This window comes from Camellia sinensis, chromosome 1 (assembly GCF_055761805.1).
Source record: "Camellia sinensis isolate YWXY chromosome 1, ASM5576180v1, whole genome shotgun sequence".
In the NCBI taxonomy this organism is placed as follows: domain Eukaryota; kingdom Viridiplantae; phylum Streptophyta; class Magnoliopsida; order Ericales; family Theaceae; genus Camellia; species Camellia sinensis.
This window is the reverse complement of record NC_138961.1, coordinates 36,331,185-36,403,273: the sequence shown is the minus strand read 5'-3', so window position 1 is coordinate 36,403,273 and position 72,089 is coordinate 36,331,185. Positions and strand designations below refer to the sequence as shown.

The 72,089-nt window shown below is 37.8% G+C and overlaps 4 protein-coding genes and 1 non-coding gene across 6 annotated transcripts in view; 2 read left to right on the top strand and 3 right to left on the bottom strand.

Moving 5' to 3' along the window:
- The first annotated feature begins 21,173 nt into the window (after nt 1-21,173).
- LOC145790927 (uncharacterized) lies at nt 21,174-21,563 on the top strand. The gene has a single exon (XM_082870229.1). The coding sequence runs from the start codon at nt 21,174-21,176 to the stop codon at nt 21,561-21,563; it is 390 nt and encodes a 129-aa protein (XP_082726355.1).
- Nucleotides 21,564-32,018: 10,455 nt separating this feature from the next.
- On the bottom strand, nt 32,019-34,708 carry LOC114274917 (transcription factor DIVARICATA). Its single transcript, XM_028216899.2, has 2 exons — nt 33,279-34,708; nt 32,019-32,586 (listed from the first exon to the last, which is right to left on the bottom strand). Exons 1-2 carry the CDS (start codon nt 33,668-33,670, stop codon nt 32,196-32,198), a joined length of 783 nt encoding a protein of 260 aa, XP_028072700.1. The 5' UTR covers nt 33,671-34,708; the 3' UTR covers nt 32,019-32,195.
- Nucleotides 34,709-38,120: 3,412 nt separating this feature from the next.
- Nucleotides 38,121-38,193, top strand: TRNAR-CCU (transfer RNA arginine (anticodon CCU)). The gene has a single exon. It is a non-coding gene; the product is annotated as a tRNA-Arg (tRNA).
- Nucleotides 38,194-40,547: 2,354 nt separating this feature from the next.
- Nucleotides 40,548-47,633, bottom strand: LOC114274916 (laccase-4). Of its 2 annotated transcripts, none has more exons than XM_028216896.2 (6): nt 47,383-47,633; nt 45,842-45,993; nt 43,775-44,019; nt 43,423-43,575; nt 41,879-42,796; nt 40,548-41,022 (listed from the first exon to the last, which is right to left on the bottom strand). In XM_028216896.2, exons 1-6 carry the CDS (start codon nt 47,473-47,475, stop codon nt 40,892-40,894), a joined length of 1,692 nt encoding a protein of 563 aa, XP_028072697.1. In that variant the 5' UTR covers nt 47,476-47,633; the 3' UTR covers nt 40,548-40,891. The 2 variants fall into 2 exon arrangements, with proteins under 2 accessions (XP_028072697.1, XP_028072698.1); XM_028216897.2 differs by having other exon boundaries at nt 43,447-43,575.
- Nucleotides 47,634-71,569: 23,936 nt separating this feature from the next.
- The window catches only part of LOC114274914 (sedoheptulose-1,7-bisphosphatase, chloroplastic), a 9,916-nt gene continuing 9,396 nt past the window's right edge, over nt 71,570-72,089 (bottom strand). Inside the window, exon 8 of the mRNA XM_028216894.2 lies at nt 71,570-72,089. This exon is cut by the window's right edge and continues 62 nt beyond it. Within this exon, the coding sequence (XP_028072695.1) occupies nt 71,867-72,089 (223 nt within the window). The 3' untranslated portion in view covers nt 71,570-71,866.

Sequence of the window (72,089 nt, the reverse complement as noted above, 5' to 3'; positions counted from 1 at the left end):
AGGTGGGGGCTGTTGATTCTGTTGTTGATCTAGTCTTTCAGTTATTAGTTCCATCATTCTTTCCAGTCTTGCCATTCTTGCCTCAGAGGATGAGGATTCAGATTCATTTGTAGTTCTTGTATTATCCATTTCACTATATGCAGTTATAACAGTTATCAACATAGGCAGTCATTTGTTTAAACAGATTAACACATTAGCATATATTCAGTCATGTCATAGGCACACACTCTTATCATGCTCATGTAATGCCCTATTACTTTTCTAGGACACCCTATGGCTCATTGGGACACGTATGTGCGGTATAACTCGTGGTAAGTATCGCTCTGATACCACTCTGTCACGACCCAAACCCGCCCCTATGGGTTTAGCACCGTAACCGGCCAGTAATCCGAGATTATCGAAGGCCTGCTTAACAGTGATACAGTAAAACAGAGTACAAGGGCCTGGCGGAAGCCAATACAATAAATAAACAATGTCCAATGAGCTGTGACAGTCTGTATGCCAAAAAGACTTTTCATACACATATACATGAACAGTACAGAACAGTATGTACATATATACAATCATTCAGTTCAGGGACCTAATCCCTATTAACCAGTACCGTAACAGTCTATACAATTATACAAAACAGATATAGAGACAGACGGGGAAATTAAAAACACCCCTAAGCCATAACTTGACAGGCTCGGAACCTCGCAGTGAGGCACATAGGTTGGCTCAACAAAACTGGAGTTTACCCCGACGCTTCTAGCCACGGTCTGGTGCCTGTACACCTACATATATATATATGAGCAGTGAGCTAAAGCCCAGTGAATAACATAATGCGTAAAGAGGTTAAGAATGAATGTCCTTACAGTAATGAAAACAGTTCGTTAATTCAGTATATCAGTCATTCAGTCATATGTGGTACATCCATTAGCATAACAGTACAGTAAACAGTAGGTCTTAAAAGACCGAACAGTAAATAATGGCCATCAATCAGTAAATAGTAGTGGTTCCAACAAGGGAACCGACAGAGATCTCTGTAACAGTAACAGTAAACAGTAGTTGCTAAGGATGCTACAATACAGTTCAGAATATAGGACATACATTCATTCAATTAACAGTATCAGTTCAGAAAGCAGTACAGTTCAATTGTTCAGAAGATAATCATTTTGAACATATCTTTACACAGTTGTTATTCACAGAGTTTTGGGCTATAGTAAAGCTAGAACGCGTCCCCAGTCGCCAACCCTACACAGTTTACAGATTGAACACACACTAAGCAACACAGTTGGGAAAGATAATAACTTAATCCCTAATTTGCCTCGATGTGGTTCTACATCTATATCCTCATTAAGATGCCTTAAACTAGGCCTAAGAATGCCTAGGATGGGATGAGGATGCAAAGATGCACTTTAAAAGCATTTTCAGAAAACAGAGTTCACGCTCGAGTGTAGGTTACTCCGCTCGAGCGGACATGCAGACAAAGGTTTCCGCTCGAGCGTAGATTTACCCGCTCGAGCGTTCTGCAAAACAGTCAAAAGTGCTGGATAGGTGAAAATCACGCTCGATTGGGCGCTCGACACCCGCTCGAGCATGAGACACAAAGTCCCGCTCGAGCGTCAATCATTCTGCTCGAGCGGACTTCAAAACAATGCAAAGTACTGGGAGCACGAATTTCACGCTCGAGCGCCAGTCACCCCGCTCGAGCGTGAGTTCAAAATCTGGAATTCCCAGATTTGAACCTCAAGCTCAAATTCAACTTTTAAAACATAAATTTCGATCCTCTTGGGCCAATTTTCCAGAAAACATCCCAAAACTCATAATTTAACATGATTCCAAAGCTCAATTGTAAAATCAAAACCCAAGGGTGTTTCAAACAACTCAATTTCAAACCAATTTTTCATGAACATGCTACAACCAAGACATGCATGAAATCCAAATCATTTCAAAGCTTTAATTTGATGCTCTAGTGAGCCAATTGTTCCCAAAGACAAGATGAAATCATGGACTTAAGCTTAATTATGAACATGCATGTGACAATTTGCCATGAAAACAACTTAAAATTCATCAATATAACCATGCATGCATGAATTAAGTTATAATTCAACATGTGAAGCTATTTCATGACTTAATCCACTAAATTTGACATGAATCATGTAAGAACAAGTTCAATTCACAAACAAGAGGGTAATTACACTACCTTAGGTCTTGTATTCAAGGTTTAGGAGCTCAATTTGACAATTCTCTAACAATTCCTTCAAGTTTTCTAGCCAAACCCTCAAGATCAAGTCAATTCTCTCACTCTCTCTATATAGTCGGTTGTAGACAACAAATGGTTGATGAAGTGTGTTTGTGTCAAAAGTATGCAAGCCTCTAAATGTGTGAGATAGTGGCCACTAAGTGGCATTTTGGCAATTAAGTCCACCTAATGCAATTTAGCTTAATTTAATCTAGTTTAATCATACCAAATCACATTTTAACTGAATATGCCATAAAATCACATTAATTCTAAGGATCACAAATCATCAATCAATTTCAGATTCGGCCGCCGATAAGGCCTTCAATTCACATTTTAAACACAAAGGCATGAACAAATAATCAAACAGTCAACAGATAGACATACAATTAAACAGATATACTTAATCAATTCAGTTCAAGATTTCAGTCAATCAGTTCAGTACTTCAATCAATTCAGTTACCAATCATAATCGGTCTCAGTTTAGCAGTAATCAGTGGTTAATCGATAAACAGTGACGAGGGTTGTGAAAAGAAAAGATGAAAAAGAAAAAAGAAGAGAAATGAAAAGAATTGAAAAGGAAATAAAAACAAAGCTCGCAAGGTTGAAAACCCAAAAAGGACGGCCTTGGCAAAAGTTAGAGCGCAAAAGGAGAGGTTAATACCCGAGTGTGCCTTACCCCGAACTACGTAAGGCTTGATTCCCATGTTTGGGATATGTAGGCTACTTCATTCTGAAGTCTAGCCACAAACACTTCCAAATCAAGTGTGTCCATGTATTGGTTTTGGTGGTCCTCGCCTTCTTTGTATCCGAGAGTTCGGTTGTGATCGTCACTATGAGAACTGATTACAATGCGCTGTGGTGCCATTCAAACAAGGGGCAACTTCCCGTTGCCATACGGTGCGCTGCGGTGCCATTCAAATAACGGGCAACTTTCCGTTGCCATGCAGTGCCATTCAGACGAGGGGCAATTTTCCGTTGCCATACAATGCGATGCGTTGCCATTCAAACAAGGGGCAACTTTCCGTTGCCATGCAGTGTCCTTCAGACAATGGGCAGTCTTCTATTGTTTTGGATCTGAGGTCGTGCATCTCGAGAGTAGGTTTTGAGCTCGTTGAGCAGTGGCCGTTTGCAAAAATAATTTTTGAGAATTTTTACTGAGGTTGACTAATTCGCTCGAAAATTATTCCATTTTTCTAAAACTGGACCATTTCTTGGACCCAAAAAAGGAAAATTTTCAGTGCTCACAGCCTGACTCGCATGATTTTCAAAATCAAAAAGTTGAACAAGCATGTTAATCTAACTCTCATTTTGGTCAAAATTGTTTTTGTAGAAAGCCAAAAATAAAAAAATTGTCAAAATGATGAAATAGGGGCACAGTTGAGTCAGGTTTTCTGTCATTTCTCCTTTATCAACGTACTTGCCAGAAAGGGCACCATACCTGCCGGAAAAGGGCACCACTGAAGCTAACCGCAAAAGGGTAGAAAGCTCTCACATCCTCCAAGCAACGAGGTATCAAGCCAAGTGTGAAGCACGAACCGGAATGGGACAAGATAGTCCACTCCCTTATCTGGACAGATCTGATCATGTCCAAACTCCCCAGCAGAGCATCGTCAACCGATGTCAGCTGTAGATTTGCTACACACCCAATTGTAGCGCAGCCTCTCTGTGGAAGAAACTCACTATTGTGAACAAGAAGAAGAATCTAGCGGACTGCTAGGGGCAAGACCCCGCAACTTTCTGTTTATGTATCAACCACTCAGGGGAGGGATTAAAAAATGAGAGATTGAATAATAGAGAGATGTGCGCTGAGAGAAAAAGTGAGAAAAGGGATTTTTCAGAAAAACAGAGCCTGAGGGCCGAGTGATATGAGAATCACAAATGAGAAAGGGTGGGAAACAATACCTGGAGAAATAGGCTCCATGTGCACATTTGAGTCTTGTGTTTTGTTTTGTCTGTCTCGATTCTTGTTTTGAGTCGCTTTGAGTGTTTCTCGATGTGTTTAGGTTGTTTACCTCTTGTTTTTCTTTGTCGAGTCGTTGTGTGCTGTGTTCAGTCATAGGCTCAATACCCAGTCAAAAACTTTTTCTCATTTCTCAATTTCAAAAAAAAATCATCTTGTGCTCAGAGTGCTGTGCCATTCTCCACATTTGTGCAAAACAGTATTTGTTCTTTCATAAAACTACAGGGCCCACCCCCGATAAGTGTGAACAGTAAAACAAGGACCTATCTGAAGCTATGTGGGTTCCAGACTGCAAAGCAAAAGAAAGAAAGGGAAAATTTGGAGCATCTTAGTGTGTTTTAACTTCGGCAAATTCCGAGATTGTACTCCGGATGTACCTCTTCAGACCTTGTCAGTGCTCCGAAGAATGAGTGTGCCTCTACTCCAAGCTTAAGCCTGCTTCAAGTCAGAATAGCAATTAAAGCAACTGCAGATGTTATCTTTCGCCAATATAGACAGGGTGTACCCTTTTGAGCTGAGTGTGCTACAAAGTCCTCTAAGAGGTAAATCGGAAGCACCGGGGTACATGTTTTATGTCCCTCTATTGCATAGAATGTGCACTTTCATATAGACTTCTGTTACATGCATGCCGCGCATCGTTATGATTCATGCATAGAATATGCTTGTTTTCAATTTTTGCATAGAATATGCTTTGTTTGTCTCATGCATAGAATATGCTTTCAATATTGCATGGAACGTGCTTTCAAAAGTTGCATAGAGTATGCCTGCTTCATGCATAGAAAGTGCCCCCATACTTGCATAGAAAATGCTCGTATCTTTTGCATAGAAAATGCACCTCATCTGCATAGAACATGCATTCAGTCACACTGTCTTGTGCACTCACACTTTGTATCTTATTTGCACTGTCTTGTGCATCTTGTGGTTGTGTTTCACTCGCGCTTTCTTGCGCATCGCACTGTTTTGTGCAGTTTAATCACTCGCGCTCTTTAGCGTATCGCACTGTCTTGTGCATTTCAAATTGCTCGCGCTGTTTAGCGTATCACACTGTCTTGTGCATGTCAAATCACTCGCGCTGTTTAGAGTATCGCACTATCTTGTGCATTGCGTATCACTCACGCTGTTTAGCATATCGCACTGTTTAGTGCATTTCAAATCAATCGCGCTGTTTAGCGTATCGCACTGCTTAGTGCATTTCAAATCAATTGCACTGTTTAGCGTATCGCACTGTTTAGTGCATTTCAAATCAATCGCGCTGTTTAGCGTATCGCACTATCTAGTGCATTTCAAATCACTCGCGCTATTTTGTGCATCGCACTGTTTTGTACAGTTTACACTCGCGCTTTCTTGTGCATCGCACTATTTTGTGTACTCGGGCTTTCTTGCGCATCGCACTGTTTTGTGCATTCGCGCTTTCTTGCGCATTGCGCTATTTAGCGCATCGCACTATTTTGTGCAATTTATCACTCGCGCTATTTTGCGCATCGCACTGTTTTGTGCAGTTTACATTCGCGCTATCTTGCGCACCTTACCTGCACCTGTTTGAGTGTTACATCGCGCTATCTTGCGCATTTTACCTATATTGGCTAGTGCATTGCATCGTACTGTCTTATGCACCTATATAGCACTATTTCGTGCATCTTCTTAGCACTGTTTCGTGCATCCACTCTGCATCCCACTGTCTTGTGCACATTGTATTTTTGTATCACCCGCACTGTCCTGTGCCCTCTCTGGTCTAGGAGACCTTAAATCCTCTAAAGATGCAATTTCTTTGGTGTTTGTCATGCCCGACGACTTCCGGTGGTCTGGTATAGCCACCTGCCTGTGTTTGCGATGAGTTCCTAGGAGACCAACTGAGACGGTGGAAACTAGAGTTCGAATGGCTCATGCCTAGAACACAAAGGTTCAAGATTTCCGAGACTAAAGTCTGGTTTAAATACCCAGGGGTATATCATTGGCTTGAAATCTGTATGGCAGCCCTATAGATTGAGATAGCATCTGTATGCACCTCAATTCTGGATACTGATCCAACCTAGTCCGTCACCCTGTTGGAGAATAGGGAAAGTTGCGACCACAGGCAGGGAGAAAAGTAGTACCTGCAGTTTAACCAAGAAGAAGGGAAAGGTCCCCAGCAGCATGAAGTAGGTCATTGCCAATTGCCCATGTAAGGTACCTTCGCTTTCTAGCTATTACATTGCATTTTTTACATTGCATTGCATGGCATAAATCCTCAATTATCAAACCGGCTTCGCGTAGTGTATAAGTCCAATTTTCAAACCGGCTTCGTATAGCGTATAAGTCCAATTTTTAGACCGGCTTCACCTAGCGTATAAGTCCAATTATCAAAGTCTTCCTGCATATCATTTGCATTTTGCCCCCTGAACTACGCTGGTTTGATTCCTTGCAAAGGGATACATGGGCAACCTGTGGGTTCAACCAATTACATTTGTATTTTGTTTGTTTGTCCAAGTCTTCGGCCTCGTCAAAAATGGGTCGTCTCTGGGCTTTGACATTCACTCACGTCACTTCTTGACTTTCGAGTTCTGTCAAAGAGGGGCAACTGTAGACACCCCATTTTTGACCACCCTTAAGACTTGGGCGTTACTGATGGTTTTCTTTGGTGGTGAAAGATGTGCAGGCTATGCTATGCAAGAGGTCGGTTTCTTTGGCAAGGAGAGCGTCAAATCCAAACCTCACACCCCATTGTTGGACCAAAAGATTTTGCATCTTAAAATCCTCTCTTTCAAAATATTTTTGAAATAAAGTTCCTACGATGTTCTGAGGCTCACATTTTGTCAAATGATGCGCTTTTTGGTAAACTGAGCAAGGACAAAGTGGAAATGAATGAAAGAGAGATAAAGTCTTTGAAAAATCTTTCAAAACACCTTGTTCGGAGGTTCAGAGTTGAAGAAAAGAGGAGTGGAGAGAAGAAACTTAGTTGAGAAAGAAGTTGGGCATGAATCTCTAGAAGAGAGTCGGGCAGTCCTCGCTAAATCAGGTTTATCTGTCTATGCACTCTAAGTTAAGCTATGAGGCCACCAACGTTGGAAAGAAGACTTCCGGGGCTTCGTTTTTCACTCAAGAATATCCTAAGGCCGAGTCCGGATGGGGGAGATATGATTGGTTGAAGTTGGGCATCTTCCCGGTTGGACCGAAACTGAGCAACCTTCACGAAAAAAAGTATAACTTTTTTCATAGTTGGAATTTTGATGTAAGTCTGGTGCCATTGGAAAGCTTACTTCCGGAGCTTCAATTTGGACACAAGAATGACCTAAAAAGGAGTTCACATGAAGGAGTTATGCCCGTTTGAAGTTAGACCTGCAGAGCAGATTTTTCCTGCCGACCGACCAGAACAGATGGCTGACCGACCAGTTAAAGTAGCCGGCCGACCAATTTTGCTAGCCGACGACCTTCCAGTGTATTCTACAGATTGAATGGATGCCAGCTGTGCTAGCTGGAGGGCACAGACTGGATCCTCCATACACGTGTATGGAGGATCTTTACTCTTGGTTTGAAGCTTCTAAGAGAAGCTTTAGTCTCTTGGCTCCATAAAGGAAGGCTCCCCTCTCCTTTGCCATGGTTCTGAATTTTCAGAGGCTCATACACACACACTCCTCCATGTCTCTCTATTCCAAGCTCCAAAAAAACCCTTGTTCTTGGTCCCATTGCACTACACCTCATAGCCTATCACCTCCACCACCCATTCCAGCACCTTGAAGTTGATTTTCAGAGGTTGAGAGCTCACCATCTTGGTCCAGAAGCTGCTGCATTGTTGTGCTACATAGGTAAGTCACTATCTTCCATGAACTAAAAAAAATATTATTTTGAGCCCCTCTTGAAGTTTGATTAAGGTCATTTTTATGTTTGGGGTCATCTCCCCCTTTGCATGCTTCATTTCCTCATGATTAGGGCTATGCATTAAAGCATTTGCATTGACCTTGGTTTGGCCTCTTAGCCACTGAAATCCAGTGGATTTTCAGTGGCTTAGGTGTATTCTTGAGCCTCAAAATCAGAGGGGGGTGACCCCCTCTCTCCTTGTCTTGTTTGGTGGCCTTTTGGGCCTTCCAAAGGACCCCCTATTTGCAAGCTTCCAAGCTTTGTTTCTATCATTTTTCAATAGGTTTTAGGACCCCCATAACTCATTTTCAGAGTTGGTTTTGCTATGCTAAGTATCCTTGATGCATGTGTAGAGTAACCCCTCTTGTAGCTTATCAAAGGAGTTCATCGTTCTTGCATGTGTAGACCTCATTTCAGTGGGTATTTGGGCATATTTTGACATGTTTTGTTCACTGTTTTTGGCTGGTTTGGTGAGATTTCATATGCTTCATATAGGTGTGGTATAAACCATGCTTACTAGCCAATCTTGCTTATTGTTTTAGCCCTACATGTTAGCACTTTTTGGCCATGCTTTAAACTAGTATTGTGCATATTTTGGGACTACCTTGGCTTTGTCTTTGTGCTTCATGGTCAAATAATGCTTGCTTTGCATAGTTAGAGTTCAATACATGTGCCTAGTTTTGAGTTTCGGGGGCTATTTCATGCATTGGGTGGCATATTTGCATGTTTCGGGACGATTGAGCATCATACTTCAGTGCTGGAACATATGCCATTGTCTGCCATAATTCATCATTTCAATGCCTTTGTGGAGTTGTGTTTTGTGCCTTAGACTCGGGGCCATTTCATTGTGCACGTTTGCGTGCATCTTGGTTGCATCATTTTCATCACATGGCCACTAATTTTGGCATGCTTGCGAGCTATTCATGTTAGTTTAAGTCCATCATCGTATGTTGTTACATGTCATGTTTGCTTACATGTTTAGGTTGCGTGCCTAGTATACATTGCTCATTTGCATGTTCATTTTGCATACTTAGTCTCCATGCCTAGGTTGCATTTCATTGAGCATGCATCCCTTGCCTCTTGATCAATCATGATAGGGGTTGGGGTCCTTTGATGTGTTTTGTGCTTGCATTTCATTTGATATCGAAGTTGCACACTTGGCTTTTGGGCCATCATGCATTGAAATGCGTGATTGATGGCCCGAGGGTCAAGGGTCATGCTCCCTTGAGTCCATTGCATGATAAGGAGTGTGGCCATGCTCACATTTGCTTGAAAATTCCATGCCATACACTGCTTGCCCTCTGCTGCTGTCAACTGCAGGATTCTGCAGGAAGAAATGGCCAGCCGGCCACCCACAGTGCCGACCGACCATCGGTGGCTGGCCAGTGGTACAACAGTTAGCCGATAAGCCCATCCCCATGGATATTCCCCAGTGATATTCCAGAGTGATCAGGAATCAATTCAGAGGTGCCCCAAGAATTTTCACAGTCCTCAGAGGAGCAAAGCAGTGTTAACAGAGGCAACAATGCTATGGCAGCGAGTTTCCGGGCGAAACGAGTCAAGCATGCATCATTCACGCACCCCGAGGCGGGGCTGTGGCCACATTCTTTCTGCATTTAATTTTTTAATTAATTAGAAATTCTATAATAATTAATTTAGTATTATTTATTCGGACTGTAATATTTATTCGGACCCTCTGAATGAGGGCAATTGTGTAATAAGTGTGTGTGAGTGTGTGTATGTCTCCCAACCCCACGTCTTTCTTCCCTTTTATTTACTAGCTTTCGATGGTTAGTCTAGGGCATGTTTCAATTAGCATACAATATGATAGCACGTTTGCATCCATTCATTCATTTTGCATGCATCGGGCTCGGCGTATCATTCTAACTGCATTTGTATTCCAATTCCAAATTGAATACATGTTAGTTGTAGCATCATCACATGCCATCTTAGAATAGCCGAGCCTATTGTAGTTGCATCTTGTATGTGTTGCATTAGCCATCTTAGCATGAGCCAGGATCATGCATTGATTACTAACTAGCCTTTGTTTTGGCTCGGAGTATTAGGTAAGCTTTTATGCTTTAGCATCTTGCACGAGTGTGAGTGTTTGCCATGACAGCATGCTTACCATGAGGCTACGTGCTTACGTGTTATAACTGCCTGAATGCCTGCGGGTGAAGCTTGGGTTACTTAAATTGGAATAATGCATTAAAACTGCGAGTTTTAAGCCCACTTGAGAGTGGCAAAACCATATTTTCTAAGCCCACTCGAGGGTGGCAAAATCCATGTCTTAGCCTACTCGCGGGTAGCACCATCAAATCATTCTCAAATAAACAAACATGAAATGTTTTGTTCCAATTTAGACGACTTAGTCTATACTTGTTTGCTGTGCGCATAACATAATAATTCTAGGCTAATAACCGGAATAAGAACACATAATGCTTTCAAAACAAGATATCATGGTTAGTAGAGGCCGATCTTCGGATCAGGCGAGAGGGGGTGCTCATAGCTGACCTTCCCCAATCGTACCCAAGTTCCCGAGCCGAGGCAACTTTGGTGATGACGGACACGTGGCCTTCGGCACCGAGTCAGGGTTTCCTAAATTTCTCAAAATAAAATATTTAGGTGGCGACTCTGTATCTGGCAAAGCAGTTCATGTTTGGCACTTCTTTTCTAAAAATCTGTTTTTCTCAAAACAATTTTCCGGATTTGGACTCTTTGGTTCAGATTAAGAACCGTGACAAACTTGAGAGTCCTGAACTGTAGTGAACCCAATATGAACAGATCAGAACTCATCCTCCCGGGACGTTCGGGGACGTCTACACCAGGCACCGGACCGAACCTAGATGCGTCAAGTTAAGCTCTCGTTTTGTCAAGCCAACCATTGTGCCTCACTTCGAGGTTCCAAGTTTGTTCAAGCCAAGGCTTTTTGGGGTGTCTCAGATTCACCCTTTTGTCTCTGTTTTGTAACGAATGTTTAAGATCTTTTGACTGTATAGTTATGGTAAAGGGATTGGATCCCTAACCTGTATGATATGTGTATCCGATATGTATATATGTTTTTGTTTTGAATGTGGCTTTGTCCATAAAAGTCTTTTTACATTCAGATTTTCACAGCTCATTGGACATCTTTTATTTACTGTTTGGTTTCCGCCAGCCCCTTACTCTATACTATTGTTATTACTGTTAAGCTGACCTTTGGTAATCACGGATTACTGGCCGGTTACGATGTTAAACCCTTAGGGGCGAGTTTGGGTCGTGACAGGACCCCTATTTCCAGCATTTTGACCAAGTGTTTTCAAGTTCATTTTGGCATCCTCATGCATCTTAGGCATTCCTAGGCCAAAATTAAGACACCACAATGAGGATAAGAAGCAGAAACACACCAAGATAAGAAAAAATTAAGTAATGTTTCTGGGTGTGTAATTCAGTATGTGTTCGTTTTGTAACTGTGTAGGTCACACGCCACAAAACGTCTGATTTTCCCATTCTGTCTGTTTGCCTTGAAGCCATTTGTTAATTGTGAGAAATAACTTTGTAAAGTTATGTTTACTTATAAGTATTTTCTAACTGATATGATATGATTTGTTCTCTGAAATGCTATTTTATGACTCATGAATGAATGTCCATTTTTCTAAAATGTATTTATGGCATCTTTAGTTCAGATGGCTCTCGCTCGGGGGTAACAATACCGTGGCCAACATGTATGTGGCCCTCGCCTAGGGATAACAATACCGCGGCTTATATTCATGTGGCCCTTGCCCGGGGGTAACAATTCCGAGGCCTATATTCGCGTGGCCCTCACCTAGGGGTAAAAATACCATGGCTACTTGCGCGCAAGATATGGACCTTTATGGTCGTCGGCACCAACTATACATGTGGGTCTCAAGACTAAGTTGATATGATAGCTAATGGATGTACCACCTATAACTATTATGATTTCTGGATAAGTATGTGAATCTAAATCTGTTTCTGATTTGAGATTTGAATATGCATAAGAATTTGTTTTTGATATAAACTTTGTTTTCTAACTCTGAGATAGACATCATTCATTAAACTCTTTACCTTGTTATTATTCACTGGGCTTCCGCTCACTCTATTATTTATGTATGTAGGTGACCGGACGTGTGGCCAGGCTCAGTGATGATCGCCTGGAGAGTTTTTGGTCAACCATCCTTTGCGCCTCCCGAGGAGGTTCCATATGGTCATGTTTGTGAATGTAAAGGCTTTGTTTTCTTTTGAGTTATGAACAAATTTTTTGTTAACTGTATATTGGGCTAAGTCTTTTTTTTTTTTTTTTTGTGACAACATAACGTCAAGTATATATGTATGAAAGTTACAAAAAATTATGTCCCATATATGTCTGCACAGCTCAATGGACTATGCATGTTTCTATATTTGCTTTCGCAGCCCCTAATTATATGTTACTCTGTTCGGAGGCCTTTGGTAATCCAAGGATTACTGGCTGGTTATGACGCTAAACCTATAGGAGTGGGTTTGGGTTGTGGCAGAGTGGTATCAGAGCATGTGTTCTACCGTACACACGAGTCCATATGAGCTTAGGATGTCCTAGTAAGAAGTAGGGGCATTCCATCTGCATGTGTGAGTGTGTGGTAATCTTTATAAATGCAAAAGCTGAATTTGAATCTGGACAAATAAAATTGAAAGAAATAAACAAGATTATTCCTATGTTTATTATTACTTGGTGTCTTTATAGCACCATGGAGAATGCAAGGGGAAATGATACAAGTGAATCTTTTGAGGCCTGAATGAACGGAATGGAACAAATGCTTGTGGCTTTGACTGAAGCCATGGCGCAGCAACTAAGACAACTACCTTTGCCTCCTCTGCCTCTGCCAGTGCTAGATGAACCGGACAATAATGACATCATCAATTTGACTTAGAAATTTATGAAAATGAAATCATTTATCTTCTTGGGTGGGATTGAACCATTGAAGGCAAAAACTTGATTGCTAGAAATGGAAAAGTTATTTGAAGTATTCCCTTGCTCTGCAACTTAGAAAGTACTTTTGGCTACCTACACCCTAAAGGATGATGCCTGGAGATGGTGGATGTTGGTTCGAAATAACAACCGGGACATGACATAGGCACAATTCAATGAGATATTCTACAACAAGTACTTTCCCCAATACTTCAGGGACCGAAAAGTTTTGGAATTCCAAGAATTTAAGCGAGGGAAGATGTCTGTAGCTGAATACAAGGCTAAGTTCACCGAGTTGGCTAGATTTGTTCCTCACATGGTGGACACCGATTATAAGAAAGCACGAAAGTTCGAGGGGGGACTAGATTTGGAAATATTTGATCGAGTAGGCATCCTGAAATTGCCTACCTATGTGGAAGTGCTTGATAGGGTATTAATGGCAGAAACCATAATAGCAACCAAGAAACAAGCTACAACTCCAACGACAAAATAGATAAGTAAAAGATCCAGATTCCATTTTAAGAAGAGCCGATCATTTTCAAAGAAGCAAAACACAGGATCTTCCAGTAGCTCTAGTCAAAGTAGCGGATCTATTCCAAACTGCCCCGACTGCGGAAGGAAGCATAAAGGTACATGTTACCGTGCATCAGGTGCATGTTTTCGATGTGGCAAGACTGGCCACATGGTTAGGGATTGCCCGATGAGATCCAATGAGGTTAATCATCCTATGGCAAGTTCAGTCGGGTCTACTTCTGCAGCAAGATCAAATGAAAGAACTAACGCTAGGGGTAACACTGACAATGAAAAGTTAAGGCAAGGGAGAGTGTTCACACTAGTTCCAGGTAGGGCTGTTCACGGGTCGGTCGACTCAGATTTAGTGTTTGAACCACCACTTGAACCGACCCTTTCGGTTCAATACTTTTTTCATCCGATGTCGACTGCCAGTATGCCAGAACTCGACCGCACACTGATTCGGTGTTGTCGGTCGATTTCGACGGTTTCGCAGAGAGCTCAAACAACACAGAAACTTTACCATTCACTCAATCAAATCTAAGAAACTAATTCAGAATTTTCAAATACAAATAATGAAATCACACACGCAGACCTCAGAGAATGAAAAGTATTCACATGGAAAGAGAAGGATCTAAAAGAGAAGAGATATGATACATTGAAAAAAGGAACTCATCGTCACCATCAATTTGCTTGCGCCATTACCGCCACGAGTTCGCCACTGCTACTGCCATTTTGATCACCACCATCGTCTTAACCACTGTGAGACGAGTTGGGGGAAGAGCCACCATCACCATCCTTTTGTGAAGAACTATACCAGAGAGAATAACTATACCAAAGAGAGAGAAAGAGAGATACTTTAAAGGGTTTTGGGTTCTCTAGGCTGTCTTTAGAGTTGCCTAGGATACATATTTTTTTTAATTTCTTAAAGGGATTTAAGTTCCCTAGGCTGCCTTTACAGTTCTCTAGAATATGAAATATGAGTCCAATCTAAACACGTGGAGGGTAGATATATTTTTTAAATATTTTATCGGTCGGATCGGATTTATCGGATTTTAATGTGTACCATCCGTGACCGACCATGAAATTGAAAAAATGGAGAAGTAACATCCGTAGCCGACCGTTCTGTAAATAAAACCGTCCGTAGCTCATCAGATTGGTTCGGACCGGACGGGTTTGTCGGGTCTCTGGGTTCCGTGAACAACCCTAGTTCCAGGAGATGTACAGAACACAGAGTTTGTGGTGTCAAGTATAATTTCCATTTGTGCCCAGAATGCATATGTCTTGATAGATTCTGGTTCTACACACTCATTCGTGTCGCATGTCTTTTCTCGGAAATTAACTAGACCCTCAGAATCCATGAATTATTTATTGTCTATATTTACACCATCTGGAAGCCCTATGATATGCGCATATGTTTATCCGATATGTGACATTATGATTGGTGGCATGACATTATATGTTGACTTATTGCCTTTGGAAATTGATCATTTTGACTGCATATTGGGTATAGACTGGTTAATGAAGTACTGTGCATCTATTGACTGTGTGAATAAATCTGTTATATTTTGTCCACCCGGGTTACCAGAGTTTGTGTTTGTTGGGAGTGGGGTAGTCCCTCCCCCATACTTGATTTTTGCTTTGAAAGTTGTTAAATTGCTTAGAAATTTAAGGGATGTAGGGGCTACTTGTGTTGCGTATTGACCGCATCATCTGATAGTACTAATGTGGAAACTATGCATGTTGTTTGTGAACTTCCCGATGTGTTTCCGAATGACTTGCCTGGAGACTTAGTTGATAGGCAAATTGAGTTCACTATTGAAGTGACACCGGGAACACAACCTATTTCTAAGACCCCTTATAGAATGTCAAGCTCAGAACTAAAAGAATTGAAAACCCAACTTTAAGAACTGTTAAATAAGAAATTCATCCGTCCAAGCATTTCACCTTGGGGTGCTCTAGTCCCGTTTGTTAAGAAGAATGATGGGTCCTTAAGATTATGTATAGATTACCAGGAATTGAATAAAGTAACCGTGAAGAACAAATACCCACTACCTTGAATAAATGACCTATTTGACCAACTCCAGGAGGCCCAAGTGTTTTCTAAGATTGACATTAGATTCGAGTACCACCAGTTAAAGGTCAAGGCAGAAGACATAGAGAAAACTACATTCCTAACTAGGTATGGGCACTATGAATTTTTTGTAATGCCATTTCAGGCAACTAATGCACCTGCGACGTTCATGGATTTAATGAATAGGGTGTTCAAACAATTCTTGGATGAGTTTATTGTTGCCTTTATTGATGATATACTAATTTATTCTAAAAGCAGGGAAGAACATAAGAACCTCCTTAGAATTGCCCTACAGATATTGAGAGAAAAGAAGCTGTATGCGAAATTATCCAAATGTGAATTTTGGCTTGACAGTGTGGCATTTTTGGGACATGTAATTAGCAAAGTCGGTATCTCTGTTGACCCTCAGAAAATTAAAGTCATTGTGAACTGGCCAAGACCAACTAATGTGTCAAAAGTGAGAAGTTTTCTGGGACTTGCAGGTTATTATTACAGATTTGTGAAAGACTTTTCAAAACTTGCTATATCATTAACACAGCTAATACAAAAAAAATGCACCATTTGATTTGAATGATCAGCGTGAATCAGTTTTTCAAGAGTTAAAAACCAGATTAGTGACTGCACCGATTTTGAATTTACCTAATGGTACTGATGGGTTTCAGATTTATAGTGATGCATCCTACAAAGGTTTGGGTTGTGTATTAATATAAAATGGTAACGTGATCGCCTATGCTTCTCGGAAACTCCGACCACATGAAAAGAATTACCTGACTCATGATCTTAAACTGGTAGCTGTGGTGTTTGCTTTGAAAATTTGGCACCATTATCTATACAGAGTAACTTGTAAAGTGTATACCGACCATAAAAGCTTAAAATACTTTGTTACCCAAAAATAATTGAACACGAGACAAAGAAGGTGGCTAGAATTGATCAAAGACTATGATTTACAAATTTTGTATCATCCAGGGAAGGCAAATACCGTTGCAGATGCATTGAGCCGAAAATCCATTGGGAATTTGTCATGTTTTCTCACCGGCCAGAAATAATTGTTATGCGACCTGAAAAAGAATGAGATTGAGATTGTGATGCGTGAACATGGCAGGATCTTAGCCGTCATTTCTGCTCAGCCTACAATTATTGAAGAGATCAAATGATTGTTGATGAGTTTTTAGGGAAAATTGTTGATAAGATTGATCAAAATCGAAACCAGGATTTGTGCTTGACAATGATGTATGATGTGCTAAAATTCTAGAATCACTTTTGTGTGCCAGACTGTTTTGACTTGAGAAAACGCATCATGACTAAAGCTCACAATTCAAAATTTGCTATGCATCCGAGAAATACGAAGATGTATTATGACTTGAAACAGAATTGTTGGTGGCCGGGAATGAAAAAGTGTATTGCAGACTTTGTGGCTAGCTTCTACACTACCAACAAGTTAAAGCCGAACATCAATGACCCGCTGAGTTACTACAACCGATTCCAATACTGGAATGGAAGTGGGAACATATTACTATGGACTTCATTATGGGATTACCTTGCTCTTCTCGAGATATGGATTCTATCTGGATAATTGTTGATCGTTTAACTAAATCAGCACATTTCTTACCTATTAAATCGTTGTATAATGCGGATAAGTTGGCTAACTTGTATATTAATGAGATTATGAAATTGCATGAAGTTCCGGTGTCCATAGTATCTGATAGAGATCCCAAGTTTACTTCAAGATTCTGGCAGAGTTTGCAACAGGCTTTGGGGACTAAGCCGAGATTAAGCAGTGCTTATCATCCACAAACAGATGGCCAATCTAAACGGACCATTCAAACATTGGAGGACATGTTACGAATGTGTGTGTTAGACTTTCAAGGCAATTGGGAAACTTACCTTCCTCTGGCCAAATTTGTGTATAACAACGGCTATCATTCAAGCATTAAGATGGCTCCTTACGAAGCTTTGTATAGTAAAAAATGTTGATCTCTGATATGTTGGGCCGAGATAGGTGATAGACCTTTGTTGGGACCGGAACTGGTACAAGAAATGACTGAAAATGTGAAATTGATTCAACAAAGATTGAAAACTGCACAAAGCTGTCAAAAGAGTTATGCTGATGTCCGAAGAAGAGACAGAGAATATGAAGTCGGGGATCACGTATTTATCACAGTAACTCCGATAAAGGGCCAAACGCGGTTTGGGGTGAAAGACAAGTTAGCACCGAGATATGTTGGACCGTATGAAATCCATGAGAAAATTAACATGGTGACGTATCAAGTAGCCTTACCACCAGTTATGGAGCATATGCCTGACGTCTTTCATGTCTCAATGTTATGGGATTACTTACGAGATCAGTTACATGTTATTGAGCCGACACATGTGCCTTTGAAAGACGACTATACTTATGAAGAGAGACCAATTTAGATCGTGAACCGTAGAATCAAAAGATTAAGGAATAAAGAAATTCCATTGGTGAAAGTTGATTGGAAAAATCATGGAGGGACTTATGCTACATGGGAAACGGAAGAAGATATGATGAAGAGATACTCGGATTTGTTTTTGTTGGACCCGACACTCTTTCAAAACGAAGGTAACTCGAGTTTGGAGGACCAAACTCTTTAACGGGGGAAGACTGTAACAACCCTGATTTATGATTAATGTTAATCCATGCTAAATTATGCTCAATGAGTAATTAAAGTGAAATTTTGTATCATATGTTGCCTTATTTGTGTTTATATCTGTTTCTCGTAGAAAGATTTGTTCATGTTTTCGTTTCGGTTTGCAAATTGAAGGCCTTATCGACATCCGATTCAGAAATTGACTTGATTTATGTGTTAATTAGAATTTTTAGAGTTTTATAGTAGGTTTAATTGAAATTCGATTTGGAATGATTAAATTAAAATAATTAATGTCCAATTGATTAGCTTAATCAATAATTTAATTAAGCCACTAAATAAGCCTATATAAGGCTAATATGACTCCTTAAAGCCAATTGTTACACCCTTATTTCATCCTCCTTGAACTCCAAACGTGTGAGAGAAAGAGAGAGACTAAGAGAACAAGTGAGATCAATAAGGGAAAGAGGAGAATTACTAGGATTGTTGGGAATTGAAGAGAATTGTAAAGCTTAATCCTCTACTCTTGTGAATTCAAAGTTTAAGGTAAGAAATCAAGCCTTTAATTGTGTCATTGAGGCACTTAACACATATATTCAAAAGAATTAAGTGAATTGAGACAAGAATTAAGCTTATTGGAGTAGGCAAGAAGAGTATACATACATGCATGTACATTACATTGCAATTAGAGCACGATGTCTAAGAATGTGTTCCATGCATGTTCATATTTTGGTTTTAGTTTAAGAATTCAACTTGTTTTTGTAGCAATATCTCTATTAACCATGTTTTGAAAAGTTGAAGCTCATATTATTACATGCAAGTCATGTTCTTGAAGTTTCAAGTTGAATTTTGGCCAATTTACTTACTCTTGGGCCTTGATTTTGCGAAATGATCCTTAATTTTTAATGATTTCCAAGTTTAAATATAATTTCTCAAGTGTTTGCCCCAAATGGATGAGTTTTGTAGCTTTAAAGTTGAAATTGGGAGCTTGGAGGTGAATTCGGAAATTCCAGAATTCGACCTCTCAGCTCGAGTATCAGATACTGCGCTCGAGCGGCCACCTTTGTTTTTGCGTCTTTGCTCGAGCGACCAAAAGTTCGCTTGAGCGTGAAATGCAAGCTTCCAGAAGTTCCATGTTTTTCCAGACCGCTCGAGCAACAAGAGTTACGCTCGAGCGAACACATGAGTCTCACGCTCGAGCGACCGTCGAGCGTCTATCGAGCATGAAAATCACACAACCAGTACTTTTCCAAAGTTTGCAGACCGCTCGAGCGAAGGAAGTTGAGCTCAAGTGGCCCCTTATATGTTTTCATGTCCGCTCGAGAGGAGGATGTTGCGCTAGAGCGAGGACCCCCTGTTTCCAGCATTTTGACCAAGTGTTTTCAAGTGCATTTTAACATCCTCATGCATCTTAGACATTCCTAGGCCAAAATTAAGACATCATAATGAGAATAAGAAGTAGAAACACACCAAGATAAGAAATAATTAAGTAATGTTTCTGGGTGTGTAATTCAGTACGTGTTCGTTTTGTAACTGTGTAGGTCACGCGCCACAAGATGTCTGATTTTCCCATTCTGTCTGTTTGCCTTGAAGCCATCTGTTAATTGTGAGTAATAACTTTGTAAAGCTATGTTTACTTATAAGTATTTTCTAACTAATATGATATGATCTGTTCTCTGAAATGCTATTTTATGCATTATGAATGAATGTCCATTTTTCTGAAATATATTTGTGACATCGTTAGTTCACATGGCCCTCGCCCGGAGGTAACAATACCGTGGCTTATATTCACTTGGCCCTTGCTCGGGGGTAACAATACCGAGGCCTATATTCACGTGGCCCTCACTTGGCAGTAACAATACCATGTCTACTTGCGTGCAAGATATGGACCTTTATGGTCGGTAGTACTGACTACACATGTGGGTCTCAGGACTAAGTTGATATGATAGCTAATAGATGTAGCACCTATAACTGTTATGATTTCTGGATAAGTATGTGAATCTGAATCTGTTTCTAATTTGAGATTTGAATATGCGTAAGAATTTGTTTTTGATATAAACTCTGTTTTCTAACTCTGAGATGGACATCATTCATTAAACTTTTTACCTTGTTATTATTCACTGGGCTTCCGTTCATTCTATTATTTATGTATGTAGGTGACCGGGCGTGTGGCCAGACTCAATGATGCCTACCTAGAGAGTTTTTGGTCAGCCAGCTTTTGCGCCTCCCGAGGAGGTTCCATATGGTCATGTTTGTGAATATAAAGGCTTTGTTTTCTTTTGAGTTATAAATAAATTTTCTGTTAACTGTATATTGGGTTAAGTCTTTTTTTTTTTTTTTGTGACAATATAATGTCAGGTATATGTGTATGAAAGTTACAAAAATTTTTGTCTCATATATGTCTGCACAGCTTAATGGACTATGTATATTTTTTTATTTGCTTTCGTATATTATTCTGTTCGGAGGCCTTTGGTAATCCAAGGATTACTGGGCAGTTATGACGCTAAACCTATAGGAGAGGGTTTCGGTCGTGACATGCCACACCTACATATTCTGGGAACAGAAGCTTCAGGACAGGTGACTCTCATTCGAAGACTTCCAGAACTCACCACTGTAGGTCTAAGAGGGCGAGGTCTGAAAGATCTTACACTGAGGGTAATAGTTATCGACCCTCATACATTTATCAAACATCGTCCTGATATATAGAACTGCCCAGACCGAAAGATTTAAGGACTATTTTGGAGGAAAAGGCACAAATGAGAGAAGTTGCCCAAGCGTAGGACCCCCAAAGGGTATCTGCTTTGTAGTGATTGGCTTCTAGGACGCATGGAAATGTCAAGGTTACAATGCCAATGCCTCATCTTACTTATGAGCCAGTGGACAGGGCGTTGGCCAAATTGCAGAGTTCACTATTCATAACAACAATAAAGAACGCGCCTCTGCCTAAGGGCTTTAGCTAGCCCAAGTTCATGATCTACGACAGGAAATTGGATCATTTGCATCTTAGCCATTTTCGAAAAGTCATGGCTATTTACAGAAGAGACAATGCTCTGATGTGCATTTTGTTTCTGTCAAGCCTTGGTGAGTTGGGTTTGACGTGGTTTAAGAGGTTACTAGAAGGCAACATCACCTCTTGTGCTCAACTCGCGGAGGCGTTTGTTACCAGGTTCAAAACAAACACCAAAATGCCCATAGGGGTAGACCAATTGCTCGCTATTGATATGGGCGAGAATGAAACGATGAAGTTATACAATAATAGGTATTGGGAGACATTCAACCAAATTGGCGAATACCCTTTAAACCTAGCTATTGCCCAGTACAAGCACGGTCTGTCTATTAGGCATAGATTGAGGGATTCAATGACTATGACTCCGCCTCTTTCGATGGAAGCTTTGATGAAAAGTGTGCATTAGCACATAAGGGTGGAGGAGGATGTCCCTCGCGCTAAGGTTAGGTCTGGCACAACAGTGATGTCGGACAAGAAGGCCACGACTAAAGTTAACACGATCGGTGTCATGACCCACACCCGTCCCTATAGGTTTAGCGTCATAACCGGCCAGTAATCCTGGGATTACCCAAAGCCTCTGAACAGATTAAGAAAAAGTAAAGGGGCTAGCAGAAGTAATTACAAACATACAACCTCCATAGAGCTGTGTAGACATACATGGGATAAAAAAATTTAAAACTTATATTTACATATATATATATATGATGTCATCAGATGTCAGCCTTATGTCATCATAGATACAGAAAAACCAAAAGCTTGTCTAAACAAAATAAAGTAACTTAAACTTGCATCATGCCCACAAAATTCGACCACAAAACATTTTGGAACCTACTCTGGAGGCACACTGATTGGCTGACTCAAACAGATCTCTAGGCAATCCTCGCTGAGCCTGGTCCCGCGCCTGATCACCTACATATATAAATAATACAGTGAGCTGGTGCCTAGTGAATAACAACAAGGTAAAGGGCTATGAATGATGTCCAAAACAGATTCAGAAATCAGAGTTCATATCAGAAATAGATTCAAATTCACATACTTATATAGAATTCATAAGTAGTTATATATGGTATATTCATTAGCTATTCGATTGAATTGATCATAAGACCCACATGTATAGTCGGTACCGACGATCATAAAGGTCAACATCTTTGTGTACAAATAGCTATGGTATTGTTATCCCCAGGCGAGGGCCACATGAACATAGGCCTCCGTAATGTTACCCCCGGGCAAGAGCCATATGAACATAAGCCATGGTATTGTTACCTCCGGGCGAGGGCCATGTGAACTAAGGATGCCACAAATACATTTCAGAAAATTGGATATTCATTCATGATTTACAAACTAGCATTTCAAAAAAAAAAAAGGTCATATCATATCAGTCAGAAAATACATATAGTCAAACTTAATTTTACAGAGTTGTTACTCATTAATTGCTCCAATAGTAGAAAAGTTAGAACAGTCGGATCAACAATCTATGGCGCGTGACTTAAGGTTTGAATTCCAAAGTTACTTAGCTCAATTCTTCCAATTCTTCTTCAATTCCCCAATTCTACAATGTTGGACACAATATCTCTCTCTCTCTCTCTCTCTCTCTCTCTCCATGTTTTGTGTCAAAGAAGATAATGAATATTGAGTTTTAAAAGCTTTATTGGCCTTGTATAGGCTCAATTAGTGGAGCTTAATCAACTTGAGTTAAGGGTAATCATTTGAGATTATTTTATTTTAATTATTTGATTCCGAATTGAATTTCAATTAAACCTACTATAAAATTCTAAAAATTCCAAATTACCCGTTGACCTAGTCAATTTAGCATTTGGTGGCCGATAAGGGCCTTTAATTCGCATAATGAAACAGAAACGCAGACAGATATTTTTACGATAGACAGATATAAACACAAATCACACAATACACATGTAATTAACTTTGGATTTCATCTTAATTACTTGTTAGGCATTCTTAATCAAGGATTATAGGCTAATCACAGGTCGGGTTTGTTACAGTCTTCACCTCTTAAAGAGTTTGGTCTTCCAAACTCGAATTACCTTCATTTTGAAAGAATATCGGATCCAGAGGGAACAAATCAGGGTATCTCCTCATCATATCCTCTTCGGTCTCCTAAGTCGCATAAGTTCCTCCGTGATTTTGTTAGCCAACTTTCACCAACGAAATTTCTTTGTTTCTCAATCTTTTAATTCGGTGGTTAACAATTTGGATTAGCCGTTCTTCATACGTGTAATCGTCTTTTAAAAGTACATGTGTCGGTTCAATCACATGGAGTGGATCTTGTAGATATTCCCAAAACATCGAAACATGAAAAACATTATGCATGTTTTCTATAACCGGAGGTAAAGCCAATTAGTACGTCACAGAATTGATTTTCTCAATAATTTCAAACGGCCCAACGTAGCGTGGCGCCAACTTGCCTTTAACCCCAAATTGAGTTTGCCCTTTCATTGGAGTTACCTTTATAAACATGTGATCATCGACTTCATATTCTCTTTCCCTCCTTCATACATCCTCATAACTCTTTTGCCAACTTTGAACGGTTTTCAATCGTCATTGAATCAACTTGACTAAAGGTCTATCGCCTACTTCGGCCCAACAAATTGGAGATCAGCACTTCCTTCCATACAGGGCTTCATAAGGAGCCATTCCAATGCTTGAATGATAACTGTTATTATACACAAACTCGGCCAGAGGAAATAAGTTTCCCAGTTTCCTTGGTAATCTAACACATACATTCTCAACATATCTTCCAAAGTTTGAATGGTCTGTTCAGATTGGCCATCTGTCTGTGGGTGATAAGCACTGTTTAGTCTCAACTCTATTCCCAAAGCTTGCTGTAAACTCTGCCAGAATCTTGAAGTGAACTTAGGATCTCTGTCAAACACAATGGATACTGGTACTCCATGTAGTCTCACAATCTCATTTATGTAAATGTTCGCTAATTTGTCCGTATTAGAAAAAGTTTTCACAGGTAAAAAACGAGCAGACTTAGTTAAATGATCAACAATAACCCAGATAGAATCCATATCTCGAGAGAAGCGAGACAATCTAACAATAAAGTCCATCGTAATATGCTCCCATTTTCATTCTGGTATTGGAAGTGGCTGAAGTAATCTAGCGGGTCGTTGATGTGCAACTTTTACTTGTTAGCAATGCAAACACTTAGCTACAAAATCAGCAACACATTTCTTCATCCTAGACCACTAGAAATTCTGTTTCAAATCATGATACATCTTCGTGTTTTCCGAATGAATAGCAAATTTGGAGTTATGGGCTTCTGTCATAATACGCTTTCTTAGTTCAGAATGGTTCAGTACACAAAGTCTACCTAGAAATTTCAACACATTATTTTCATACACAAATTTCGGCCTTGGTTTTGATACAATTTCATCAACAATCTTCTTCAGCAATTCATCTTGTAGTTGTTTTTCTTTAACTTCTTCAAGTATAGCTAGTTATGCAGAAATGGCGACTAGAACCCTACCTTATTCACATAAAACAACTTCAATCTCATTTCTTTCCAGATCAGATAACAATTCTTTCTGACCGATAAGCAAACATGTCAAATTCCCAATGGATTCTCTACTCAAAGCATCTGCAATTGCCTTTCCCGGATGATACAAAATCTGTAAATCATAGTCTTTTATTAACTTGAGCCATCTTCTCCGTCTTATGTTCAGTTCTTTCTGAGTAAAGAAATATTTCAGGCTTCTATGGTCAATATACACTTCACAAGTCACTCCATATAAGTAGTGGCGCCAGATCTTCAGAGCAAAAACCACAGTTGCAAGTTCAAGGTCATGAGTTGGATAGTTCTTTTCATGTGGTCAGAGTTGTCATAAAGCATATGCAATTACTTTCCCATTCTGCATTAACACACATCCCAAGCCTTTGTACGATGTATTATTGTAAATCTGAAACCCATTTGTACCATTAGGTAGAGTTAGAATTTGTGCAGTCACTAGTCTAGTCTTCAACTCTTGAAAAGTGGACTCTCTTTGATCATTCCAATCAAACAGTACATTTTTCTGTGTCAACTGTGTCAATGGCATGACAAGTTTTGAGAAGTCTTTCACAAATCTGGGGTAGTGACCAGCAAACCCCATAAAACTTCTCGGTCACAGTGGTTGGTCTAGGCCAGTCTACAATAGCTTCAATTTTCTGCAGGTCTACTGATATGCCATCTTTGTTGATCACATGCCCCAGAAATGTCATACAATCAAGCCAGAATTCACATTTGGAGAATTTTGCATACAATTTTTTTTCTCTCAGAATCTGTAACACAGTTCTTAAATGAGTTTCATGATCTTTCCTACTTTTGGAATAAATCAAAATATCATCAATAAACATCACAACAAATTCATCAAGAAATTGTTTAAACACCCTATTCATTAAGTCCATGAATGCTACAAGTGCATTAGTTACCCCAAATGGTATTACCAAAAACTCATAGTGCCCATATCTAGTCTGGGTTTTCTCTATGTCTTCTGTCTTGACTTTCAATTGGTGGTATCCAGATCTCAAGTCTATTTTTAAAAACACTTGGGTTCCCTGAAGTTGGTCAAACAAGTCATCTATTTGAGGTAGTAGATATTTATTCCTGACAGTTACTTTATTTAATTCCTGATAGTTTATACATAACCTTAGAGACCCATCTTTCTTCTTAACAAACAACACTGGGGCACCTTACGGAGAAGTTCTCGGGCGAATGAACTTTTTATCCAATAGTTCTTGAAGCTGAATTTTTAGTTCTTTCATTTCAGAAGTTTACATTCTATAAAGGGTTTTAGAAATTGGCTGGGTTTCAGGTACTACATCAATAGTAAACTCAATTTCCCTATCGATTAGATCCTCGAGCAGTTCATTTGGGAAGACATCAAGGAATTCACAGACTACATGAATAGCTTCAACATTAGGGCTATCAAAAGTCACATTTAAAACACTGCACAAATAATCCCTACATCCCTTTCTAAGCAATTTGACCTCTTTTAAAGAAAAAATCATATACAGAGGTAGAACTGTCCCATTCCCAGCAAACACAAATTCAGACAAGCCAGGTGGTTGGAAGACAACAGATTTATTCACACAATCAATAGTTGCATGATACTTAGTCAACCAATCCATACCCAATATACAATCAAAATGAACAATGTCCAATGGCAACAAATCAACATATAATAACACATCCACAATCATGATGTCACACGCATGATACACATAAGCACACATCATAGAACCCCTAAAAGGTGTAGATACAAATAAATAATTCATAGGTTCTAGTGGTCTAGTCAATTTTCGAGAAAAAGCATATGACACAAATGAATGTGTAGAACTAGAATCTATCAGCACATATGCATTTTGAGCACAAATGGGGAGTATCCCTGACACCACAGATTCAGTGTTCTGGACGTCTCCTGGTACAAGTGCAAATACTCTGCCTTGCCTCAAGGTTTCCTTGCCAGCATTAGTTCTTACGTTTATTCTTGGTATAGAAATAGATCTGACTGAACTTGCCGCACGATGGTTAGAATTTTGGGATATGAGCAGACAATCTTGTATCATGTGGCCAGTCTTGTTATACCAGAAGTAAGCACCTGTTGATTGGTAGCAAACACTCTTGTGTTTTCTTTCGCATTCTGAGCAAGTAGGGGTTGTAGCACTGCTTTGACTTGAACTGCTGGAGGATCCTGTGTTTTGCTTCTTTGAAAATGACCGACCCTTTTTGAAATTAAATCCCAATCTTTTACCTCTCTATTCAATTGTTGGAGCTTTAGTTTGTTTCATTGCAGCCAAATTAGTTTCAGCTATTAAAGCTCTATCAAGCACATCCACATATTTGAGTAGTTTTAAGACTCCAACCCTATCAAACACTTCCAACGTCAAGTCTCTTTCAAATTTTTGAGCTTTTTTATAATCTGTGTCTACTATGTGTGGGGCAAATCAGGCAAACTTAGTAAATTTGGCTTCATATTCAGCCACAGACATGTTTCCTTGCTTTAATTGTTCAAACTCGGACACCTTTCAATCTCGGAAACACTGTGGAAAGTATTTTTCATAGAAGATCTCTTTAAATTGATTCCAGGTTAAAGCCCCATTAGTGTCTCGAATAAGCATCTACCAACATCGGGCTTCATCTTTCAAGGTGTAAGTTACCAACAAAACTTTCTAGACTTTAAAACATAGAAAAACTTCAAATAGTTTTTCGGTCTCTGGCATCCATATCTCGACCTTTAGCAGTTCAATACCACCCAGAAAAGTTGGTGGTTTCATCTTATTAAATTTCTGAGTCAGACTGAGAACATCATTGTTGACCGGCTCTAGTTGGACCGAAGGGGGCGGAGGAGAAAGACGTTGTTGTCTTTGTTGCTGTGGCATTGATTCTGTTAGAGCCTCTAACATTCGTTCCATGCGGTTCATTCGGGCCTCGAAAAATTCAGGTGTACCATCACTTCTTGGATTTTCCATTTGCTATAGGTAAACAGAACACTAATAAACACAGGCAAATAATTCTTTACAGTATTCAATTTTAGTTCATTTCAGTGTCAATGTATAATGGTTCAGGTATGATCACATGATGTCACACACTCACATATACAGATATAATGTCCCTAATTCTTTCTAGGGCATCCTATAGCTCATATGGACTCGTGTGTATGATAGAACACGTGCTTTGATACCACTCTGTCATGACCCAAACCCGCCCCTATAGGTTTAGCATCATAACTGGCCAGTAATCCTTGGATTACCCAAGGCCTCTGAATAGATTAAACAAAAGTAAAAGGGCTAGCGGAAGTAATTAAAAGCATACAACGTCCATAGAGCTATGTCGACATACATGGGACAAAAAAATTTAAAACTTATATTTACATATATATATGATGTCATCAGAATGTCAGCCTTACGTCATCATAGATACAGATTAACCAAAAGCTTGTCCAAACAAACAAAAGAAAGTAATTTAAACTTGCACCATGTCCACAAAACTCGACCACAAAATATTTCGAAACCTTCTCAGGAGGCACATTGGTTGGCTGACTCAAATAGATCTCCATACAATCCTCACTGAGCTTAGTCCCACACCTGATCACCAGCATACATAAATAATACAATGAGCTGGAGCCCAGTGAATAGCAACATGGTAAAGGGTTATGAATGATGTCCAAAACAAATTCAAAAATCAGAGTTCATATCAGAAACATATTCAAATTCACATACTTATACAGAATTCATAAGTAGTTATATATGGTACATCTATTAGCTATTCGATTAGTTGGTCATAAGACCCGCATATATAGTTGGTACTGACGACCATAAAGGTCAACATCTTTGTGCGCAAATAGTTATGGTATTGTTACCCTCAAGCGAGGGCCACTTGAACATAAGCCTTGGTATTGTTACCCCCGGGCAAGGGCCACATGAACATAAGCCACGGTATTGTTACCCCTAGGCGAGGGCCATGTGAACTAAAGATGTCACAAATACATTTCAAAAAACTGGACATTCATTCATGATTTACAAACTAGCATTTTAGAAAAACAGATCATATTATATCAGTCAGAAAATACTTATAGTCAAACATAACTTTATAGAGTTGTTACTCCCTGATAGCTCCAATAGCAGAAGAGTTAGAATAGTCGAAGCAACAATCTATGGCGCATGACCTAAGGTTTGAATTCCAAAGTTACTTAGCATCATTTTTCCAATTCTTCTTCAATTCCCTCATTTTACAATGTTGGACACAATACCTCTTCTCTCTCTCTCTCTCTCTCTCTCTCTCTCCACGTTTTGTGTCAAAGAATATGATGAATACTGAGTTCTAGAAGCTTTATTGGCCTTATATAGGCTAAATTAGTGAAGCTTAATTAACTTGAGTTAGGGGTAATCATTTGGGATTGTTTGATTCTAAATCAAATTTCAATTAAACCTACGATAAAATTCTAAAAATTTCAAATTACCTATTGACCTAGTCAATTTCGCATTTGGTGGCCGATAAGGCCTTTAATTCATATAATGAAACAAAAACACAGACAGATATTTTTACGATAAATAGATATAAACACAAACAACACAATACACATGTAATTAACTTAGGATTTCATCTTAATTACTTGTTAGGAATTCTTAATCAAGGATTATATGCTAATCACAAGTCAGGGATGTTACAATCGGCAAGAAAGACAAACCGAGCTATAATACCCACGGCGACCCTCCACAAAATAATGAGGAAAGCATGAGATAATCACAAACGGCCGAATCATGCCAAGACTGTGAAATATGACCAATCTGAAGTTGCTTTATTTTCAAGCTTTTTAGCGCTTGTAATTTTCTCTTTCTTTTTGTTCAGCATCAAAGTTTTTCAGACTTTGCCATGTGATTATAATATTGGATAGAATTTCCTAAGTAGGCGGTAGAATGGCCTAGGGGCAACTACTTTGGTCTGAACTTTAGAAAATCTTTGCCGAGCTAATTAGCTCGGCAAAGTAGGTTGGCAGGTTTGACTAACTTTAAAAAAAATTTGCCAAGCTGGTTAGCTCGGCAAAGTAGATTGGCAGATTTGACCAACTTTGGAAAATCTTTGCTGAGTTAGTTAACTCAGCAAAGTAGATTAGCATGTTTGACCAATCTCAGGAAAATCTTTTGACTGAGCTAGTTAGCTCGGCAAAATAGGTTGGCAGATTTGACCAACTTTGGAAAATTAGCTCGGCAAAGTAGGTTGGTAGGTATGACCAACTTTGAAAAAATCTTTGACTGGGGCTAGTTAGCTCGACAAAGTAGGTTGGCAAGTTTGACTAACCTTGAAAAAATCTTTGACCAAGCTAGTTAGCTCGACAAAGTAGATTGGCAAGTTTGATTAACCTTGGGAAAATCTTTGTCGAGTTGGTTAGCTCGGCAAAATAGGTTGGCAAGTTTGACAAACTTTGAAAAATGTAGGTTGACAGGATTGTCCAACTATAAGAAATCTATGATTGAACAATTTTGGTGAGCCGATTGGATGGGCCAAAGTAACTAGACTGGACAGATTAATCCCAATCATGCACTACAGATGGAATTAAGGGGCAATTGAGAGGGTAATTTGTGTAGCCAAATTGGGTCAAGCTAGGTTAGAGTGGCGGTCAAAGATGTTTGACTGATTTAGAAAATGCCCATATTTCTAGACCTAGCTACTTCCTATCAAAGATGTTTGACCGAATTAGTAAATGTCCATATTTTTGGACCTAGTTACTTCTTAGTAATGGCTAATGTCATGGCCGAGCTACCAAGCAAGGTAGTCAAACGGATAGGAGAGCACAACTAGGAGGAGAGCCGCGCAATGTCAGCTTAGTGGCGTGCCGTGCAAAGATTGCACAACGCTGCATGTTGCACGGTTAAGCCATTAGCGAACAGAGCAAAAGTAGCTAGTTGCACGATAGAAAGCCGAGCAAAGACTTGTGCCATCTCACTTGGCTTGCAGTGAGGAGAGTGTTAAAAGATAATCATTATCCTTTGCAAATGTGATTCCTAGGAGGACTCTACATAGGAGAGTTAAAGTCTTATAAGGATTGTGCCATGCGGAATCTACAAAAGTTCAAACCAAACCCTAATTTCAGGTATTGCAATTCTTACGCTCGAATACATAGAGTTTTTTTGTCTATTGTCTATTGTCTATTTGTTGACTTAGATGCCGGGGGGGTTTCTGGCACACACCCACCGGCAAGCTCACTTTGGTGTTTTCAAGTGGTTGGACGACGACGTTTGGAGGAGTGCAAGTTTGATCAACAGGATTATACGAGAAGGATTATTTCGTGTTCGTACAATTACATACAAATTTTTTTTGAACAGTAATATTACATACAATTAAAACACATAAAATGCACAAAAAATGTAGCATATAACTGAAATCTATCTTAACTATTACAGGAATCATTCTTAAAATAAATCTCAATCATAAAATATATGTACTTTTTGTATTTTTTTTCTGTATTTTAATTCTGTAAATATAATTTAGTTGACAAAACATGGGCGGCGTTGGTAATCCGACGTGGATTATGCATAAGGTACTTCAATTAGTGGAATGCAAACTCAATCGTTGGACAAAAATTGATGGTCAACTTGGCCAAATTGGATGCAAATAAATCAAATCTAAGAGGGAAGTATAAAGCTATATGTATTAATTGATATATTAATTAATATATTAACGCATGATATGATATAATCTTAAAGATTTTAAATCTTTATAATTTGTATAATAAGTGAGGTTCATAATTTTAAAATGACACTGATATGTCATAGTATATATTAATATACTAATTAATATACCAATTAGTACATGTAATACACTACTGAAGAGGGAATGGCAAAAGGAGGGTTTTGAAGTGGAAAGAAAAGCAATTTGATGCTTTGGAATTTCAATTAGTGCTAATCAGACTCAGATAATTCGGCCACAACACCTAATGACATGGCCTCTTACCTAATTGGCTCACTCTGATTTTTTTTTAGTTTAATGGAGCCCACTTAACACCATGCACAAAATTATATTCCTTTTGTGAACACTTAAAAATAAATAAATAAATAAGTGATTGATTGTACCACAAATAGGTTAATTTTGTTTATTTTCATCGGATTGTGCTTTAGTATGCAATTAACTCTGTTTGTATATCATCATTTTATTTATTTATATATTTCAGTTAAGATTATTTGTTATTTTTTTAATTACGATTGTGTTCCTTTCTTTTAACCACTGTGAACCAACTTCATGAACCCACTTTCATTCAACCGTAAGAAGTATAATATGAACATACAAAATGGTGTGAACAAATAGACATTTTCCAAAACTTTTTTTAGACTAAAACCGGTCGAATCTTGAAAGAGAAGTGCATATACAAAGACACATTCTAGAGTCATTTTCATTTAGAAATTGAAGTGTGACATGAAATTTAAAGACTCAAAGTTGAAGGATTACATGGTACAACTCATTTTTACCATTATAATTACATAACACTATGACACTAGCACTATGATTCCATTTCTACTTCACTAGAATTGCGTTTGAAACTTAATATCCTGTAGATTGGATATGAAACATTGAATTGAGACCGTGTGATGCAATCTCATACGGGTACTGCATGAATGAGTTATCATGACTTGAGTCAAAAACCATCACAGCCCCATCATTGGATTGACTCCAATTAAGCACTATTTTCGGTGTCCCAAGACTGTTATGTGAAGAAGGTTCACTATTGATCGATTGACAAGTGTCTGTGAGATGGACGGTGGTAATATCGTGGATGCTCGGCCGCCTTTTATCTTTCCCTCCTGAATTCTGCCTCATGAAGTACTTCTGGGCATGACTTGCCACTTGAGTTGGTGTCTTGGTGATCACAAAATTCCGAGAAATGTTTCTCCAGTCCCCCCTACCGTGCTTTTGAAGCCCCATCAAAAATCGCCTACAATTGGTTAACCACTCAAACATGTCACTGATATTCTTTCAATGATAATTTTTTTTCATTTATATTTCTTATGGTTGAAATTCCCTTGGATATTCTCCAATCAAATAAAAATTAGACAAAGATTGACAATGCAACGTAGTGGTGAAAGGGGTTTATCTGCAGTGGTTGCTGCAAAAACAAAGGGAAAAGAAGAGGACAAATATTTACTCTTTGATTGTGTTTTGATTTTCTTTGTTTTTGTTTTTGTTTTTGTTTTTGAAAACAAAAATCACAAAAAAAAGTACGTATACGCCATCATTTTCATTTTTCTTGCAAAAATTCAAAAATAACATTTTAATATTTACTAGAAAGTAGGTCGTTTTCATAAAAAAAAAATTCGAAACAATTTTATTTTCTTTTTTAAAAACAGTTAGCGAAACACCTTTATTGTGTTTTCTGAAAATAAAAACAGAAAACTAAGACACAACCAAGCAGGCACAAGATTCATTTGGGTAATAAAATGTATCAAATGATCAACTCAATGAAATCTTGTCCAAAAACGAAGCTTAATTAAGTTCCACTTTTCACTTTGATCAACACTTGTACCTGAAAATTGAGAAATTTTCCCAATAACCAAACACACAAGTTACAAGACGAAAACACCTAGCTTATTCCTAGCCAAATTTCACAATCAAGAAAGAGAAATTCACCTGTGCTCATCTTCTGTCCATGGCACCCCTTTCTTCCTCTCCTGATCCGAACCTCGACCCATCAAATTTCTCTTCCTAAACTCATCAAAACCGCGACTATCCACCATTTCCAATGTGAAAGATGAGGTCAAGTACCCGGGAATTGGAACCAAACCGGCTTCTATATCACTAACATCTGCTTCCAATTCCTTGTAATGCCTCCAAACATCAGAAGCCGACTTTCCAGGAATCAAAGCCGCCACTTGAAACCACCGGTCAGGCGATTGCTCATCGAATATCGCCAAAGCTTCTTCGAACCTTTTGTTCTCTTCTTTAGTCCAAATTGCAATCCTGCTTGCTTGCATCCATAGATTCAAATTCGGAAAATACGAAGAGGGACGCAGAGTTTCCATGTCCCTCACACAAGAAGTCTCACACCTTCAAGATTGCAATTCTCAATTCAGTATGAGTTGAGGATTTGTATCTATTGAATTGACTCAAGAATTCCAAGTGATGAGAGAGAAAAAAAAGAGTGAGGATTTGCAATGACTCAAAAAGGCATTGAATTCAGAATCATTTACTGGAATCAGAATACACTTTTTCTAATCAGCATAAATTTGAAGAATCTGGAAAAGACCCACCTTTTCTGAATCAAGAAAATCAAGAAAATCTTGAATAAATCTCAAACGATAAACTGATTTCTTTCCAATCACATCTGGTACTAACAACAACCCAGCAAAAGCCAGAAAATCTACTGAACTTGAAGAAATGAAGCTTCAGAAAGTGAGAAACTGAAGAGGAATTGGAAAATTCATGGAAAGAAGCCAAAACCCAGTTGAGAAAAGTGATTGATTCCCAAGAATCGGATGAGAAAAGGCGGGAAAGTGATTTTTTTTTTTTTTTTTCTTCTTTGCTTTTATTTGAGTCTAAAGAAAAACAAAGAAAATAGAGAGAATTCAAAGTTCAATAGTAGTAGTGGTGGCGGTGTTCTTCTTCATTGTGATCATGAATGAATCCAAAAGAAAGCAGAATCAGAAAGAGAAAAAGAGACATGAAAATTAACCAAACTTGTGAGAAGATGTATTGTTTGTGCAATTAATGGAAATTGTTTCTTTGCACTTATTATAAAGAGTTGATCTTGGGTTGGGAGAGCCTTTGGCTGCTTTTCATTGTGGGTTTAAGTAATCAAAAGGTAATGAGTAGTAATCAAACACTTTTGTGTCAGCAATTCAGCATAAAGACACAAGGCATTGCCATTGAATGAAACTACTTTCTCTGTTCAATGGTGCCTTTCTTTCAATGGGATGATGGAATATGAGCCCTGCTTCAATTTTTAATTATGCAACTTTTTTTTTGGCTAGAGATGTAAAAAGTCTGTTTGATTTGGCTAAAACAGTAACTTGTCCATACAAAGTAATTTCTTTTACAAGGATTCCACAACACTATGAGCAAGGATCCTCTAGAGTAATTTTTCTCTAAAGTTTTTTAGAGTGCTATATTGTATGGTTGAGATTTACTGGCAAGTCACATCAATTTTTCTGATGTGACTTACCAGTAAATCTCAACCACACAATGTAACACTCTAAAAAACTTTAGAAAAATTTCACGATCCTTGGTGCAACACTATACGTGTAATATGGTAAACTTTTACCAAAAAGTAGAAGTTGGAAAAGACTTGCATGACTTTCTGTATGATAAAAAAATAATATTTTTAACAATTGACTTTTTAAAATTTTATAATATAACAATAATGTTACTGAAAAACCAATTGACAAACCCCCAGCTAAGTAACCAAAGGGAATGAATGACCTTCTCAAGACTGTTGGGAAAATTTTAAAATTAAAGTTTGCTTTCTTGGATATTTGAAAAGGGAATCATTACAAATTAATTTAGAAAATTAAAATTAGTTACAAATACATGGGAGTGTAACTTTCTGTGCAACAAAGTCACAGCAAAAATTACACGAGATGTTTTGGTAAATATTTTTTTTCATTCCGACTGTCATGTAATTTCCCTTTTGAAAGCTTTATTGTTCATTTTTTGGAAAGCTTGAAACAAGTTTGTAAGTTCGTCTCACGTTGGAAAGTGGAGGAAAATTATAACATTTAATAAAGTGCTATATAAAATATTCATTTGAATAAAGAATTGTGGAGTGAACTGTGTGATATTTTGATAACGCACTTCCCACTATACATGTACATGTTGATGTAAGGCGCTTATTATGACCATTTTTCAACAAGAACAATCACAAAGTTTGTGTCTAATGATTATTCGATATGTACGATACAGAAATTATATGTATTTGGGACTAATAATTAAGTATCACTAAGCTAAAATGGTATTCTCTTTTGCATATATATATATTTGAATCATTAGAATTCACTCAACTCATCCCTTTTCTAGTCTATAGGAGACTCCAACACTGCACCTTACCTAATTACACTGTAGAAATCATTTTCAGAGCTAATACTTGGTTAGAAGAGTGCAAGATGATAAGGTTTATCTTGTAAAAAAGAAGAAGAAAAAAGTAAGATTTTTATACACTGTTATCAGATTAGATACTCTGACTTGATTAGGTTTTTATTATCTAAAATTAAACAATTAGTGTATGAATAAATGTATTTCTCAAATTATATTAAAGTGTGATTAACAATTCAGACAGTGTTATGCATTAATTAAAAAATATGATTAGCAATCATATTTTTCTTAATTTGTAAGTGATAAGGTCAAACTAGTGATTGAAATCAAGAATTTCAATGTGTTGTGTGTATAAAAAAGTACATGTCATTGTAAAAATTCTTTAATTTTTTTAAATAGGAGTGAAATGACAATATCAGTACGCACAATGATAAAGAATCCAATCATAGTGCCAGTATCATTATTTAAAAAGGACCAAAGAAAGAAGGAAAAATGGCGGCTTTGTACCAAGCCAATCTTAGCTTCTGCCGACATTATTTATAAAAATTGACAAAAGAAGTCACATTTTTTTTTTTTTTGAATTTTTTGTATTTAATGATTTTTTTTTTTAAATTATGTCAAAAATTTTTATTTTTACAGACAGCCATGTGTAGATAAATTTAAAAAGATATATGTTTTTTGAAAAATTCTAAAAATATATATTTAAAAGCTAAAATAAGCAACAAAAAAAAAAAAGAAAAGAAAGAAGAAGAAGACAAAAAGCCTACTATATATTTTTGACTATTTTTATCTTTTTTTATTTTTTGATTTGTCTCATTGAACTTAATATAGAAACCTAAAGCTTTTTGAAAATTTTAAAAAAAAAAAATTCACTAAAGATGAAAATAAGTATAAAAAAAATTAAAAAATTAAAAAAAAACCCTCAAGGAAGTAAACTCCAACTATCCACTAATTTGCATGGAACTTCAGTCAAGGTGTGATTTCATCATCCTATAAGATTTTGCCCCAGCAATGCTATAAATTCGAGAAAAAAAAGAAAAAAAATACTCAAAATTTGGATTGCATATATTAAATTTATTATTGATAAGAGTTCATAACACATCAAGTTAAAACTCCATCATATATCTACTTTCTAAGTAAATTTATGATTCTCCCTGATTTTACCCTAACAATTGGCAGGGTCGCCCTGGCACTCATGAAAAATCATGAAGCCACTGTGATTCATGGGAAGAATTTATGAAGTCCTATGATAAATGATTAAGGCCTCGTTTGGGAACAGGCTAATTTAGTAACTTTTTGGCTATTTGGCTAAAATATGAGCTAAAAAAAACTAGTATGTTTGGGATGACTTTTTGGCTAATTACGAAAAGATGTGCAAAAAGTAGAGAGAAAAGAGAATCTTTGACTTTTTGGTATGAGTTGTTGGCTTTTTGGCTAATTTAGTAACTTTTTGACTTTTTAGCTAAAACAGAGCCTTCCCAAACGAGGCCTAAATCATAGTAGAAACAACTCCTAGGTTCCATGTATATACCATGTCTATAGTGGTTGTGACCTAACAAGATTTTGCTCATTGAGCCCCACACCACATACCACACCACGTGCTGTCTCCATGTGATGTGGTCATTTTCTTTTCTATATTTTTGGTTTGATTGGGGTTATATAAAGGGCCATATAATCCTTTGATTGGATATAAGATATTAAATTGAATAAAATAAAATAAAAAAAGATATAAGATATCAAATAACAAAAAAAATAAAAACAAAACAAAAGACGATAATAATGTGTGCGTCACACTTTGAATATGATATTTAATAATATATTTATATTAAAAAAAAAAACAAGATAGGTGATATTAACTTCATAGTATTACATATTTCTTATGATATATATCTCACTTTAATAAAATATAATAAGAGCCACCTTACAATATATTTAATTCATATTATACCCATATCTATCTCATCTTATATTCTTAAGTATGAAATATTCAATCCAAACAATCAAGGGGGCCTAAATTACTTAAGTCGATTTACACCAAAAAAATCAAAATGTCACAAAATAAGGACATATCAAGGAAAACTAGCATGAGAGTCCAGAGTTAACCCATTTATAATACCTAAAATGTAAATAAAAAGAGGTTATTCTTACCAACAATTTTAAGTCTTCAAATTTTGTAGAGCTTATTGGTGTGGTCATTTTTAACATAAGTTAAACATTTTCAAATAACCCTTCTTTTAACATGAATGTTTGAAGAATAAACTAAAGTAAACAAAAATCTAATTTAGAGAGTGATACATGCCATGCGGATGATATATTTAAAAAAAAAATAGAAATTAGACTTTCAATTATCAATTTACCATATAATTACTAATAATATTGTTCTTTCAATGTGATTGTTTAATATTTAATTGTAGTATTTATTTAGTTGAATATAAGACCAATTAGGCGCCTGTAGCTCAGTGGATAGAGCGTCTGTTTCCTAAGCAGAAAGTCGTAGGTTCGACCCCTACCTGGCGCGTTTATTTTTATATTTAAAAATTGCACTCACCCCCTTAAGTTTGAGAATAATACAAATAACTCCGTAATATTTTTTTAAAATTACACTCTCGCCCCGCCTAAGTTTGAGAATAATACAAATAGCTCCATAAATTCGGTTCCATTTTTAAAAATTACACTCAGCCTCTTATGTTTGAGAATAATACAAGTAGTTCTATAAATTTGGTGTAGCTACAATTAAATTGCACCCACCCCCCTAAAGTTTGAGAATAATACAAATAGCTCCATAAATTTAGTTTAATTATACTAACTTCTCTTAATAAGGTTAAAGTGGTTAAAAGTAATACAAATTGTGAGGAAACATTGAAATAAACAAAGGTAAACATACATTTTAGTTATAAAAATAAAAAATAATAATAAAAAAGAAGAAGAAGAAGTTAAAATCATAATATTTTTTATCTATACGTACGATTAATGAATTATCACCCCCCTTAAGTTTAAGAATAATCAGCACCTAAAGTTTGAGAATAGTATAAAGAGTTCTATAAATTTGGTGTAATTAAATTGACCTCCCTTTAAATTACACTCACCCCTTAAAGCTTGAGAATAATGCAAATAGCTCCATAAATTTGGTATAATTACACCGACCTTTCCTTTAATAAGATGAAAGTAATCAAAATTAATACAAATGGTCAATAGACATTAAAATAAATAAAGGTAAATATACATTTTAGTTATTTCAACAAAAGAAAGAAACATAACAACATAATATTTTTATATATAAGACTAATGAATTACTAATAAAAGAGTTATAAGTGTTACGTGAATTAAAATTTTGACAAAAATTAATATAATTATGTCAAAAGTATAGGACTAACAATATTTTTTTTCAATTTCAAGAAAGGCTAGTGTAATTTGTCTTTTAATAAATGTAACAATTATAAGATCAATAGAATGCGAGGACATAGACATTATTTATTTTATTTTTTGTACTAGATATAAAATTTATATATATGTCCCTGGATTTTAACTCCGCTCCTAGACTGTAGTGTTGTTTGCTGGTGCAGAAATAAATTTAATTTCACGAGGTCTGCTCTTATAAATGAAATGTTAAAAAGTATTAAAAAAAAATTAAAAAATTAAAAACTAAGTAGTGCAATAGAATCAAACAAAGTAGACAACCAAGTTGATGAGAAAGCAAGAAAGGATATGTGCATGAGTAAGCATCTAGATGATATCATCCTGGTATAGGATAACTATTAACTGCATATCACCAATAGTGTCTTATTTTCATCTGAAAAAAGTTAAAACGTTTGATGATAATTCTTTAAATTTACTTTCAATGAGATGCTATTTTTATGTCAAATTGTAATAATGTATTGACGGATTGTGATTCTCTCATTTATATAAGAGGACTTGCTATATTTGACTTGGAATGGCAATCTAATTCTGCATTAATTATATTTTCATTCTTAGATGTACTCACATGAGAATGAATAAAATTTAGAATGAGATTTCCATTCCATCTCTTTCTAAACATGGTGAGCATGCTTTGCCTTATGGCACAACACGCATGCTGTGAGTTTGAATGGAGACTTGTCTCGAATTTATTTTAATGATTTGAACCATTCAAATTGTAAGTTTATTGAACACATCATCCATAAAAAAAAAATCAACTTAATCGAACATGTTAAAATAAATTATCAAAATTATTTTAACCGCTTATTTTTTTTAAAACAAATGTGGTCTTATTTTGAAGTTATGGATATCCAATTATTTTTTTTTTACAAATAACGGTTTGAATCAACGACATAGGCTTGAAATAAAGTCTCATAAGCCCTTACAGAACCATGTTTTGCCTACAATGCACAACATGATCCCAATCCCCCTCTTTATCCCCTACTTGTCAAACATGAATATTCTCATCCATATGAAGTGTATTTTTTGCTTAAAGAGGAGAGAAATAGCTACAGAAAATATTGATTCATCAAGGAAAGGTGGGAATCTTGAATTTGTCAAGAGATTTATTAAAACAAAGGAAAAATTAAAAAGAAAATTAAAAAGAAAATAAAAGAAAAGAAAAAGCAAGGAAAAAGTGAGTTTTTTAGTCACTTTTTGCTTTTCATTTTTTTTTTAAACCAAATTTAAGATCCAAACACAGATAAAGAACTAGTTTGGCTAAATTTTCAAGTTCGTTTTTTGAAAAAATTTCTAATTTGGTTGAAAAAATAGAAAACAGTCATTATTTTCATATACTTTTCTCATTTTTGAGACGGAAATAATTTTCAAAAATTCAAAGATATCTTTTTTTTTTTGTCGGTTAATTTTTGCCAAACTATCTTATAAATTTTTCAAAAAACAAATTCTAAAAACTTATTTATTTGTTTCAAACAGAGCTAGAGATCATCATTCCTTCAAAATTCCAGTTAGTGCAAGCAATAGAGAGTACTTATATTCTATACATTCAAACACATAAATTCAAAAGCAAAATGGAATTAATTATCCAATAGAACAATGGAATCAACTCAAATTCTCTCTTCACTCACTCAACTCTTATTTCTTCTCTCTGTGTCAAATCCTTTGCTCTTTCTTTCTTTAATTTTGTGCACCACCCAATCTTGTTTTTTTCTTCTACCTCTTCTTCTGATGTAATGATAATAATAATGATGATCCCTCAAATATCTGAGAACACAGCCACTTTTTTTATTTATTGGAATTGGCTAACACATTGGAAGGTCACTTGGAGGCTGTATAAGTGTCTCATTTGGGTTTTTTCCATTGTCCACCAAAAATGCCATCTTCAGTCCCCAAGTTGTGTGTACTTCCAAATGACAATGTAGAAACCACACACCTACACAGTTTCCAAGTCAAAATCAAATACCATTCAAGGCAACTTAAAAGAATATGAGGAAAAATAGGTACACACCATTAATTAAGTCATATAATATCAAAATTGAAATGGATTTGCTCCAGTTGAATATCATATTAGAGAGGTGTTTTTGGACCTCATGGGCTTATCTCATAGCTGACATGGGTATGCATGAAACTTCTTTTGAATGATCATAAATTTTCTGTTCTCAAATTCTTATGTCCCTAATCTCCTTATCTCAATTTCTTTACAATCATTAAATTATGTGAAAATCTTAAAACTTATGAATCTTAAATCATTATCTAGTAGTTAAGAGCGCATTAAAACAAAAGGGATAAAAAATTGGAGATGGAGGATCCTGTGTCCAAATAATCTCGTGTAACTTCTTTTGGGAAGCCGACATGGGATCATTTGTCGCATTACCTATACTATCTTTAGTCCCATACTGTAACTTCTTTTGAGATCTGTCCCACTTTTTGTACTATCCTCTGTTCCATACTTTCTAGCTATTGATTTTGATGGCATGGAAATATGAGATTAATACGAGATAGTGTATGCAAAAGGGAGTGAGAGAAATGATCTATATATGCTATGGGAAGGAGGCAATAACTTCACATCAAAACTATTTTATGATCAAATTAACATGACCTTCAGATGCAGTTTCCTTGTCAAGAAAATGACTCAATAACAACTAAAACCTTATTTAATTCTACATAAAATTCACTATATAATTTCCTTTAAAATTCACCGTCAAAGTTGTAGAAAAATTTCTTTAAAAAAGGAAGAAAAAGGAAACAAATGAAGGAAATTAGATAAAAAGATACGTATATAGACTTACCTGGGTTATTTGCTATGAATCTAATAGCAGCCCACCCATCAGTTGGAACACTGAGTGTGTTCCTCTCAACAGGATCAACAAGATTAAATTTTTTTGGATCATTAACCGGGTCAAAATTACCCACTCCCCTTCCAATCGCGAAGAAGTTAAACCCGTGCAGATGAATTGGATGGCTCTCTGGCGCCAAAAAAGCTGTGCCCTGGAGCACAACTTGTACCGTGTCATTGTAAGCCAATCTATAAACCTTTGTACCATTATTAGTCTGCATATTCTTCGGTGTCGTGCCTGTATAATTAAAAGGGATTGGCGGGTTTCCGGGAAAATCATCAGTGAAAACTCCGCTTATATTGAAGTAATGTGCCTGAAGCATGGCTATAGTGGGCATCACAAAACTAACATTGTTCATATTCCCAACAGCCTTGCTTCCATTGACACATGTCGAACAGGGGTTGATCCCAACCCCGATAGTGAAAAAAAGCGAATGATCAACCGTTAACGGTACTTTAGCCGGGTATTGTATCGAATTAAGGCTTTTAAGGGACAGGATGAAGCTATTTGTCACCGGCGTTGCGTTTAGAGGAGGGAGAGTGGTGAGGGAGGTCGGGAAAAAGGCGTGCGTGCCTTTGTAGCGCAAAATGCCGGTGGCAGTGAGGTTGTCCACCGCCACCACACTGTCCATAAAGGGTGAGATGGCAATTAAGAACTTTCCCGTGTCGTGACTGGCGGTTAGGAGGGCATTTGTGGTCTGGCCTGGAGCGATGAACACGGTGTCGATTGAGAAGGGCTTAACATAGGTGGCGTCCACTTCAACTATGGTTAGATTGTGCCCGGCAATCTTGAAAAATAGCTCATCATTGACTGCAGCGTTGATGATTCTTAGCAGGTAGGTTTTCCCGGTTTCAACATGTAAACTGTAACCTGCACAGGGTATTAGGAAGGGAGCAAATGGGTTATTAGAATCAACACTTTGGAAATTTTTTTGCCTATTTTTTTTTCGAGGGAGGAAATAATTTAACAGACATGGTCATGAAATTTTTTGCTAGTGCAAGATTGATTAATGAACTAACTTACTTAAATTAATCAAAAAATAACTAGGTTTGCTTTTGGGGTTTGCTTCTCATAATTCAACAGACAAAATCATGAAAAAGTTTATATTTTTAATTATTAGTATGTATAAAATTTATTATTTATTGGTAATTTGTTTTAAAACATTACACTGAATTGAAATTCCCCCCTCCCACCTCCAAAAAAAAAAAAGGCTTTCAAAGAAATTTTATTGTTTGTTTTTATTTTTCGGAAAACAAACTTGTTTGGCAAACTATTTTCGAGAAATTTTTTTCTGAGAACAATAGTTTTCAGGAAACACCAAAGTTGTTTTCTGATTTTTGAACACTGTTTTTGCACAGAAAGTATAAATAATATATGAAATTGATGGTTATTTTCAAATTTAAATATATATATATATATATATATATATATTGTGACCAAAAAAAAAAAGGAAGCAGAGGCAAAAGGGTTAGTCTACTACACTAAGAATGAATAACCTATGTATTCCCCATAGTCAGTACCCTGAGAAGAGCAATTTGGAAAAGGTCCTGGATGTCCATTAATGGTATGTGAATCTGATATATTTGGTGGTAATCCAGATTGCATAGCCTGGTTTATCACTGTTTCAACATCTGCCTTCCACCATTCACCTACAATTTAAGAGATATAACCAAATAAAGTTCCAACCGAGGTTTTAAATAGCAGTATTAGGTGATGAATCAGCATTGTTCGTGGTGTAACAGTATTAGAAGTATCGATTATGAACAATAAACTGACCCATATGCATGTGGTTTTCATTTTGATTGGTATAATGAAATGTATCAGTATTTAAAAATAAAAAAATCTCACCGAAGATAATGACTTCTTCCTTATCAGGTTTGGGGAAAGGATAAGGAACCCCTTTCTTGGGCAAGATGACAATGGCACCATGAACAGTAGCCCTTAGCCAGGTGATATGGGCATGCCAAAGAAGGGTGCCTCTCTGACCTGTGATTGTGAAGTTGTAGATGTAGCTTTGCCCCGGTTGTATTGGGCACTGTGTGATGTATGCTGGCCCATCTGACCATCCTGTTCTTAGCTGCTTTATTCCATGCCTGTCCTCAATTTTTCCCAATCCATATCAAAATTAATTAATTATCATTGTGCTCTAATAAGTCATGTATTTGTGAAATAAATGGTCTTTTTGGTGCACATTACATCAAGAAAATGATAGGTATATATAGCCAGTGCAATTTGGGCGAGGCTAATCAAAATTTTAGAATTCAGTTATGTTTGTAACGTAAAAAATTTTCACTGGAATTAGATACAGATGTGAGACATATGTAAGATCTACATATAGGGGTGCAACTCGAGCGGGTTCGGACGGGTTGGGAAATTGTCCAAACCCAGTCCAAGTTGTGCTGAGATTTGTCCAGGCCCGCCCAAACCCAAATTGTAACCCGAGATTGCCTGCCCAAGCTCGACTCCGAGTTAAACCCGAATTGCCCGAGTTGACCAAATTGCCCAAATTGTATTTTTATTTTTTTTTTTGCAGCTAGGTTATTAAATTATTAAAATTTGACTATATTTACATTTTTTTTATATATAGAAAATCATTAATACCATCATATTAAATAATTTATATAATGTAAAAGAGATACAACTACAGTAGTCTTTACAATTTATAAGTGAAAATAAAAAATAAAAAAAAAAGAGTAAGATTTTATGTTATTTATATATATAATATATATTCAATATGATTTAATAATCTAAATTACTTTAATATCATGTAATAGCTAATAATGTATATATATATATATATATATTTAATATTTTTATATATCTCTATATGTATAATTCAAGTTTCGGATTGCTCGGGTTGTTTGATGTCTTTGCCCAAACCCGTCCAAATTTAATTCAGGCTTCTGAATTTTTGCCCAAGCCCGTACCGAATTTAAAAATATTTTGTCCAAGACCTAACAAAATTCGGGCTGGGTTCGGATTGCTCGGGTTAAACCTGCCCAAGTTACACCCCTATCTACATATGTCTCACATCTGCGTCTTATTCTATGAAATTTTACAATTTAGAATTTGACAATTCAAAATTTTGTCAAAGTTTGGACTAAAATTTGCAACCCAAATAAAATTTGGATATTCTCACTACATGAGTAACCCAAATTCTATTATTAATATATAAATTATATAAAATGAACCAAAATTCACATATAAAAAAATTAATATTTTTCATATATTGGATTAAATCATATTGCAATGTAATATATTTTATTACTTTTAGTACACACAACTCAAACTAATTTTTATTTATTATATTATATGTTTGTAATTTTTTGAGATATATATATATTTCTTATTTATTTTCAAAAAGTGCACTACATATAAATTTTTTCAACTATGATACAGACCACTAAATTAAGACCACTAAAAGCAGCTCTAATGAAGTGACATGCCTAAAAAAAATTAAAATAAAATAAAAAGAGGAAAAGGACAAAACACAAAGAGGAAAAAGACAATTTAATGCTCCTTTAGTGCTCTTCTTTTAGTGCTCTAAATCATTTTTCAAATTTTTTATGTTGAATTTGGGTAACTTGAGCTTAACTCAAGGTCTCAGAATTGGGCAAGCCAGGTGCTGATGGAGGTCAAGGTGGAGCTTGGGCCAAGCTTGAGCTTGGACAGATCTTAGCCTGATCTTTACCCATCCGAGTTGCAACCCTAACCATTTAAATTACTTTTTTAATATATATATTGTTAATTTTTTTCACCTTAGTGAAATTTTATCCACTAAAGACGAAAAAAAAAAACCTATAAAAATGAATTTTTTAAATTAGTAGACTTTTTTATTTTTTATTTTATTCAAGATTAAAAATAAAAATAAAAATAAAAATAAAAAATTTAAGCTGTAGTGAAATAAATACAAACCAATGGATAGTAATATTGTACTGGACGTGGTTGACGACCCTGAGGATTACAGTGTCATCTTCTCTTGCATAAAGAGTAGGCCCTGGGAACTTCCCATTCACTACCACAATTGGCTTTGTTGCACACAGCCTTGTTGCATTCTTCAACACCACCTGAACATCACAACCCCCAACACATTTCCTCTAATTATATACATATATATATTTGCAATAAATAAAAATGAAACATCTAAATTATTATTATTATCATCTAAGTTTACCCCCTTTTCTTTAATTATTTAAAGTTCAAGTTTAATTGTTTGGTCCATCTCTCATTATTAAGTAATTCAACTTTGTCTGTTTTAGTAAAAAATATTTTCGAAAAGAAAAAAATTAAAATTGCATCTTTAAAACTAATGTTTTAATGGTTATATTAGTGTAGCGGTGGGGTGGCGATAGAGGTGGAGGCGGCTGTGATGGAGTGGTGGTGGTCATGAAGGTAGTAGTATGGTGACATTAATAAAATTTTCGTTCAAAAAATATTTTCATTCTTTTAAATGTGAAAAATATTTTCTACTTACATAGATTTATTTTTCATTGATCACAAAAATGATTTTATGTTAACTTTCATTTTTTATTTTTTATTTTTTAATGCTTCATTTGTTTGGGGAAAACTATACAAAAGAAAAATAAGTGACTGTTTGCCTATGAAGCACGGGTACGGATACGAGTACGAATACTGGTATTGGTATGATATGGATACGTCGATACAGTAAAATCCCAAAAAAAAAAATTAGAGTACGGGTATGGCCTAGTATGCTTGTAAAAAAATATTTATTTTTAATTTAGAGTAATGTAAAAATTACTTAATGGTTTAATTTATTAGGATCCAACCTATAATTAACATTTAACCCCAAAAGTAAAGGTATAAATCAAAATTAAATGGCAATATATTAAATAACTTACAAACCATAGTTTAATTTTAAATCATGCTAAGTATAAAATTAAAAATAAAAAAGAAGTCTAGTAAATAGAGTTTTATCTTTATATTAGAAAAAAAATATTATTTTAACTGAGGTACATACGGCTTGAGTCTAGGTACACCAAAAATTTAGAAGAAAAATTTTGGGTACATTTTTTGTATACCCAGTATGTATGTAGAAATACCATACGAAATACCATACGTCAGTAAGTGCCCAATATGAATACGACATGTTTTTCAAAGTATCCATACTTTATAGTTGTTTGCTCGTAGGCTGAAACTACACTATTAATCAATAAATGTTACGTGTATTAAAAAAATAAAAAAATAAAAATTAATAAACAGTCTAAATTCATTGTGTTAAGTCATCTAACGCAACGAATTTTGATCGCACATCTTTTATAAACACACAAAATAATACATAATACATACGAAAGGCATTGTGCATTCATATTCCATATCTTACGACCGGTTTTGTGTTTGTAAACTGATTCATCATATCCTCACTAATGGCATTGTTCTATGCATAGCCAACTTGAACATAAAAGGTATGGGAAAAAAAACAGAAAGAATGTACTCACACTGAACTTGTAGTGCCTAACCGTGGACTCGACCAATGCTGGAAGCAGGAACGCTGCCACCAACACCGCTGCCTGAATCCGATAGTATGCCATTTCTCTCTCTCAATCTCTCTCTGTGTGTGTTGTGGACTTGTATGAATAAAAGTATTTTCAATGAGGCTTTGGTATTTAATGAGACACAAAGATGACTGATCACCTCAACATTATAAACGAATAAATCTTGGATGCCAAGTCGTTTTAACCTGTTAGGTAAGCAAGTAAAGATAACCATGGTGTTTGTATTTCCCCTCCTCAAGTTTTCTTGCAAATTACATAAAGTAGTTTTCCGTCTTACGACTAAAATAAGTTTGGAAGTAAGCTAAAATGAAGCTCTTGTTGCCTCTTTCAATTGACTGCTACCTCGAACTCCTTGAAACTTACATCGCAGCTGCAATATCCCTCTACCTCGCTCTCCCCGAAAGCATGAGAATTTACAAAAAAACAAATTATTTAGCTTATATGATATGTGAGTGAATAATATCCTCCTTTGTGTAGTTTTTTCAATCTGGGACTTTAGTCCTTATTTGGCGCAAAGGTCCACAACTTTGTGAGTTTTTGCCTAACCCAAGTCCATATCCCTAACAGGCTAGTTGGACCTATGGTTCAAAGCCTAATCTATTAGCCATAATAGGCCACTCGTCAAACTATTCGTTCCGTCACTAATCTTAATAGCAGCACAACAATTACTGTATTTGCACATTAACATGAAACACCGCTCCATACTACAAAATCAGAAACCAACAAACAATTGTTCACAGATTCCAAACTGCAAAATTATGCAGTTACAACATATCAATAACAACAGTACACAATTTACAATTTCAAAACTGCAAAATTATACACTTACGACATATCAATATCAAAACACCAGAATTCACAAATCCAAAATACAACTTCAAAACACATTACACTATACGACAAACAAAAATCAACAAAATCAAAATCAAACAAACAAAATTCGCCAAACACAAACCACATATCACGCAAATTTGCTTATATATATATACATACATATATGTCGACAAAATACAAACCACATACACACACAGACATATATATATATATATATACATATATATGTATATCTATGTATCGACAGATACATACATACACATACATATATCTATCACCAGAGAGAGAGAGAGAGACAACGTACGAAGATATCGCCTGTACACACAGATTCAAATCGCACAACCAGATCCACCTCACAGCACAATGAGATCGACCACACAGCACAATGAGATCGCCACAACGAAGAGAAATCGAGATCGCGGAGACGAAGATTTGATTTCCTTTTTTTCAACGAAGCAAAAATTTGATTTCTCACGTACATATAGATCTCAAAACAAAGGGTAACACAGTCATTTAAAAATACGAAAATAAAAAACGGGACCTCTGGGTATAAAACTAAAAAAACTGTGGACCTATTAAACTATTAAAAATAAATTGGGATTAGAAGGGAAATAGATCCCCTACATACATGGTAATTTTCCCAAAAAAAAAAGCCTATTAAGGTTAGCTGACTGGCAAGGTTAGGCACCATTTTTACAGGTCAACCAAGCCTGGCCTAGTGCCGACCCTTATAGAGGATAACATTAAATGAAATCTAATTTGAAGGCATCATACTCAAGTATTTTCACTAATAAATCCTAATGAAAGAACCGGGCAAAGTAGAGGATAATGTCCACTCACAATGGCATAGCAAATTAGTATCAACTTTTTATTTGTCACAAACATAATTACATAAAACTCAACTCCCTAATCATGGAGTGAATTGTGAGTTTTTAGCATTCTTTAATTTAGTACTTTATATATAAATCACACCCATAATAAATCTAGTTCCACGTTGCAAATTTTAGATTTTTGTCTTTTAAATATGTTTTTAGGTTGCTGATGGTGGTGCAGGCAGGGGACCTTCATACATCAGAAGATGCATATACCAGCATGTCAGGGCTATTGACATGGACAAAGCGATCAAGCCCCGTCTCTTTCACACACACACACATTCCCACTGCAAGAATGAATGTACAAGCATACAGAGCAACAGAAGCAGTACATGGTAGTACCTTGTAGGTGTTGCATATATCTATATATATTGGCACAGTATAGCTTCGAGAATAGTATACAATACATATGTATAGTTTGATGGTGATTGTGGTTGTGGTTGTGGTGGGTAGAGAGAGAGAGAGAGAGAGAGGCCCACAATATACATATAAAAAATGTCAAAAAGGAGTACATATCAATTTGTAGACGGGAAATTGTTTTCATAGAGGAAAATTGGTCTTTCTTGGTTTCAATCGCCTATAAAGAATATATATATCTATCAAAAAATAATGTTTTGTAATTGCAACATCTCATCTGAATTTGCCTATTTTTTCCACCCGTAATGTCACATGCTCTCTCTCTCTCTCCAACGACACAAAATAATTTTTCATCATGCTAACATTGCTAGATTCAACACTGCTAGGGACATGTATTTTTTGACATAAAAGTGTGATAAATTAAAACAAAAATGATTTGCACCTCCAGTTTTTCAAACTCCCAGTGACTCCCAGTGTTTTCTTATTAGCTGGAATTTTTTTTTTTTTTTTTTTTTTCTATCTACCAATCACAGAGCCCCATATGGAGTGGGGTGCTTGGGTCACCCCACTGGGTCCCAGCACGGTTGAAATTAAAATGTGTGTCTTAAATTCATTCTGAGTGTAACGCAGATTACAATATCGATGAATTTGTGTTACAAACTTCACTTTCTATCAGGGACGGAGGGATGTGGGGGCCAGGGGTTCACATGCCCCCTGACTTTTCAAAAATTTTTTGTGTTTTTTTTTGAGAACTTACACACAGTGCCTTATATACCTAATACACAGTGGCCCACTTTGGCCTATTGACACACGCACACATGCACCCAATTTCCAAACACACTGACACACGCATCCAAACACACTGACACACTTTCAATCCAATTAAATTTTTTTTTTTTTTGATTCATGGAAAAACGACTGCAATGGTTTTTTTTTTTTTATCTCTCTTTGTTATTTTGTAATTTATCAACTCCCGATTCATATTAGAATCGTATAATATAAATTTGGAATCACACTATAACCCTGATATGTTCTTTTCATTATTTACTGGTAACTTTATTTATGATTTTTTTTTTAAATAAAAATTATGAGTATCAATTTATAATTATTCGTTAAGTTTTGATTTGTAAAAAAATTTGATTTGTTATTATATATGTTAAAATAAGAGATTTTGACATGTTAAAATTATGAATCTTAATTGGTGGTAATTTATATTAAAAGTAGAGATTTTGGTTTGTTGTTGTTTGTGCTAAAATTAAGGATTTGATTTGTGCTACAATTAAAAGTATTAATTTCTAGTATTTGTTATTTAAATTAGGGACTTTCATTTGTTATAATATTAGTATATTAGAAATTTTATTTGTTGTGATTTATGCTAAATTTAATTTTTTTGATTTGTATTAAAATTGGAGATTTTGATTTGTGGGGGTTTGTGATTTTGATTATGAATTTTTATTTTGATTTTGATTTTTTAAGATAGTTATGGAGAAATATTTCAAAAGAAAATCAAAGTTGGAATCATCTCTTCCTCAAGAAGAAGATTATAATTATTCTTCCACAAAATAAAGTCGCATAGAAATCAACTTAGTAAACCTTCCTGCAGATCCAGGACTACGGCCTCTGATTATGGACTACAATGCTAATGATCGAGACCAAATTTTGAAATTATAATTAATAGGTGTCCCATTACATTAAATTCTTGGCCCCGCCACTGCTTTCAACGCACTCAATATAGAAACAAATGGCCAGGTTTGGTATCCTACTGAAAAAAATTGTTTTTGTTTTTCATGTTTTGAAAAATAAAAGTAATGAAAAGTTCAAAAACGCACTTTATTAAAAACGACTGGCTAAGTCTGGTATCCTTCTAAAAAATTTTGGGGTTTTATTTTTTCATGTTTCGAGAAACAAAAACAATGAAAAGTGCAAAAATACTTTTGGTTTTCATAACTTTTATATTTTTCTGCATCAGTAAGTGCTTCCTAAGAAAGAGAGTTTTCAAAAAAAATAAATCTGTGAAAATAGTTTGTCAAACAAAACATTCCCCATAGGGAACCCATTAAGAATGAAAACAAAGGCATACTTTATGCTTAATGAGTCATCATATCCCAAGAGAAAAAATAAATAAAATATGAGTCATATCTATGGGTAATTGTTTACTTTTTTGGAGATAAAAAAAAGTATGTCTACATTAACTTAAAAATAGAGGATGCAACACTACGTGGTTGTTTGGAAATTGAGTTTTTATGTAAGTTTTTTTAGTTATAAAATATTATTGGATAAAAAAATTTTGGTGTTTGAAAAGATAGTTGAGTTTTTTGTGGTTGGATGTGATGTTTATGAGAGAAAAAGTGAAATGATTATGGGATTGGATGTGATATTTTGTTTGGATTTATTTTTTTTTTATTTTGCAAAAACTTTGTCTTTTAGTGGAAAAAATAAAAATAAAAATAAAAAAACCCAAAACCAAATCCTGTCAAACACCGCCATATGAAAAATGATATATAAGTGATGTGTTCATAAGATAATTAGTTGATAATTAGAAAATATTTAATTATCAACTAATTATTTTCTTCACACATTACTATGTCTAAACAGTGGGTCTAATTTTTGGACCTAAATAATAATGCTCCTTATGCATGTTATGGAAAGTTTCATTATTTACGACTAACATTGTATGTCATAAAAAAATATCATTATTAGCATTAACTATTGGAAATTTTGGTTTTTATAGGCTTATTTTGGGCTAACTTTGAGCCCAAATTTGAGTGGGGTCCACACGTCTTTTGAGGTGGATTCAAAGAGGTGACGTGTTCCTTACCACATGGCAAGTCACATGATGAAGACGGTTTATCAAAACCATTTATGAGTGAATGGGAAGTTGACATCGTTTTCGGGTTCGTGGAATGAACAATTAAAGAATAAAATGTGAATTTCCTTGTAAGGCTTGTTCCACATTTGAAACTTAAGAGAACTTATGTGTTTTGGGGAAAGTGGTTCAATTATTCATGAACAGAGAGATCGTCTGAGTTTGTCTAAGATTAATGTACGCAGAGGTGGTGATGAAACTAGTGATATTGATCATGGCCCGTTGATTTCGAAGGTTGGTGTTAAAAAAGAAGAAATTGATCGGAGAGGATCAGTTGTTATGGATCTAGTAGAATTTTCTGATGTTTTACGAAATGTAATAATGAGTGTAAAAATAGTGATGTGACTCAAGATGTAATAGTTGATAATAAGGGAAATGTAATAAGTAAATAAAAGTTTGAGTGGTTTCGTAAATAAAACTAACAAAATTTTTTATTAATCATGACAGTGGTAACATTAACATCAAACCATTCTCTCATTTTTAGGGACATTGCATCTAACCAACTAATGTCCCCATTAGTTAATATAATACAAGGAATTTCTCCTCTGATAGTGATATCTGGTTGTAATTTAACAAATACATAGAAGTCTATCTGGCAACCTACTAAATTTTTCATTAATTCGGTAGGGACTGTTCTTGAGGGTTCTTCAAGGTAGAAGGAGATTAGGTGAATGGGCCGCTGTTCTGGTTTCCAGAGAGACTTCCACATATTTGTTAAATTCCAACCAAATCTCACTATTAGAGGAGGAATTCCTTGTATTATATTAACTAATAGGGACAGTAGTTGGTTAGATGCAATGTTCCCAAAAATAAGAGAATAGTTTGATGTTAATGTAACCACTTTCATGATTAATGAAAAATTTTATTAGTTTTGTTTATGAAGCCACCCAAACTTTTATTTACTTACTACATTTCCCTTATCATCAACTATTATATCTTGAGTCACATCACTATTTTTTACACTCATTATTACTGAGAGGGTAATTTATATGAAAATTGAGCCGAGCTGGTAATGGGCCGTCATGGGCCGCAATACAAAGGGCCGAGTAAAAAGGCTTTAAAGTTAGTCCGGTCCAAGAGCCCCGAAGCTAGTCCGGCCCGGAGGAGACTGGAAGTTGGTCCGGTCTAAAGACACTTTGAAGTTAGTCCGGTCTCAGAGTTAGCCCAGTCATGGCGTATTGTGGCTAGTAAGGTCAGAACCTATTATTCGGTAGCTCGGTCTAATCACACCATGGTTTGTACATGAGAGAACCGAGATAAGGTGTAGCGGAAGGAAGAACCGAACTAAGTATAGTTCGGCCTACTCTGTGGCTCAGCATAACCATGATTATTTCGGTCATATTGGAGTTCGGCCATTGTGAAAACCATCTCACTTGGTTTAAGCAGTGAGGGGGGTGTTGAAGGATAAGCATTATCTTTCAGGAGTATGAATCCTAGGAGGACTCTGCATGGAGGAGTAAAAGTCCTACTAGGATTGTGCCACACGGAACCTATAAAAGCTCACAACATCACATTTGGAGAGGTAACACAACTTTGTTTTCTGAATACACAGGGCTTTTGTCTATTTGTCAAGCTTACTGACTTAGGCATCGGAGAGGTTTCCGGCACACACCTGTCGGCTAGCTCACGTTTGTGTTTTCAGGTGATAAAGCGACGACGTATAGAGGAGTGCAGACTTGATCAACAGGATTATACGAGAATGTTTATTTCTTTCTCGTACAATTGGCGCCGTCTATGGGAAAAACAGACAGGACAAAACCTCTTGATCAAGCTTTACCTCTTTAGGAACAATGGCGCACATTGAACAATTACCACAGTCCGCCATCGACGGGCAAACACCAGATGGGGGTGCAAGGCGTGAAGGATTACCTTCTATCCCTCCCATGGCGGACTTGGAGCCCCAACGACATAACTCCAGAAGAGATACTAGGGGGAGGCGGACTCACAGCCCCCATCACTCTCATTCACAAAGTCCTGACAGACAGAGGCGGAGGATTGATCCTCAAGTTCTGGAGGACCGTGTGAAGGAGCAAGACGAATTAATAAGGAAGATGGCGGCGGACATGGAGGCCTTAAAGCGCCAGATGAAGGGAAAAGGAGTGGCGACAGGAGAGGGGCGCAAAAACAAGACGCCCCCTCGCCGCTCAGAAGACCATGAAAGATATTCCACACCATCACAAGTAGAAAGTAGAAGCCTCAGGACAGGTGATACTCAGTCTAGAACCTCCAGAACTCGTTACTCCAGGTCTGAGAGAACGAGATCATTGAAGACTTACACAGAGGGAAGTACCTACCGACCCTCGCACTCGCACCAGACATCATCCAAACAGACGGAGTTGCCCAAATCATCCGATTTGCTGATCATGCTGGAAGAAAAGGCACGATGGAAGGAGGACACTAGGACGCGCGACCCTCGCAGAGTTTCTGCCCTTCAACGATTGGCTCCTCGATCGCATGGAAGCGTCGAGGTTGGAATGCCATTACCACACCCTGCCTATGAACCAACAGACAAAGCATTAGCAAGGCTGCAAACCTCACCGTTCGTTCCGGCAATCGAAAACGCGCCCCTACCTACAGGCTTCCTTCAGCCCAAATTCACTACGTACGAGGGGAAGACGGACCCCTACATTCACCTAAGCCACTTCCGCCAGGTTATGGCGGTATATCGGCGAAACGAGGCTCTAATGTGCATCCTCTTCCCGTCAAGCCTTGGCGATCTAGGCTTGACTTGGTTTGAAAAACTTCCAGAAGGCAACATAGCCTCCTGGGTGCAATTGGCAGAAGCGTTTGTCACAAGGTTCAGAACAAACACTAAAACCCCGGTGGCGATTGACCAGTTACTCTCCATCGACATGGGTGAAAAAGAGACGCTAAGGTCCTACAATAGTCGCTACTGGGAGACATTCAACTAAATTGGCGACTGCCCCACCAATCTCGCCATTGCACAGTACAAAAGAGGCCTTCCAGTCGGGAATAGACTAAGGGACTCAATCACCATGACACCACCCCTCACCATAGAAGCCTTGATGGAAAGAGTGTATCAGCACATTAGGGTAGAAGAGGATGGCGCACGTGCCAAAACAAAAACTAGCACGACCACAGTGCTAGAAAAGAAGACCTCAGCAAAGGTCAATGCAGTAGATCAACAGAACAGAAACGGATGTGGCATGGCAAGACAACGGAGAAGACCCAGATAAAAGATGGTTGAGGGTCCGCACGGCCATAACCACGGTATTCAAGAAACCGATCTACCGAATTCTAAGTGAAATAAGAGATGAGACTTTCGTCAGATGGCCAGCCAAACTAGGGGAAGCGCAGAAGGACTATGACGAAAGATCACGGTGCACCTTCCATAAAGAAAAGGGGCACCGCACTGAGAATTGCACGCCATTGAGACAGCACCTGGAGGAGTTGGTGGCAGCAGGACACTTGGATAAGTACATTGAAGGAGGGACGCAACCAGCCCCCCAGGACCATAATAACCCCAACGGGATGCCAGTCGACGCCCCGCCTCAAGGCATTATCAATGTGATACATGGAGTCTTTGAACCTGAGCGTGTATGCGAGCTTAGGGGATCAATCAAAAAGGCTGAGCACTTTAGAGAGGTGCTAAGTGCCCAACCTGCCATCAAGAAGGGGAACACAGAGGCAACAAACGTCATGTCTTTTTCGGATAAAGACTTGGAACGGATATATTGCCCTCACAATGATGCCCTAGTCGTCACTCTCCGAGTCAAGGATTTTGACGTCAAGCGGATTCTGATTGACCAGGGTAGTTCATGTGAAATCATGTACTACGAAACATTTAAACAATTGAAGCTGCAAGACAAAGACTTGGCACCTGCCGTATCTCCCCTAATTGGATTTAACTCCATGCCAGAATGGCCCGTCGGCAAAATAATTCTTCTAGTCAGAGCAGGAAGCGTGACGAAACAAGTGGAGTTCTGGGTATTGAAAGTCCCCTCCACTTACAACATCATCTTGGGCAGAACATGGATGCATGCCATGCGATCAGTGGCGTCATCCTATCACCAAGTAATGCAGTTCCCCAACGATACCGGGGTAATTGAAGAAGTCTATGGCGACCAGATCACGTCAAAACAATGCTTCGTCACGGTGAATGGCAGCCGCGCTGCCAAAGGATACGTTCATTCGGTGGAAGAACCTGAGAGCAATGAGCTATTCGCAGATGTCGGCAAAGCGGCTGATCAGAAAGCAGTGGAGGACTTGGTAGAGGTAAGAATAGATGAAAAGAACCCGGATAAGTTCTTTTTGCTCGGTTCGTCGTTATCCAGCACTGAGAGATTAGAGGTCTTGGAATTCTTAACCTCTAACATCGAAGTGTTCGCCTGGACGCCCTACGACATGCCAGGCATTGATCCAAACTTCATCAGTCACCAACTTAATGTCCACCCATCTGCTAGACCAATCATCCAACGCACACGCAGATCGGCACTCCACCATGCCGAGATAGTGGCGGAAGAAGTAGGTAACCTGCTGGAGGCAGGAGCAATTAGAGAAGTGCACTACCCAAGATGGATCTCCAACACATTCGTAGTGCCAAAGAAGAATGGCAAGTGGCGTGTCTGCATCGACTATAAAACAGTCAACAAGGCGTGCCCAAAAGACAACTTTCCTCTACCACGGATAGATCAACTGGTAGACCTAACGGCGGGGCACAACCGAATTAGCTTTCTGGATGCATACAGAGGCTACCACCAAATCACCATGCATGAACCAGACCAGGAGGTCACATCCTTTACAACTCCAAGAGGACTATACTGTTACAAGGTCATGCCCTTTGGCCTAAAGAACGCAGGGGCAACATTCCAACGGATGGTCACCAAGATGTTTGAACTATTGTTAGGCAGAACAATAGAGGCTTACATCGACGACATGGTGGTCAAGAGCAAGGATGAGAATGACCATCTCAAGGACCTAGGCGAGATGTTCGAGATCCTGAAGAAGCACAAACTGCGCCTCAATGCATCCAAATGTGCATTCGGAGTAGGATCTGGCAAATTCCTGGGCTTCCTTGTGACCAACCAGGGTATAGAGGCAGACCCCTCCCAAATCAAAGCAATCCAGAATCTGGAGAGGCCTAACTCGGTGAAACAAGTACAGCATCTCACCGGCATGGCCGCTGCAATCAACCGATTCATCAGCCGGTCGTCAGACAGACTACGACTATTTTTTCAAGCATTAAAAGTCAAGTTCGAGTGGGACGAAGAATGCGACCGAGCTCTGAAAAGCTTGAAAGAATACATGTCTTCTCCACCATTGCTAGTCACCCCAGTACCTGGAGAAGAACTCTTCCTGTACCTGGTAGTCTCTCAGCAAGCGCAGTGTTGGTCCGTGCGGAAGGAATTCAGCATCTGCCCATCTATTATGTCAGCAAAACATTGCTAGGAGCCGAAACAAGGTATTTGCCACTGGAAAAATTAGCATTGGCCTTAATGATGGCCTCCAGGAAATTGGCACACTACTTTCACGCCCATACCATAGTCGTCCTCACAGCTTTCCCACTAAAAGCTTTGTTTGAGAGGGCGAACTTTTCTGGGCGAATCTTGAAGTGGGCAGTAGAGTTGGGACAATTCGACATCAAGTTCCAACCCAGAACCACAGTAAAGGCCCAATCTTTGGCAGACTTCATCGCAGAGTTTACTCCTGGAAGTCATCATATCTGTCTAGTCGACCTAACTGACACAACCGAACTAGGGATGGAAGTTGACGCCGGAATAGCGCAACCCCTAGCAGAAAGCACTCGGTCAGACTCCAAGGCAGACCAGACTAAAGACAGCAAGGAAGAAACAAACCAAGACTCACCAACAAATAAAGACTTGGTACAATCAGATAGCGAGGGGCAGACAACAAGCATGGACCTTGAAGAAAACACCAGCAACATTCTTGACCCCACGACATCATCTGACCCCTCCACTTGCTGGAAGTTGTTCGTTGAAGAGATGTGAAAGCTCTTTGTGGATGGAGCATCCAACCGGCATGGTGTAGGACTTGGCATAGTCCTCATCTCACCAGACGGCCTGGTTATGGAGCAAGCAATCAACCTTGGCTTCCCAGCATCAAACAACGAAGCGGAGTACGAAGCACTCCTTGCAGGACTCAAAACAGCATCCTACATGAAGGCCATTGAACTAATGGTCTACAGCGACTCACAGCTGGTGGTAAACCAAATTTCTGGCGACTATGAAGCAAAGGATGATAGGATGGCCAAGTACCAAGAGTTGGTCAGAATAGAGATTGAGAAATTTGAAGTAGTGAGGATTGAACAGATAGGCAGGGAAGAGAACGGCAGAGCAGACGAACTAGCAGGCCTTGCTTCAATGGCAGATACATCCATCCCTCATCCATTGCTCATCAACTACTTACCAAGACCAAGCATCGAAGACCTAGAAGCAGAAGAAGTATGCTGCACCGATCTAGGCCCCTCATGGATGGATCCCAACATACTATTCTTGAAAGATGGCGTCCTACCGGAAGAAAAGAAAGAAGCCAAAAAAATTAGAGCAAAGTCACAGCGATTTTGGCGCTCCCCATCTTTGGCATTATACAAAAAGTCGTTCTCAGGACCCTATCTAAAGTGTGTCCACCCCAGCAAAGTGGAAGCATTCTTGTACGAGATACATGAAGGGGTGTGCGGAAGCCATCAAGGAGGAAGATCGCTAGCTTACAGGGTCATTTTGCAAGGATACTGGTGGCCATACATGCAGGCAGACTCAGAGAAATATGTGAAGAAGTGCGAGAAATGCCAAAAATTCACACACCAAATACATCAACCAGCTAGAGAACTCCTACCATTGACTAGCCTATGGCCTTTCGCAATGTAGGGCTTGGACATAGTAGGACCACTTCGAACAACACCCAGCAATAGGAAATTCTTTCTCGCAGCAACAGACTACTTCACAAAATGGGTGAAAGCAGAAGCATTGGCATCAATCAAGGAAAAAGATGTGAAGAAGTTTGTCTGACAAAATATCATTACTCGATTCGGCATACCTAAAGCCCTCATATCAGACAACGGCACCCAGTTTGATGGCAAAATTTTCAGAAGCTTTTGTGAAGAATACAAGATAGAGTTCTATAATTCTACACCAGCATATCCTTAAGTAAATGGCCAAGCAGAAGCATCAAATAAGGTTGTCTTGGATTGACTGAAGAAAAGGTTAGAGAAGGCAAAAGGCAAGTGGGCAGAAGAACTTCCTCATGTTTTATGGGCTTACCACACTACACCTCGACGATCAACAGGAGAAACACCATTCTCCTTAGCCTACGGAATGGAAGCAGTAATCCCACTAGAAGTTGACCTCCCCACAATTCGAAGCGAAAATTTTGATCCCGACTTGAATGGAGAGGCCATAACATTGGAGCTCGACCTCGCCGAAGAAAGAAGAGAAAGAGTACTAGTCCACATTGCCTCGTATCAACAAGAGTTATCCAGGAAATACAACAAAACAGTACATCCAAGGCAATTTAAGATCGGAGATTGGGTGCTACGCAAAGTGATGGGAAACACCCTGGTGCTAGGAGATGGCAAGCTAGGGCCTAATTGGGAAGGTCCTTACAAAGTGGTTGGGTTAGCTGGCAAAGGGGCATACCACCTAGAAGACAAGGACGGCAAAGCAATCCCTAGGCCATGAAACACCGCCAATCTTAAGTTATTTTATTTTTAGCTTTTCTCTTTCAAACATGTGTAATTCTTTCTTTCCTCAATAAAACAATCAATTCTTTTCAGCATAAGCTGTTCTCTGTAAAAGTTAGCTTTAGTAAAGTTAGGTACATTGCAAACATTTTATTCTAAATTGGCTGGAAAAACTAACTTAGAGGTTAGCTGGATTAAACAACACCCCTCCTAAGCCCAGGATAAGGATCTAGGCTGCAGGACGTTTGGTCGGAATAACCAAACATTTTATTCTAAGTTGGCTGGAAAAACTAACTTAGAGGTTGGCTGGATTAAACCAACACCCCTCCTAAGCCCAGGACAAGGATCCAGGCTGCAGGACGTTTGGTCAGAATAACCAAACATTTTATTCTAAGTTGGCTGAAAAAACTAACTTAGAGGTTGGATGGATTAAACCAACACCCCTCCTAAGCCCAGGATAAGGATCCAGGCTGTAGGATGTTTGGTCGGCATAACCAAACATTTTATTCTAAGTTGGCTAGAAAAACTAACTTAGAGGTTGGCTGGATTAAACCAACCATTGGTACTCTTTAACCGAAGTAAGGACATCGGCTAAAGAGTGGTTGGCTGGATCCAACCAACTCTTAGTATTCTTTAGCCGAAGTAAGGACATCGGCTAAAGAGTGGTTGGCTGGATTAAACCAACTCTTAGTACTCTTTAGCCGAAGTAAGAACATTGGCTAAAGAGTGGTTGGCTGGATTAAACCAACTCTTAGTACTCTTTAGCCAAAGTAAGGACATCGGCTAAAGAGTGGTTGGCTGGATTAAACCAACTTTTAGTACTCTTTAGCCGAAGTAAGGACATCGGCTAAAAGAGTGGTTGGCTAGTAAGCTGTCAGATTGCTCAGCTAAGACCGGAATAAAGTATCTCGGCCACACTACTATTAGAAAGGAAGCTCAAAACAGGAATTTAAACCGAGATAACAGTTGGAAGTGAAAAGATCAAGGAAAAGTCATTACAAGTACAAACATGCAGATCAACCGAAGTAAGAGTTCAAAACAAGAAAATTTTCATTCGTCAAAAAGCAAATACAAAGGAGGGGCCGCAGCCCGGTTACAAGTCGAAGTAAAAAAAATAAAAAATAAAAAATAAAAAAAATAATTAAAAAGGTCTTCAAGGTCGGCGTCAATATCAACTTGGGCACCGGGTACAGATAGAAGATCAGTCCCAGTAGTAACTATGTCAGTCGGCGGCTCAACAGTCAGGTCTTCAACCGCTGGCTCCAACCGAGCAGATTGATCGTTGCCTTGCTCATTAACTACCGGGGTAACAGTTGGTTCGTTTTCTTCACCTTCATCATCTGAACCCTGCAAAAATTGTTGTTTGACAGAAGCAGCATACTCCGCTAGTGAGGCTGGAATGCAATACTGAGGAGCATTATAGACCTCGGTTTCGGGCCCACAGCCGAGCTGCTCCACAGCATTTCTCCAGCCGCACTTGAAGAATAAGTCTTTCGCTCCCTCACATTGTGGAATGTAGAGGCCTTCCGCCTCCTTGAAACCTTCGGCGTTGGCATCTCCCACCTTCTTCTTCAGTTCGGCTATTTCGGCGTCCTTTTTCCCTTCAAACTTGACTAGCTCACGAAGGTACTTGTCTTTCATTACGATCAACGCCTTTTGTTTGTCAGCTTCAGCCGAGGTAACTAGTCCGGATAGACGAGCTACCTCAACCTCTAGCTCGGCCGTTTTTTGATGGGATTCCTTCAGCTCGGTTGTTTTTGCTTCAACTTCTGCCAGGGCCTGCCTAGCCGTCTTCCTGAGCTCCAATACCTTTTGGTGGGCAATTTGGCTCTTCTAAAGAGACTGAAATGAATGGAAAGAAATCAATGAGGAAACTGAACTAAAAGTTAGAAAAAAAAATTTAGAGACAAGGGGCATCATACCAGGATCATGGATTTAGTGGCCGATCGGATGGCCTTTAGCTCGGTCAGATTCTGGTGGTGTTCCATGTCTGCTGGAAGGCAAACACTCTTGGCAAGATTGAAGGCCATCAAGTGATCCTTCTCAGCAACCACCGAATCAGTATCTTGAATAAGGCGGTTCTGAAATTTCAGCTTCGGTGCCCACCTGGAAGAGCCAGCCCGGTCAGAAGGTTCCGGTTGTGGAATCGGTGAAGGCGTGGTTTCATGCTCATCTACTAGACGCTGCTCGGTTGGGGTAGACCGGGCGTGCTTGGATGGGCGTGATGAAGAAGGCTGTTGAGAATGAAGGGCCACAACGGTCTATTGCGTTTGGCTTGGTGGCGGTACTTCGGGTCTGTTGGTCTCGGTCAATAGCGCCCTGACTCTATTTCTCTTTGCCATTTCTTCTTCAGCGGTCAATGGGATAAGTCTAATTTCTGGCAAGGTTGGGTTCGGTTCTGGGGCCTCCTCTAGCAGAAAGTCGGTCACTCTCGCTTTGCGGCGGTCGCTGTATCTATAGGTCAGTTCGAACTTTAGCAGCTTGGCCCAACTACGTTCCGGATACCATAGTGCAGCGCGCAAGGTCGCTAGATTTGGGTAGCTGTATAGAGAATGGAGGTGGGCAGAATCTACGAAAGAAGACAACTGTTAGTTCGGCTGAAAAATTGAAAACCGAAATTTAGTAAAGCACACAAGAAAACCGAAGTAATTATATCAGGTGTTCCTTTTTTCCAATTAATGCTTCGGCCAGGAATCTAGGCTTGGTGATCCTCAAAGTTCCCAGACACCCAGAAAAAATCGTCGTCATTCAAGTCTTTATCCGGTGTGTTTTTTATTATTTTCTCACGTCGACGGCGTATTCTAAGATAGTACACCCAGCCGTCTTCCTTCGAACCTATGGAATACTGGTGGAAGATTTCGGTTAGACCGAGGTTGATGCCTGCTTGGCGGTTTAGTTCGGCTATACCCAATATTATACGATAGGAGTTGGTGGAAAGCTGGGTTGGGCATAATCTGGTTTGCCTAAGGAATTCGCAAATAAGGGGTTGGACTGGGAATCTTAGCCCGGTTTCTATTATTGAAAGAAAGGTAAAGGGTACAAAACCCTGGTTGTCCCAAGGTATGACATCTTTTTCGGCTAAAATTAGGTGGACGTCGTCGGGTATATTGTAATCTTTTCGAAATTCGGCTAGACTGCCCGGAGTATTTACTAAAAATCTATACTTCCCATTTATTTTATAAGTTATGAATAAGTTAGATCGGTGGCAAAATTGTGCTCAGTAGCTCGGTATGGCGCGCAATGGAGTGCCTGGGCAACCTAAGTCTGCAAAGTGAAAAACAAAAGGGTTAAGCACAAATCATTGGACCGTGCTACAAAATAAAAACAAAAAATAGGAGTCCTACTTCGGCTATGTGGATGCTACAGGTTCTATCTCGGTTTTAACAAGATGCTTAGTAGCTCGGATTGAGCAGGGGGTTCGATATCTCGGTCTTGGCAAAAAGATTCATTATCTCGGTTAAATAAAAGGCTCAGTCAGACCGGTTGAGCCTCTAGGGGCAGCTTTCTGAGTTCGGTCTAAAACTTAGAAAGCTGGCTTAGCCCCAAAGACCTAGCCCGGTCGTAAGATAAGGTTTCAGTATGCTACGTTCTGACTTAGTTCGGTTCGCTTACCTCGGCTAAAAATCTATCAAGAAAAGGTTTGACTTAATGAAACTACTGCTACGAGTGTTAGTTCGGTTGTATAGTCTGGTCTCACTGACATCAAAACTACAAACGGTTTACTAGTTCGGTTATGTGTAATTTTGGATCAAAAACAGTGTTCTACAGGTTATTTCATGAATGCCTGAGGATTATACTAACATGGTGTTTTCAGAAGAAGCAAGGCACATGGAAAAAAATGTATTTTACAAAACACACAAAACAAAGTACGAAAACAAGGGAAAGCAAGATAGAGGAGCAATACTAACCAGATGAAAAGGCAAGAACTGGAGATGGAAGCAAAAGGCAGCAAAACACGAACTCTTTCTAAAGACGAAGAACAGTGAAGAACTCAGAGAAAAGGAAGAGGATGAATAGTAGAAGTGGAGGGATTTTTGCCTTAGGATTTGTTTTTAGAAAGCCCAAAATTTGGGCGGGACTGTTCAAAAAACACGGAGTATGAAGGCGGCGTGACAGTTGCATTGAGCCAATCAGCACCTGCCACGTGTCATTGAAATAAGAAGCGATTCAGTTGCTGTGATTGAAGAGACGTTTTGACCGGACAACTAGAACCCGGCGTGAATTTAGCTCGGTTGGATAGGCTAAAGGGTTTTTTAGCTCGGTTGGAAAAGCTAAAGGGTTTTGGCTCGGCTAGAAAGGCTTAAAAACCTTAGCTCGGCTGATAAAACAGGTTATCCCTATCACGCTACACAGATGGAATTAAGAGGCAATTGAGAGGGTAATTTATATGAAAATTGGGCCGAGCTAGTAATGGGCCGTCATGGGCCGCAATACAAAGGGCCGAGTAAAAAGGCTTTAAAGTTAGTCCGGTCCAAGAGCCCCGAAGCTAGTCCGGCCCGGAAGAGACTGGAAGTTGGTCCGGTCTAAAGACACTTTGAAGTTAGTCCGGTCTCAGAGTTAGCCTAGTCATGGCGTATTGTGGCTAGTACGGTCAGAACCTATTATTCGGTAACTTGGTCTGATCACACCATGGTTTGTACATGAGAGAATCGAGATGAGGTGTAGCGGAAGGAAGAACCGAACTAAGTATAGTTCGGCCTACTCTGTGGCTCAACATAACCATGATTATTTCGGTCATATTGGAGTTCAGCCATTATGAAAACCATCTCACTTGGTTTAAGCAGTGAGGGAGGTGTTGAAGGATAAGCATTATCTTTCAGGAGTATGAATCCTAGGAGGACTCTGCATGGAGGAGTAAAAGTCCTACTAGGATTGTGCCACACGGAACCTATAAAAGCTCACAACATCACATTTGGAGAGGTAACACAACTTTGTTTTCTGAATACACAGGGCTTTTGTCTATTTGTCAAGCTTACTGACTTAGGCATCGGAGAGGTTTCCAGCACACACCCGCCGGCTAGCTCACGTTTGTGTTTTCAGGTGATAAAGCGACGACGTATAGAGGAGTGCAGACTTGATCAACAGGATTATACGAGAAGGTTTATTTCTTTCTCGTACAATTACATTTCATAAAATATCAGAAAATTCTGTTGGATCCATAATAACTGATCCTCTCCGATCAACTTCTTCTTTTTCTTCTTTTCTAACACCAACCTCCGAAATCGACGGACCAAGATCAATATCACTAGTTCCATCACTACGTCTGCGTACATCAATCTCAGACAAACTCAGACGACCTCTCCGTTCAAGAATAACTAAACCATTTTCCCCAAAACCTCCTAACAACAAATCTCGTCGCCTCTCCGATAAACCCACAGACATAGTCCGTGTCAGAATCGGAATAGCCTTGGTTGGAGCACAATGCCAAACATGAACATTATCATTAGTATATTTTTTAGATAACACAACAATAGATGGGACACTCATCTGCGCATCTTCTGGCATGTTACTCGTAGAATACTTCAAATACCCCTTCATTTTACAATACGTAATCTCCCTTTTAATATTAGAATTTTGAAGTCGATACTTCACCATTCATGATACTTGTTTGTCGTTAATTGAACAATAACCATTCCCATAATACACTAATTCGCACTGGTAATCCACGGGGAAAACAATGTATGCCTGCAAACTGTCATCACCATCTAACCTCCTGTTATACACATTTACTCTGACCAAATGCTTATTGTTCAAGTAACAACAAATAGGTGCCATAAATGGTGATGTATCGACTTGAAAATTCTAATATTAAAAGAGGATTACGTATTGTAAAATGAAGAGGTATTTGAAGTATTCTATGAGTGACATACTAGAAGATGCGCAGATGAGGGCCCCATCTATTGTTGTGTTATCTACAAAATATACTAATGATAATGTTGATGTTTGGCATTGTGCTCCAACCAAGGCTATTCCGATTTTTGACACGGACTATGTTTGTGAGTTTACTGGAGAGACGAATGGATTTGTTGTTAGGAGGTTTTGGAAAAAGTGGTTTAGTTATTCATGAACGGAGAGGTCGTCTGAATTTGTCTGAGGTTGATGTACGCAGAGGTGGTGATTGAACTAGTGATATTTATCCTAGTCCGTCGATTTCCCTTATCATCAACTATTACATCTTGAGTCATATCACTATTTTTTGCACTCATTATTACATTTCATAAAACATCAAAAAATTTCGCTGGATCCATAACAACTGATCCTCTCCGATCAACTTCTTCTTTTCTAACACCAACCTTCGAATATATAAATTCTAGGTGGCAACACTTAGGTTGGGCCCCAAGGGGGCCTCCAGGTTTGTAGAAGGAGAGGAGTTATGGACAATGTAAACCTTAAGCCAAACCACCATACACAGACGCGCGTGCCGCTGCCGCCGTCTGTTCGGGCACGGGTTTGGATCCGGTCTAACTTTAATTTCTTGGACAAATTTTATTTTAATTTTTTCAAAATTCTTGTGGGAAAATCATTTGAATTTCTAAACAAAATTACATTAATTTTTTGTAGTCTAAAAAGTCCCTTTTTCAATCCATTTCTAGCAGTTTTAAAACTGCCCAGACAGACTGAAATTGCCACCAGATCTATTTGAAATTCAAACCGTATCTGCTCATTCATATTTCATACTTGTTCAGTTCAAATCTGCACCTGTTCGTGCAGATTTGTTAGTCACCATTTTGCTTATAAATACCAACATATTCTAGCAGTTTGGGGGATCTGAAAATATCCAGAAAAATTCTTTTCTTCCCGGTTTTGCTCTTTGGTTGCATAATTCTTCATATTATTTTTTAGGGAAAATTCAGAGAATATAGAACACAGGTTTGGTTTGCCGTACAAATAGTGATGTCTGCAGCATTTTAGGTTAAGTAATATTTTTAATGATTCTTATATCTAGGTATACGTAATGGAGTATGGCAGGATATTTTTCATAAGAATCACCTATATAAGTGTGAACTGGGCCGGTTCTATGAGATTTGTGAAAGGCTACAATTCTCTAAAGCACTCGTGAAAGACTAGGTTGTTCAGGGCCAAAATGAACACAATAGTAAGAACTAAACTGTGTTTGGTAATATATTGTGTGAGTTCTATTGTCTTGGTTTACACAAATAGCTGAACAGTTCAAGACATCATGTTCACTGGTTAGCTAGTAAATCCGATAGTGTCTCACAAGGGAAGTTTCAAAGCCAAAAACTACCTATCCTTTGCATTTTCTCTCCGTTAAAATTCTACTCATGTGGGGGATTATTAGAAAATTTGGATTTGATAGGCTTATTGTGGGCCAACTTTGAGCCCAAATTTGAGTAAGGTTCACACGTCTTTTGAGGTGGGTCCAAAGAGGTGATGTGTTCCTTGCCACATGACAAGTCACACGGTGAAGACAGTTCGTCAAAACCATTTATGAGTGAATGGGAAGTTGACGTCGTTTTTGGATTCATAGAATGGAGAATTAAAGAATAAAATGTAGGTTTCCTTGTAAGGCTTGTCCCACATTAGAAACTTAAGAGAACTTATGCGTATATAAGTTCTAGGTGGCAACACTTGGGTTTGACCCTAAAGGGCACCCCAAGTTTGTAGAAGGGAGGAGTTATAGACAATGTGAACCTTAGTCCAAACCACCACACACAAACGCGCGCGCTGCTGCCGGCCGAGCCGTGCCATGCTGGGCGTGGGTGTGGGTTGGGTCGGGTCTAACTTTAATTTTTTGAACAAAATTTATTTGAATTTTTTCAAAATTCTTTCGGGAAAATCATTTGAATTTCTAAACAAAATTAAATTAATTTTTTGCAGTCTAAACAGTCCCTTTTTTAGTCCATTTCTAGCAGTTTTAAAATTGCCCAGACAGATTGACACTGCTATGCAGTTATCTGTTGAAACTGCCACTAAATCTGTTTGAAATTCAAACTGTATCTGTTTATTCATATTTCATACATGTTCGGTTCAAATCTGAACTTGTTCGGCAGATCTGTTGGTCATCATTTTGCCTATAAATACCAGCATATTACAGCAGTTTGGGGGATCCAAAAATATCCAGAAAAATTCTTTTCTTCCCGATTTTGCTCTTTGGTTGCATTATTCTTTATATTATTTTTTAGGGAAAATTTAAAGAATATAGAACACAGGTTTGGTTCGTCGTAGAAATTGTTTGGAATGTTACTACAATTTGTGAAAATCATTGTATCTTGAGAGATAGACGCCTTTTATCCGTAAGCACCTTAGCGGGGCAATTATGTCTTAAGGATAGAGTGTCACACACTCGACTTGATCTTTTTGTACTTTTACATTTCGGTAAAATAAATTATGTAAGTAATTTATTTTTATTTGTTTGATTTGTTTCAATTTATTTATTTTACACAGAAGATTGTTCCAACATTAACAACATAAGCAATAGACGTGCTATTGTTAAGATATTATTTACATGTGTAAAAAAGACCTAATTTTGTTGTAGTGCATGTCCCAATTATGAAGAATGTACCAAAATTGAACAAAATTTGCTGTAAACTCTTCTTTTTACAATTTTTTATTTATTTTTTTTTTTTATTTTTTTATTTTTTTTATTTTTTTTTTTCGATTCAAAAGGAAAGAAACAGCAGAACAAAAGGTTAAGGCATACTGCCTTGATACACAGAAGATGACCCTAATATGTCTGCAACAAGCAGGCTTGCAACCTAAGTAGGAGGGTCATTAAGAAAAACAAAAGATTCTTGGTGATTAATCCTTAAGTTTGCCAAACTATCTGCATTTTTGTTGCCTTCTCCGAGGATGTGTTGAATGGTGCAATTGCATCTCTGCATCAGGAACTTGATATCCTCAAGAAGGGCCCTGTGCTGAAAATTTTGGCCAGATTCTTCCTGAATAAGCTTAACAACATGCACAGAAGGACACTTTGTGGAAAGAGTCACAAACCCATTGTCCCGAAGGGCACTTTGAACCATTCAAGTTCACACCTAAGGATATTCGCACGCATTTTGAGTGTCGCCCACCCGGTTATATATTAAGATTAAATCTAATCCGTTCATTTTATTTTTAAAATACTTTTTGAGATACATTACATTCTTAGTAGAATAAGTCTACGAACCCACTTTAACTATCGTGAATTTATTCCAAATGGAAATATGTGGTCGAGATTGAATTTGTGTATTGTGGGGTTTATGTGCAAAATTAATCTAAATCACAAAATGATAACTCTGAATAATTTTTAAATAATTAAGTATGGATTTGTAATATTACTATTTCTAGCAACATGTTGAAAGTAGAAGAGTTGCATTTTCCTTATGTAACATAAATATATTTAACGAAATCAGGTGCAATACATGCCATGACTCTTGGTCCTGTTATAATTTCAGTATGAAAAATGCTAAACATGCATAATTTGTGTATAAAAAATTTATAGAGAATGATGTGTTAATAACATTTTTGTACTTTTGAAACATAGTGATTGACTATATTGTCTTCCAATAAATGAAAATAAATAAGACACATAGGAGAGACTCTTGCTTCCAATTCTGTAAACTTAGCTATGTGATAGTTATTATATGAAGCCAACTTTTCTCGTTCCTTGTCCCCTATACATTTCTGGTCATACAATATGATGAAAATCTCAAATCAATAATGTTGTGTTTGATTGAAGGATTTGAGTAGGGATTTGAAAAGGGAAATGGAAAAGGTAGGTGAAATGTAAAAAAAATATACTTACATTTCACATAATTTCACACACCTTTTCCCTTTCCGTTTTCAAATCCCTCCCCAAACCCTCCAGCCAAACACAACATAAATCTCGAGGCATGATCGTACTATTAAAAGTGAATTAAAACACGGGACTAGAATTTTGAGAACAGAAATTTTGGTGCCTTCTTACTTGATGCTAACCTATGCCCATCTTGTTACCCAATTTTCTGTTTAGCTGAAGCTTCTATAGCACCCTCAATCTTCTTAATACAAGATTTATAAAGAAACCCTAGATAATCTACTATGCTATCCTCACAAGCACCTTCAAGAGGGTTTAACTCAAATGTCCAGTCAACTAGGGTTGAATCATCCCCATAATCTACAAGCTTCAATGAATTCACAGACCCATCTAAGCCCATATTACTTGCTTCCATTCTGTAAACATAACTGTGTGATTTTGGGTCCATGGACACCAACCTTTCCTTGATCCATGACCTGTCTCCATCATGTTGGGGGAACATGAAGCCGGAAACTAGCCTGACATAGCCTGGAACGCCGTCGTCACCAGCCAAATCGGTGCATCTTTCGACCATTGGCATCCATTCTGGCAATCTGTTGGTTTGTGATACTATTTCCCAGACTTTGTGTATGGGTGCTTCCACAATGCCTCCTATTGATCCCTGCCATTTCTTGTTTTCTTGCTCAAAGGCCTGCACTAGGAATAAGAGAAGTGTGTGGAAAAAGAAAATTCAAGAAAAGATAAAATAGAACAAACCCACAAGTACACAAACGATTTATGTGATTTGGTTATAAGGCTATGTGCATGGAAGGAGATCTGAAATAACTCTTGAAGTACTCAATTTTCATAAAATCTTAGAATCCTAAAATAACTCAATATACAGAGAGATCTAGAAATAAAAATCCAGATAAGAATAGACTCAAGTGTGAACGGTAAGGGAGTTTCACTGTGAATATGGAGAATGCAATGCTGCTCAACACAACTCTACGTTACAGAAAACTCTCAATATCATAAATCCCTAAAATTTCAAAATATAATTTTTTATCCAAATTGAACATACAATCACAACAAAACTTTTAAAAAGTTAACTACACGTTGTCATGATGTTTTTAAATTCAAATCGAGCTGATCACAAGCAGAATAGGTAGTGGGTGAGAATCCATACCATGTTTATTTGCTTTATGTTTGGTGGTACAAACAACACAATTGTTGGGAAGCTTGGGCTTGCCCTGCTGTAGGACTGACTAAATAAGGAACTCTTCAAAGGGAAACGCGGTTTTGGGGCTTAATATGCTGCCTACTGATATATTCATCCACTCCTTGCCTTAAGCACTCAAACTCTGTTATAACAAGGCAGACACAATTCTTGTGAGGGAATCCTAAGGAACTATGTTGTTTTTTTGACTTCTTGACAATTTTCTTAATAAGACAAAGGGACGGGGGTTACAAGGGGATGACTCCAAGGTTTTCCATCTTAGGGATTTACAGTTTTTCAAAATGAATTTCAGGGTGCTTTGCTTTCAATTTTAAAGGGTGAATAACTATGTCCCTTTGGACAATGCTTCATAGGGATTCATATATATGCCTGCTTGAAGTTTTTTATTTTTTTTAAACAACCTGCTTCTTAAGAAATTCTAAAAACTTGTTTCCTAATGTTAGAAAAACAAAAACGATGCCAAACAGGCCGGCTTGATAGGTGTTTGTCATGATAAATCATGTAACATAGAAATAAAATTTTAAAAAATAAATAAAAAAAGAGTGAGGAAAAAAAAAAACTTCTTGGGGGTGCCATCAAATAAGATCTGGGGTTACAAAGATCCAATCTGTATTAGTCACTGACTCACTGGATGCCCTCCAGAGAAACAAAACTAAGCTCATGTTTTTAGGAACAAGAAAATGCCACCAATCAAATAACAGACACTAAAAAACTGCTTGACCTCTCCATCTTATACAAGACAAATTCAATTTCAACATTATGAATTGTCAATCTGAGTCTAGCCATAACATGAACACATTGTTCTTCTATTATACAAAACCCATATGGGAAATTGCTTTAATTCTTGTTCCGTGATTCAAGAAAAATGCAGCAAACAAAGCAGCTGAGCTTAAACAGCAGCTCCAACAGGCACACCACCGGCCTTGAGCCTGGAGGAACCATATAGAGTTTCTTCAAATCGGATAATCTCATTCTTGGATCCGTAAGCTACTTGAGTCCTATCATCAAGATTAACGATCACCTTGTCGAGCACAGACTGTTTTCCATCGCTGCTGTAGCCCCCGGCTTTCTCAATCAGGAATCCCAGTGGAGCCACCTCGAAGAGAAGCCTC

Excerpts from the sequence above, each read along its gene's own strand:
- LOC145790927 (XM_082870229.1), top strand. The coding sequence starts at position 21,174 with ATGGCTATTTACAGAAGAGACAATGCTCTGATGTGCATTTTGTTTCTG.
- LOC114274916 (XM_028216896.2), bottom strand. The coding sequence starts at position 47,475 with ATGGCATACTATCGGATTCAGGCAGCGGTGTTGGTGGCAGCGTTCCTG. Across the intron at positions 44,020-45,841 it reads TACAATATTACTATCCATTG|GCATGGAATAAAGCAGCTAA; the intron begins GTTTGTATTTAT and ends AATTGAGGACAG. Across the intron at positions 41,023-41,878 it reads ATTCATAGCAAATAACCCAG|GTGTGTGGTTTCTACATTGT; the intron begins GTAAGTCTATAT and ends GAAACTGTGTAG.
- LOC114274917 (XM_028216899.2), bottom strand. The coding sequence starts at position 33,670 with ATGGAAACTCTGCGTCCCTCTTCGTATTTTCCGAATTTGAATCTATGG. Across the intron at positions 32,587-33,278 it reads TGGACAGAAGATGAGCACAG|GCGATTTTTGATGGGGCTTC; the intron begins GTGAATTTCTCT and ends AACCAATTGTAG.